The sequence below is a fragment of the Pleurodeles waltl genome, chromosome 8 (assembly GCF_031143425.1).
Source record: "Pleurodeles waltl isolate 20211129_DDA chromosome 8, aPleWal1.hap1.20221129, whole genome shotgun sequence".
Taxonomy (NCBI): domain Eukaryota; kingdom Metazoa; phylum Chordata; class Amphibia; order Caudata; family Salamandridae; genus Pleurodeles; species Pleurodeles waltl.
In genome coordinates, this window is record NC_090447.1 from 1,343,413,277 (window position 1) to 1,343,484,446 (window position 71,170).

Here is a 71,170-nt window from a genome sequence, read left to right on the forward strand (position 1 = left end):
TCCAGAACTTTCTGTCACCGAAATATGAGGAAAACATGTTTATTTAGCCAAATTGTGAGGTTTGCAAAGGATTCTGGGTTACAGAACCTGGTCAGAGCCCCACAAGTCACCCCATCTTAGATTCCCCTCGGTCTCTAGTTTTGAAAAATGCACAGGTTTGGTAGGTTTCCCTAGGTGCCAGCTGAGCTAGCGGCCAAAATCTATAGGTAGGCACTTTGCAAAAAACACCTCTGTTTTCTGTCAAAAAATGTGATGTGTCCACGTTGTGTTTTGGGGCATTTCCTGTCACGGGCGCTAGGCCGACCCACACAAGTGAGGTATCATTTTTATCGGGAGACTTGGGGGAACGCTGGGTGGGAGGAAATTTGTGGCTCCACTCAGATTCCAGAACTTTCTGTCACCGAAATGTGAAGAAAATTTATTTTTTTAGCCAAATTGTGAGGTTTGCAAAGGATTCTGGGTAACAGAACCTGGTCAGAGCCCCACAAGTCACCCCATCTTGGATTCTCCTAGGTCTCTAGTTTTAAAAAATGGACAGGTTTGGTAGGTTTCCCTAGGTGCCGGCTGAGCTAGAGGCCCAAATCTACAGGTAGGCACTTTGCATAAAACACCTCTGTTTTCTGTCAAAAATTGTGATGTGTCCATGTTGTGTTTTTGGGCATTTCTTGTCGCGGGCGATAGGCCTACCCACACAAGTGAGGTGTCATTTTTACCGGGCGACTTGCGGGAACACTGGGTGGAAGGAAATTTGTGGCTCCTCTCAGATTCCAGAACTTTCTGTCACCGAAATGTGAGGAAACTTATTTTTTTAGCCAAATTGTGAGGTTTGGAAAGGATTCTGGGTAACAGAACCTGGTCAGAGCCCCACAAGTCACCCCATCTTGGATTACCCTAGGTCTCTAGTTTTAAAAAATGGACAGGTTTGGTAGGTTTCCCTAGGTGCCGGCTGAGCTAGAGGCCCAAATCTACAGGTAGGCACTTTGCAAAAAACACCTCTGTTTTCTGTCAAAAAATGTGATGTGTCCACGTTGTGTTTGGGGCATTTCCTGCCACGGGCGCAGGGCCGACCAACACAAGTGAGGTATCATTTTTATCGGGAGACTTGGGGGAACGCTGGGTGGGAGGAAATTTGTGGCTCCTCTCAGATTCCAGAACTTTCTGTCACCGAAATGTGAAGAAAATGTATTTTTTTAGCCAAATTTTGAGGTTTGCAAAGGATTCTGGGTAACAGAACCTGGTCAGAGCCCCACAAGTCACCCCATCTTGGATTCTCCTAGGTCTCTAGTTTTCAAAAATGCACAGGTTTGGTAGGTTTCCCTATGTGTCGGCTGAGCTAGAGGCCAAAATCTACAGGTAGACACTTAGCAAAAAACACCTCTGTTTTCTGTCAAAAATTGTGATGTGTCCACGTTGTGTTTTGGGGCATTTCCTGTCGCGGGCGCTAGGCCTACCCACACAAGTGAGGTATCATTTTTACGGGGAGACTTGGGGGAACACTGGGTGGAAAGAAATTTGTGTCTCCTCTCAGATTCCAAAACTTTCTGTCACCGAAATGTGAGGAAAACGTGTTGTTTTAGCCAAATTGTGAGGTTTGCAAAGGATTCTGGGTAACAGAACCTGGTCAGAGCCCCACAAGTCACCCCATCTTGGATTCTCCTAGGTCTCTAGTTTTCAAAAATGGACAGGTTTGCTAGGTTTCCCTAGGTGCCTGCTGAGCTAGAGGCCAAAATCTACAGGTAGGCACTTTGCAAAAAACACCTCTGTTTTCTGTCAAAAAATGTGATGTGTCCACGTTGTGTTTTGGGGCATTTCCTGTCACGGGCGCTAGGTCGACCCACACAAGTGAGGTATCATTTTTATCGGGAGACTTGGGGGAACGCTGGGTGGGAGGAAATTTGTGGCTCCACTCAGATTCCAGAACTTTCTGTCACCGAAATGTGAAGAAAATTTATTTTTTTAGCCAAATTGTGAGGTTTGCAAAGGATTCTGGGTAACAGAACCTGGTCAGAGCACCACAAGTCACCCCATCTTGGATTCTCCTAGGTCTCTAGTTTTCAAAAATGGACAGGTTTGCTAGGTTTCCCTAGGTGCCTGCTGAGCTAGAGGCCAAAATCTACAGGTAGGCACTTTGCAAAAAACACCTCTGTTTTCTGTCAAAAAATGTGATGTGTCCACGTTGTGTTTTGGGGCATTTCCTGTCACGGGCGCTAGGTCGACCCACACAAGTGAGGTATCATTTTTATGGGGAGACTTGGGGGAACGCTGGGTGGAAGGAAATTTGTGGCTCCTCTCAGATTCCAGAACTTTCTGTCACCGAAATGTGAGGAAAATGTATTTATTTAGCCAAATTTTGAGGTTTGCAAAGGATTCTGGGTAACAGAACCTGGTCAGAGCCCCACAAGTCACCCCATCTTAGATTCCCCTAGGTCTCCAGTTTTCAAAAATGCACAGGTTTGGTAGGTTTCCCTAGGTGTCGGCTGAGCTAGAGGCCAAAATCTACAGGTAGGCACTTTGTGAAAAACACCTCTGTTTTCTGTCAAAAAATGTGATGTGTCCATGTTGTGTTTTGGGGCATTTCCTGTCACTGGCGCTAGGCCGACCCACACAAGTGAGGTATCATTTTTATCGGGAGACTTGGGGGAATGCTGGGTGGGAGGAAATTTGTGGCTCCTCTCAGATTCCAGAACTTTCTGTCACAGAAATGTGAAGAAAATGTATTTTTTTAGCCAATTTTGAGGTTTGGAAAGGATTCTGGGTAACAGAACCTGGTCAGAGCCCCACAAGTCACCCCATCTTGGATTACCCTAGGTCTCTAGTTTTAAAAAATGGACAGGTTTGGTAGGTTTCCCTAGGTGCCGGCTGAGCTAGAGGCCCAAATCTACAGGTAGGCACTTTGCATAAAACACCTCTGTTTTCTGTCAAAAATTGTGATGTGTCCATGTTGTGTTTTTGGGCATTTCTTGTCGCGGGCGATAGGCCTACCCACACAAGTGAGGTGTCATTTTTACCGGGCGACTTGCGGGAACACTGGGTGGAAGGAAATTTGTGGCTCCTCTCAGATTCCAGAACTTTCTGTCACCGAAATGTGAGGAAACTTATTTTTTTAGCCAAATTGTGAGGTTTGGAAAGGATTCTGGGTAACAGAACCTGGTCAGAGCCCCACAAGTCACCCCATCTTGGATTACCCTAGGTCTCTAGTTTTAAAAAATGGACAGGTTTGGTAGGTTTCCCTAGGTGCCGGCTGAGCTAGAGGCCCAAATCTACAGGTAGGCACTTTGCAAAAAACACCTCTGTTTTCTGTCAAAAAATGTGATGTGTCCACGTTGTGTTTTGGGGCATTTCCTGCCACGGGCGCTAGGCCGACCCACACAAGTGAGGTATCATTTTTATCGGGAGACTTGGGGGAACGCTGGGTGGGAGGAAATTTGTGGCTCCTCTCAGATTCCAGAACTTTCTGTCACCGAAATGTGAAGAAAATGTATTTTTTTAGCCAAATTTTGAGGTTTGCAAAGGATTCTGGGTAACAGAACCTGGTCAGAGCCCCACAAGTCACCCCATCTTGGATTCTCCTAGGTCTCTAGTTTTCAAAAATGCACAGGTTTGGTAGGTTTCCCTATGTGTCGGCTGAGCTAGAGGCCAAAATCTACAGGTAGACACTTAGCAAAAAACACCTCTGTTTTCTGTCAAAAATTGTGATGTGTCCACGTTGTGTTTTGGGGCATTTCCTGTCGCGGGCGCTAGGCCTACCCACACAAGTGAGGTATCATTTTTACGGGGAGACTTGGGGGAACACTGGGTGGAAAGAAATTTGTGTCTCCTCTCAGATTCCAAAACTTTCTGTCACCGAAATGTGAGGAAAACGTGTTGTTTTAGCCAAATTGTGAGGTTTGCAAAGGATTCTGGGTAACAGAACCTGGTCAGAGCCCCACAAGTCACCCCATCTTGGATTCCCCTAGGTCTCTAGTTTTCAAAAATGGACAGGTTTGGTCGGTTTCCCTATGTGCCGGCTGAGCTAGAGGCCAAAATCTACAGGTAGACACTTTGCAAAAAACACCTCTGTTTTCTGTCAAAAATTGTGATGTGTCCATGTTGTGTTTTGGGGCATTTCCTGTCGCAGGCGCTAGGCCTACCCACACAAGTGAGGTATCGTTTTTACCGGGAGACTTGGGGGAACACTGGGTGGAAAGAAATTTGTGTCTCCTCTCAGGTTCCAGAACTTTCTGTCACCGAAATATGAGGAAAACATGTTTATTTAGCCAAATTGTGAGGTTTGCAAAGGATTCTGGGTTACAGAACCTGGTCAGAGCCCCACAAGTCACCCCATCTTAGATTCCCCTCGGTCTCTAGTTTTGAAAAATGCACAGGTTTGGTAGGTTTCCCTAGGTGCCAGCTGAGCTAGCGGCCAAAATCTATAGGTAGGCACTTTGCAAAAAACACCTCTGTTTTCTGTCAAAAAATGTGATGTGTCCACGTTGTGTTTTGGGGCATTTCCTGTCACGGGCGCTAGGCCGACCCACACAAGTGAGGTATCATTTTTATCGGGAGACTTGGGGGAACGCTGGGTGGGAGGAAATTTGTGGCTCCACTCAGATTCCAGAACTTTCTGTCACCGAAATGTGAAGAAAATGTATTTTTTTAGCCAAATTGTGATGTTTGCAAAGGATTCTGGGTAACAGAACCTGGTCAGAGCCCCACAAGTCACCCCATCTTGGATTCCTCTAGGTCTCTAGTTTTCAAAAATGGACAGGTTTGCTAGGTTTCCCTAGGTGCCTGCTGAGCTAGAGGCCAAAATCTACAGGTAGGCACTTTGCAAAAAACACCTCTGTTTTCTGTCAAAAAATGTGATGTGTCCACGTTGTGTTTTGGGGCATTTCCTGTCACGGGCGCTAGGTCGACCCACACAAGTGAGGTATCATTTTTATGGGGAGACTTGGGGGAACGCTGGGTGGAAGGAAATTTGTGGCTCCTCTCAGATTCCAGAACTTTCTGTCACCGAAATGTGAGGAAAATGTATTTATTTAGCCAAATTTTGAGGTTTGCAAAGGATTCTGGGTAACAGAACCTGGTCAGAGCCCCACAAGTCACCCCATCTTAGATTCCCCTAGGTCTCCAGTTTTCAAAAATGCACAGGTTTGGTAGGTTTCCCTAGGTGTCGGCTGAGCTAGAGGCCAAAATCTACAGGTAGGCACTTTGCAAAAAACACCTCTGTTTTCTTTCAAAAAATGTGATGTGTCCACGTTGTGTTTTGGGGCATTTCCTGTCACGGGCGCTAGGCCGACCCACACAAGTGAGGTATCATTTTTATCGGGAGACTTGGGGGAATGCTGGGTGGGAGGAAATTTGTGGCTCCTCTCAGATTCCAGAACTTTCTGTCACAGAAATGTGAAGAAAATGTATTTTTTTAGCCAATTTTGAGGTTTGGAAAGGATTCTGGGTAACAGAACCTGGTCAGAGCCCCACAAGTCACCCCATCTTGGATTACCCTAGGTCTCTAGTTTTAAAAAATGGACAGGTTTGGTAGGTTTCCCTAGGTGCCGGCTGAGCTAGAGGCCCAAATCTACAGGTAGGCACTTTGCATAAAACACCTCTGTTTTCTGTCAAAAATTGTGATGTGTCCATGTTGTGTTTTTGGGCATTTCTTGTCGCGGGCGATAGGCCTACCCACACAAGTGAGGTGTCATTTTTACCGGGCGACTTGCGGGAACACTGGGTGGAAGGAAATTTGTGGCTCCTCTCAGATTCCAGAACTTTCTGTCACCGAAATGTGAGGAAACTTATTTTTTTAGCCAAATTGTGAGGTTTGGAAAGGATTCTGGGTAACAGAACCTGGTCAGAGCCCCACAAGTCACCCCATCTTGGATTACCCTAGGTCTCTAGTTTTAAAAAATGGACAGGTTTGGTAGGTTTCCCTAGGTGCCGGCTGAGCTAGAGGCCCAAATCTACAGGTAGGCACTTTGCAAAAAACACCTCTGTTTTCTGTCAAAAAATGTGATGTGTCCACGTTGTGTTTTGGGGCATTTCCTGCCACGGGCGCTAGGCCGACCCACACAAGTGAGGTATCATTTTTATCGGGAGACTTGGGGGAACGCTGGGTGGGAGGAAATTTGTGGCTCCTCTCAGATTCCAGAACTTTCTGTCACCGAAATGTGAAGAAAATGTATTTTTTTAGCCAAATTTTGAGGTTTGCAAAGGATTCTGGGTAACAGAACCTGGTCAGAGCCCCACAAGTCACCCCATCTTGGATTCTCCTAGGTCTCTAGTTTTCAAAAATGCACAGGTTTGGTAGGTTTCCCTATGTGTCGGCTGAGCTAGAGGCCAAAATCTACAGGTAGGCACTTTGCAAAAAACACCTCTGTTTTCTGTCAAAAAATGTGATGTGTCCACGTTGTGTTTTGGGGCATTTCCTGCCACGGGCGCTAGGCCGACCCACACAAGTGAGGTATCATTTTTATCGGGAGACTTGGGGGAACGCTGGGTGGGAGGAAATTTGTGGCTCCTCTCAGATTCCAGAACTTTCTCTCACCGAAATGTGAAGAAAATGTATTTTTTTAGCCAAATTTTGAGGTTTGCAAAGGATTCTGGGTAACAGAACCTGGTCAGAGCCCCACAAGTCACCCCATCTTGGATTCTCCTAGGTCTCTAGTTTTCAAAAATGCACAGGTTTGGTAGGTTTCCCTATGTGTCGGCTGAGCTAGAGGCCAAAATCTACAGGTAGACACTTAGCAAAAAACACCTCTGTTTTCTGTCAAAAATTGTGATGTGTCCACGTTGTGTTTTGGGGCATTTCCTGTCGCGGGCGCTAGGCCTACCCACACAAGTGAGGTATCATTTTTACGGGGAGACTTGGGGGAACACTGGGTGGAAAGAAATTTGGGTCTCCTCTCAGATTCCAAAACTTTCTGTCACCGAAATGTGAGGAAAACGTGTTGTTTTAGCCAAATTTTGAGGTTTGCAAAGGATTCTGGGTAACAGAACCTGGTCAGAGCCCCACAAGTCACCCCATCTTGGATTCTCCTAGGTCTCTAGTTTTCAAAAATGCACAGGTTTGGTAGGTTTCCCTATGTGTCGGCTGAGCTAGAGGCCAAAATCTACAGGTAGACACTTAGCAAAAAACACCTCTGTTTTCTGTCAAAAATTGTGATGTGTCCACGTTGTGTTTTGGGGCATTTCCTGTCGCGGGCGCTAGGCCTACCCACACAAGTGAGGTATCATTTTTACGGGGAGACTTGGGGGAACACTGGGTGGAAAGAAATTTGTGTCTCCTCTCAGATTCCAAAACTTTCTGTCACCGAAATGTGAGGAAAACGTGTTGTTTTAGCCAAATTGTGAGGTTTGCAAAGGATTCTGGGTAACAGAACCTGGTCAGAGCCCCACAAGTCATCCCATCTTGGATTCCCCTAGGTCTCTAGTTTTCAAAAATGGACAGGTTTGCTAGGTTTCCCTAGGTGCCTGCTGAGCTAGAGGCCAAAATCTACAGGTAGGCACTTTGCGAAAAACACCTCTGTTTTCTGTCAAAAAATGTGATGTGTCCATGTTGTGTTTTGGGGCATTTCCTGTCACTGGCACTAGGTCGACCCACACAAGTGAGGTATCATTTTTATGGGGAGACTTGGGGGAACGCTGGGTGGAAGGAAATTTGTGGCTCCTCTCAGATTCCAGAACTTTCTGTCACCGAAATGTGGGGAAAATGTATTTTTTTAGCCAAATTTTGAGGTTTGCAAAGGATTCTGGGTAACAGAACCTGGTCAGAGCCCCACAAGTCACCCCATCTTGGATTCCCCCTAGGTCTCTAGTTATCAAAAATGCACAGGTTTGGTCGGTTTCCCTATGTGCCGGCTGAGCTAGAGGCCAAAATCTACAGGTAGACACTTTGCAAAAAACACCTCTGTTTTCTGTCAAAAATTGTGATGTGTCCATGTTGTGTTTTGGGGCATTTCCTGTCGCAGGCGCTAGGCCTACCCACAAGTGAGGTATCGTTTTTACCGGGAGACTTGGGGGAACACTGGGTGGAAAGAAATTTGTGTCTCCTCTCAGGTTCCAGAACTTTCTGTCACCGAAATATGAGGAAAACATGTTTATTTAGCCAAATTGTGAGGTTTGCAAAGGATTCTGGGTTACAGAACCTGGTCAGAGCCCCACAAGTCACCCCATCTTAGATTCCCCTCGGTCTCTAGTTTTGAAAAATGCACAGGTTTGGTAGGTTTCCCTAGGTGCCAGCTGAGCTAGCGGCCAAAATCTATAGGTAGGCACTTTGCAAAAAACACCTCTGTTTTCTGTCAAAAAATGTGATGTGTCCACGTTGTGTTTTGGGGCATTTCCTGTCACGGGCGCTAGGCCGACCCACACAAGTGAGGTATCATTTTTATCGGGAGACTTGGGGGAACGCTGGGTGGGAGGAAATTTGTGGCTCCACTCAGATTCCAGAACTTTCTGTCACCGAAATGTGAAGAAAATGTATTTTTTTAGCCAAATTGTGATGTTTGCAAAGGATTCTGGGTAACAGAACCTGGTCAGAGCCCCACAAGTCACCCCATCTTGGATTCCTCTAGGTCTCTAGTTTTCAAAAATGGACAGGTTTGCTAGGTTTCCCTAGGTGCCTGCTGAGCTAGAGGCCAAAATCTACAGGTAGGCACTTTGCAAAAAACACCTCTGTTTTCTGTCAAAAAATGTGATGTGTCCACGTTGTGTTTTGGGGCATTTCCTGTCACGGGCGCTAGGTCGACCCACACAAGTGAGGTATCATTTTTATGGGGAGACTTGGGGGAACGCTGGGTGGAAGGAAATTTGTGGCTCCTCTCAGATTCCAGAACTTTCTGTCACCGAAATGTGAGGAAAATGTATTTATTTAGCCAAATTTTGAGGTTTGCAAAGGATTCTGGGTAACAGAACCTGGTCAGAGCCCCACAAGTCACCCCATCTTAGATTCCCCTAGGTCTCCAGTTTTCAAAAATGCACAGGTTTGGTAGGTTTCCCTAGGTGTCGGCTGAGCTAGAGGCCAAAATCTACAGGTAGGCACTTTGCAAAAAACACCTCTGTTTTCTTTCAAAAAATGTGATGTGTCCACGTTGTGTTTTGGGGCATTTCCTGTCACGGGCGCTAGGCCGACCCACACAAGTGAGGTATCATTTTTATCGGGAGACTTGGGGGAATGCTGGGTGGGAGGAAATTTGTGGCTCCTCTCAGATTCCAGAACTTTCTGTCACAGAAATGTGAAGAAAATGTATTTTTTTAGCCAATTTTGAGGTTTGGAAAGGATTCTGGGTAACAGAACCTGGTCAGAGCCCCACAAGTCACCCCATCTTGGATTACCCTAGGTCTCTAGTTTTAAAAAATGGACAGGTTTGGTAGGTTTCCCTAGGTGCCGGCTGAGCTAGAGGCCCAAATCTACAGGTAGGCACTTTGCATAAAACACCTCTGTTTTCTGTCAAAAATTGTGATGTGTCCATGTTGTGTTTTTGGGCATTTCTTGTCGCGGGCGATAGGCCTACCCACACAAGTGAGGTGTCATTTTTACCGGGCGACTTGCGGGAACACTGGGTGGAAGGAAATTTGTGGCTCCTCTCAGATTCCAGAACTTTCTGTCACCGAAATGTGAGGAAACTTATTTTTTTAGCCAAATTGTGAGGTTTGGAAAGGATTCTGGGTAACAGAACCTGGTCAGAGCCCCACAAGTCACCCCATCTTGGATTACCCTAGGTCTCTAGTTTTAAAAAATGGACAGGTTTGGTAGGTTTCCCTAGGTGCCGGCTGAGCTAGAGGCCCAAATCTACAGGTAGGCACTTTGCAAAAAACACCTCTGTTTTCTGTCAAAAAATGTGATGTGTCCACGTTGTGTTTTGGGGCATTTCCTGCCACGGGCGCTAGGCCGACCCACACAAGTGAGGTATCATTTTTATCGGGAGACTTGGGGGAACGCTGGGTGGGAGGAAATTTGTGGCTCCTCTCAGATTCCAGAACTTTCTGTCACCGAAATGTGAAGAAAATGTATTTTTTTAGCCAAATTTTGAGGTTTGCAAAGGATTCTGGGTAACAGAACCTGGTCAGAGCCCCACAAGTCACCCCATCTTGGATTCTCCTAGGTCTCTAGTTTTCAAAAATGCACAGGTTTGGTAGGTTTCCCTATGTGTCGGCTGAGCTAGAGGCCAAAATCTACAGGTAGGCACTTTGCAAAAAACACCTCTGTTTTCTGTCAAAAAATGTGATGTGTCCACGTTGTGTTTTGGGGCATTTCCTGCCACGGGCGCTAGGCCGACCCACACAAGTGAGGTATCATTTTTATCGGGAGACTTGGGGGAACGCTGGGTGGGAGGAAATTTGTGGCTCCTCTCAGATTCCAGAACTTTCTCTCACCGAAATGTGAAGAAAATGTATTTTTTTAGCCAAATTTTGAGGTTTGCAAAGGATTCTGGGTAACAGAACCTGGTCAGAGCCCCACAAGTCACCCCATCTTGGATTCTCCTAGGTCTCTAGTTTTCAAAAATGCACAGGTTTGGTAGGTTTCCCTATGTGTCGGCTGTGCTAGAGGCCAAAATCTACAGGTAGACACTTAGCAAAAAACACCTCTGTTTTCTGTCAAAAATTGTGATGTGTCCACGTTGTGTTTTGGGGCATTTCCTGTCGCGGGCGCTAGGCCTACCCACACAAGTGAGGTATCATTTTTACGGGGAGACTTGGGGGAACACTGGGTGGAAAGAAATTTGGGTCTCCTCTCAGATTCCAAAACTTTCTGTCACCGAAATGTGAGGAAAACGTGTTGTTTTAGCCAAATTTTGAGGTTTGCAAAGGATTCTGGGTAACAGAACCTGGTCAGAGCCCCACAAGTCACCCCATCTTGGATTCTCCTAGGTCTCTAGTTTTCAAAAATGCACAGGTTTGGTAGGTTTCCCTATGTGTCGGCTGAGCTAGAGGCCAAAATCTACAGGTAGACACTTAGCAAAAAACACCTCTGTTTTCTGTCAAAAATTGTGATGTGTCCACGTTGTGTTTTGGGGCATTTCCTGTCGCGGGCGCTAGGCCTACCCACACAAGTGAGGTATCATTTTTACGGGGAGACTTGGGGGAACACTGGGTGGAAAGAAATTTGTGTCTCCTCTCAGATTCCAAAACTTTCTGTCACCGAAATGTGAGGAAAACGTGTTGTTTTAGCCAAATTGTGAGGTTTGCAAAGGATTCTGGGTAACAGAACCTGGTCAGAGCCCCACAAGTCATCCCATCTTGGATTCCCCTAGGTCTCTAGTTTTCAAAAATGGACAGGTTTGCTAGGTTTCCCTAGGTGCCTGCTGAGCTAGAGGCCAAAATCTACAGGTAGGCACTTTGCGAAAAACACCTCTGTTTTCTGTCAAAAAATGTGATGTGTCCATGTTGTGTTTTGGGGCATTTCCTGTCACTGGCACTAGGTCGACCCACACAAGTGAGGTATCATTTTTATGGGGAGACTTGGGGGAACGCTGGGTGGAAGGAAATTTGTGGCTCCTCTCAGATTCCAGAACTTTCTGTCACCGAAATGTGGGGAAAATGTATTTTTTTAGCCAAATTTTGAGGTTTGCAAAGGATTCTGGGTAACAGAACCTGGTCAGAGCCCCACAAGTCACCCCATCTTGGATTCCCCCTAGGTCTCTAGTTATCAAAAATGCACAGGTTTGGTCGGTTTCCCTATGTGCCGGCTGAGCTAGAGGCCAAAATCTACAGGTAGACACTTTGCAAAAAAACACCTCTGTTTTCTGTCAAAAATTGTGATGTGTCCATGTTGTGTTTTGGGGCATTTCCTGTCGCAGGCGCTAGGCCTACCCACAAGTGAGGTATCGTTTTTACCGGGAGACTTGGGGGAACACTGGGTGGAAAGAAATTTGTGTCTCCTCTCAGGTTCCAGAACTTTCTGTCACCGAAATATGAGGAAAACATGTTTATTTAGCCAAATTGTGAGGTTTGCAAAGGATTCTGGGTTACAGAACCTGGTCAGAGCCCCACAAGTCACCCCATCTTAGATTCCCCTCGGTCTCTAGTTTTGAAAAATGCACAGGTTTGGTAGGTTTCCCTAGGTGCCAGCTGAGCTAGCGGCCAAAATCTATAGGTAGGCACTTTGCAAAAAACACCTCTGTTTTCTGTCAAAAAATGTGATGTGTCCACGTTGTGTTTTGGGGCATTTCCTGTCACGGGCGCTAGGCCGACCCACACAAGTGAGGTATCATTTTTATCGGGAGACTTGGGGGAACGCTGGGTGGGAGGAAATTTGTGGCTCCACTCAGATTCCAGAACTTTCTGTCACCGAAATGTGAAGAAAATGTATTTTTTTAGCCAAATTGTGAGGTTTGCAAAGGATTCTGGGTAACAGAACCTGGTCAGAGCCCCACAAGTCACCCCATCTTGGATTCCCCTAGGTCTCTAGTTTTCAAAAATGGACAGGTTTGCTAGGTTTCCCTAGGTGCCTGCTGAGCTAGAGGCCAAAATCTACAGGTAGGCACTTTGCAAAAAACACCTCTGTTTTCTGTCAAAAAATGTGATGTGTCCACGTTGTGTTTTGGGGCATTTCCTGTCACGGGCGCTAGGTCGACCCACACAAGTGAGGTATCATTTTTATGGGGAGACTTGGGGGAACGCTGGGTGGAAGGAAATTTGTGGCTCCTCTCAGATTCCAGAACTTTCTGTCACCGAAATGTGAGGAAAATGTATTTATTTAGCCAAATTTTGAGGTTTGCAAAGGATTCTGGGTAACAGAACCTGGTCAGAGCCCCACAAGTCACCCCATCTTAGATTCCCCTAGGTCTCCAGTTTTCAAAAATGCACAGGTTTGGTAGGTTTCCCTAGGTGTCGGCTGAGCTAGAGGCCAAAATCTACAGGCAGGCACTTTGCAAAAAACACCTCTGTTTTCTGTCAAAAAATGTGATGTGTCCACGTTGTGTTTTGGGGCATTTCCTGTCACGGGCGCTAGGCCGACCCACACAAGTGAGGTATCATTTTTATCGGGAGACTTGGGGGAATGCTGGGTGGGAGGAAATTTGTGGCTCCTCTCAGATTCCAGAACTTTCTGTCACAGAAATGTGAAGAAAATGTATTTTTTTAGCCAATTTTGAGGTTTGGAAAGGATTCTGGGTAACAGAACCTGGTCAGAGCCCCACAAGTCACCCCATCTTGGATTACCCTAGGTCTCTAGTTTTAAAAAATGGACAGGTTTGGTAGGTTTCCCTAGGTGCCGGCTGAGCTAGAGGCCCAAATCTACAGGTAGGCACTTTGCATAAAACACCTCTGTTTTCTGTCAAAAATTGTGATGTGTCCATGTTGTGTTTTTGGGCATTTCTTGTCGCGGGCGATAGGCCTACCCACACAAGTGAGGTGTCATTTTTACCGGGCGACTTGCGGGAACACTGGGTGGAAGGAAATTTGTGGCTCCTCTCAGATTCCAGAACTTTCTGTCACCGAAATGTGAGGAAACTTATTTTTTTAGCCAAATTGTGAGGTTTGGAAAGGATTCTGGGTAACAGAACCTGGTCAGAGCCCCACAAGTCACCCCATCTTGGATTACCCTAGGTCTCTAGTTTTAAAAAATGGACAGGTTTGGTAGGTTTCCCTAGGTGCCGGCTGAGCTAGAGGCCCAAATCTACAGGTAGGCACTTTGCAAAAAACACCTCTGTTTTCTGTCAAAAAATGTGATGTGTCCACGTTGTGTTTTGGGGCATTTCCTGCCACGGGCGCTAGGCCGACCCACACAAGTGAGGTATCATTTTTATCGGGAGACGTGGGGGAACGCTGGGTGGGAGGAAATTTGTGGCTCCTCTCAGATTCCAGAACTTTCTGTCACCGAAATGTGAAGAAAATGTATTTTTTTAGCCAAATTTTGAGGTTTGCAAAGGATTCTGGGTAACAGAACCTGGTCAGAGCCCCACAAGTCACCCCATCTTGGATTCTCCTAGGTCTCTAGTTTTCAAAAATGCACAGGTTTGGTAGGTTTCCCTATGTGTCGGCTGAGCTAGAGGCCAAAATCTACAGGTAGACACTTAGCAAAAAACACCTCTGTTTTCTGTCAAAAATTGTGATGTGTCCACGTTGTGTTTTGGGGCATTTCCTGTCGCGGGCGCTAGGCCTACCCACACAAGTGAGGTATCATTTTTACGGGGAGACTTGGGGGAACACTGGGTCGAAAGAAATTTGTGTCTCCTCTCAGATTCCAAAACTTTCTGTCACCGAAATGTGAGGAAAACGTGTTGTTTTAGCCAAATTGTGAGGTTTGCAAAGGATTCTGGGTAACAGAACCTGGTCAGAGCCCCACAAGTCACCCCATCTTGGATTCCCCTAGGTCTCTAGTTTTCAAAAATGGACAGGTTTGGTCGGTTTCCCTATGTGCCGGCTGAGCTAGAGGCCAAAATCTACAGGTAGACACTTTGCAAAAAACACCTCTGTTTTCTGTCAAAAATTGTGATGTGTCCATGTTGTGTTTTGGGGCATTTCCTGTCGCAGGCGCTAGGCCTACCCACACAAGTGAGGTATCGTTTTTACCGGGAGACTTGGGGGAACACTGGGTGGAAAGAAATTTGTGTCTCCTCTCAGGTTCCAGAACTTTCTGTCACCGAAATATGAGGAAAACATGTTTATTTAGCCAAATTGTGAGGTTTGCAAAGGATTCTGGGTTACAGAACCTGGTCAGAGCCCCACAAGTCACCCCATCTTAGATTCCCCTCGGTCTCTAGTTTTGAAAAATGCACAGGTTTGGTAGGTTTCCCTAGGTGCCAGCTGAGCTAGCGGCCAAAATCTATAGGTAGGCACTTTGCAAAAAACACCTCTGTTTTCTGTCAAAAAATGTGATGTGTCCACGTTGTGTTTTGGGGCATTTCCTGTCACGGGCGCTAGGCCGACCCACACAAGTGAGGTATCATTTTTATCGGGAGACTTGGGGGAACGCTGGGTGGGAGGAAATTTGTGGCTCCACTCAGATTCCAGAACTTTCTGTCACCGAAATGTGAAGAAAATGTATTTTTTTAGCCAAATTGTGATGTTTGCAAAGGATTCTGGGTAACAGAACCTGGTCAGAGCCCCACAAGTCACCCCATCTTGGATTCCTCTAGGTCTCTAGTTTTCAAAAATGGACAGGTTTGCTAGGTTTCCCTAGGTGCCTGCTGAGCTAGAGGCCAAAATCTACAGGTAGGCACTTTGCAAAAAACACCTCTGTTTTCTGTCAAAAAATGTGATGTGTTCACGTTGTGTTTTGGGGCATTTCCTGTCACGGGCGCTAGGTCGACCCACACAAGTGAGGTATCATTTTTATGGGGAGACTTGGGGGAACGCTGGGTGGAAGGAAATTTGTGGCTCCTCTCAGATTCCAGAACTTTCTGTCACCGAAATGTGAGGAAAATGTATTTATTTAGCCAAATTTTGAGGTTTGCAAAGGATTCTGGGTAACAGAACCTGGTCAGAGCCCCACAAGTCACCCCATCTTAGATTCCCCTAGGTCTCCAGTTTTCAAAAATGCACAGGTTTGGTAGGTTTCCCTAGGTGTCGGCTGAGCTAGAGGCCAAAATCTACAGGTAGGCACTTTGCAAAAAACACCTCTGTTTTCTTTCAAAAAATGTGATGTGTCCACGTTGTGTTTTGGGGCATTTCCTGTCACGGGCGCTAGGCCGACCCACACAAGTGAGGTATCATTTTTATCGGGAGACTTGGGGGAATGCTGGGTGGGAGGAAATTTGTGGCTCCTCTCAGATTCCAGAACTTTCTGTCACAGAAATGTGAAGAAAATGTATTTTTTTAGCCAATTTTGAGGTTTGGAAAGGATTCTGGGTAACAGAACCTGGTCAGAGCCCCACAAGTCACCCCATCTTGGATTACCCTAGGTCTCTAGTTTTAAAAAATGGACAGGTTTGGTAGGTTTCCCTAGGTGCCGGCTGAGCTAGAGGCCCAAATCTACAGGTAGGCACTTTGCATAAAACACCTCTGTTTTCTGTCAAAAATTGTGATGTGTCCATGTTGTGTTTTTGGGCATTTCTTGTCGCGGGCGATAGGCCTACCCACACAAGTGAGGTGTCATTTTTACCGGGCGACTTGCGGGAACACTGGGTGGAAGGAAATTTGTGGCTCCTCTCAGATTCCAGAACTTTCTGTCACCGAAATGTGAGGAAACTTATTTTTTTAGCCAAATTGTGAGGTTTGGAAAGGATTCTGGGTAACAGAACCTGGTCAGAGCCCCACAAGTCACCCCATCTTGGATTACCCTAGGTCTCTAGTTTTAAAAAATGGACAGGTTTGGTAGGTTTCCCTAGGTGCCGGCTGAGCTAGAGGCCCAAATCTACAGGTAGGCACTTTGCAAAAAACACCTCTGTTTTCTGTCAAAAAATGTGATGTGTCCACGTTGTGTTTTGGGGCATTTCCTGCCACGGGCGCTAGGCCGACCCACACAAGTGAGGTATCATTTTTATCGGGAGACTTGGGGGAACGCTGGGTGGGAGGAAATTTGTGGCTCCTCTCAGATTCCAGAACTTTCTGTCACCGAAATGTGAAGAAAATGTATTTTTTTAGCCAAATTTTGAGGTTTGCAAAGGATTCTGGGTAACAGAACCTGGTCAGAGCCCCACAAGTCACCCCATCTTGGATTCTCCTAGGTCTCTAGTTTTCAAAAATGCACAGGTTTGGTAGGTTTCCCTATGTGTCGGCTGAGCTAGAGGCCAAAATCTACAGGTAGACACTTAGCAAAAAACACCTCTGTTTTCTGTCAAAAATTGTGATGTGTCCACGTTGTGTTTTGGGGCATTTCCTGTCGCGGGCGCTAGGCCTACCCACACAAGTGAGGTATCATTTTTACGGGGAGACTTGGGGGAACACTGGGTGGAAAGAAATTTGTGTCTCCTCTCAGATTCCAAAACTTTCTGTCACCGAAATGTGAGGAAAACGTGTTGTTTTAGCCAAATTGTGAGGTTTGCAAAGGATTCTGGGTAACAGAACCTGGTCAGAGCCCCACAAGTCACCCCATCTTGGATTCTCCTAGGTCTCTAGTTTTCAAAAATGGACAGGTTTGCTAGGTTTCCCTAGGTGCCTGCTGAGCTAGAGGCCAAAATCTACAGGTAGGCACTTTGCAAAAAACACCTCTGTTTTCTGTCAAAAAATGTGATGTGTCCACGTTGTGTTTTGGGGCATTTCCTGTCACGGGCGCTAGGTCGACCCACACAAGTGAGGTATCATTTTTATCGGGAGACTTGGGGGAACGCTGGGTGGGAGGAAATTTGTGGCTCCACTCAGATTCCAGAACTTTCTGTCACCGAAATGTGAAGAAAATTTATTTTTTTAGCCAAATTGTGAGGTTTGCAAAGGATTCTGGGTAACAGAACCTGGTCAGAGCCCCACAAGTCACCCCATCTTGGATTCTCCTAGGTCTCTAGTTTTAAAAAATGGACAGGTTTGGTAGGTTTCCCTAGGTGCCGGCTGAGCTAGAGGCCCAAATCTACAGGTAGGCACTTTGCATAAAACACCTCTGTTTTCTGTCAAAAATTGTGATGTGTCCATGTTGTGTTTTTGGGCATTTCTTGTCGCGGGCGATAGGCCTACCCACACAAGTGAGGTGTCATTTTTACCGGGCGACTTGCGGGAACACTGGGTGGAAGGAAATTTGTGGCTCCTCTCAGATTCCAGAACTTTCTGTCACCGAAATGTGAGGAAACTTATTTTTTTAGCCAAATTGTGAGGTTTGGAAAGGATTCTGGGTAACAGAACCTGGTCAGAGCCCCACAAGTCACCCCATCTTGGATTACCCTAGGTCTCTAGTTTTAAAAAATGGACAGGTTTGGTAGGTTTCCGTAGGTGCCGGCTGAGCTAGAGGCCCAAATCTACAGGTAGGCACTTTGCAAAAAACACCTCTGTTTTCTGTCAAAAAATGTGATGTGTCCACGTTGTGTTTTGGGGCATTTCCTGCCACGGGCGCTAGGCCGACCCACACAAGTGAGGTATCATTTTTATCGGGAGACTTGGGGGAACGCTGGGTGGGAGGAAATTTGTGGCTCCTCTCAGATTCCAGAACTTTCTGTCACCGAAATGTGAAGAAAATGTATTTTTTTAGCCAAATTTTGAGGTTTGCAAAGGATTCTGGGTAACAGAACCTGGTCAGAGCCCCACAAGTCACCCCATCTTGGATTCTCCTAGGTCTCTAGTTTTCAAAAATGCACAGGTTTGGTAGGTTTCCCTATGTGTCGGCTGAGCTAGAGGCCAAAATCTACAGGTAGACACTTAGCAAAAAACACCTCTGTTTTCTGTCAAAAATTGTGATGTGTCCACGTTGTGTTTTGGGGCATTTCCTGTCGCGGGCGCTAGGCCTACCCACACAAGTGAGGTATCATTTTTACGGGGAGACTTGGGGGAACACTGGGTGGAAAGAAATTTGTGTCTCCTCTCAGATTCCAAAACTTTCTGTCACCGAAATGTGAGGAAAACGTGTTGTTTTAGCCAAATTGTGAGGTTTGCAAAGGATTCTGGGTAACAGAACCTGGTCAGAGCCCCACAAGTCACCCCATCTTGGATTCTCCTAGGTCTCTAGTTTTCAAAAATGGACAGGTTTGCTAGGTTTCCCTAGGTGCCTGCTGAGCTAGAGGCCAAAATCTACAGGTAGGCACTTTGCAAAAAACACCTCTGTTTTCTGTCAAAAAATGTGATGTGTCCACGTTGTGTTTTGGGGCATTTCCTGTCACGGGCGCTAGGTCGACCCACACAAGTGAGGTATCATTTTTATCGGGAGACTTGGGGGAACGCTGGGTGGGAGGAAATTTGTGGCTCCACTCAGATTCCAGAACTTTCTGTCACCGAAATGTGAAGAAAATTTATTTTTTTAGCCAAATTGTGAGGTTTGCAAAGGATTCTGGGTAACAGAACCTGGTCAGAGCACCACAAGTCACCCCATCTTGGATTCTCCTAGGTCTCTAGTTTTCAAAAATGGACAGGTTTGCTAGGTTTCCCTAGGTGCCTGCTGAGCTAGAGGCCAAAATCTACAGGTAGGCACTTTGCAAAAAACACCTCTGTTTTCTGTCAAAAAATGTGATGTGTCCACGTTGTGTTTTGGGGCATTTCCTGTCACGGGCGCTAGGTCGACCCACACAAGTGAGGTATCATTTTTATGGGGAGACTTGGGGGAACGCTGGGTGGAAGGAAATTTGTGGCTCCTCTCAGATTCCAGAACTTTCTGTCACCGAAATGTGAGGAAAATGTATTTATTTAGCCAAATTTTGAGGTTTGCAAAGGATTCTGGGTAACAGAACCTGGTCAGAGCCCCACAAGTCACCCCATCTTAGATTCCCCTAGGTCTCCAGTTTTCAAAAATGCACAGGTTTGGTAGGTTTCCCTAGGTGTCGGCTGAGCTAGAGGCCAAAATCTACAGGTAGGCACTTTGTGAAAAACACCTCTGTTTTCTGTCAAAAAATGTGATGTGTCCATGTTGTGTTTTGGGGCATTTCCTGTCACTGGCGCTAGGCCGACCCACACAAGTGAGGTATCATTTTTATCGGGAGACATGGGGGAATGCTGGGTGGGAGGAAATTTGTGGCTCCTCTCAGATTCCAGAACTTTCTGTCACAGAAATGTGAAGAAAATGTATTTTTTTAGCCAATTTTGAGGTTTGGAAAGGATTCTGGGTAACAGAACCTGGTCAGAGCCCCACAAGTCACCCCATCTTGGATTACCCTAGGTCTCTAGTTTTAAAAAATGGACAGGTTTGGTAGGTTTCCCTAGGTGCCGGCTGAGCTAGAGGCCCAAATCTACAGGTAGGCACTTTGCATAAAACACCTCTGTTTTCTGTCAAAAATTGTGATGTGTCCATGTTGTGTTTTTGGGCATTTCTTGTCGCGGGCGATAGGCCTACCCACACAAGTGAGGTGTCATTTTTACCGGGCGACTTGCGGGAACACTGGGTGGAAGGAAATTTGTGGCTCCTCTCAGATTCCAGAACTTTCTGTCACCGAAATGTGAGGAAACTTATTTTTTTAGCCAAATTGTGAGGTTTGGAAAGGATTCTGGGTAACAGAACCTGGTCAGAGCCCCACAAGTCACCCCATCTTGGATTACCCTAGGTCTCTAGTTTTAAAAAATGGACAGGTTTGGTAGGTTTCCCTAGGTGCCGGCTGAGCTAGAGGCCCAAATCTACAGGTAGGCACTTTGCAAAAAACACCTCTGTTTTCTGTCAAAAAATGTGATGTGTCCACGTTGTGTTTTGGGGCATTTCCTGCCACGGGCGCTAGGCCGACCCACACAAGTGAGGTATCATTTTTATCGGGAGACTTGGGGGAACGCTGGGTGGGAGGAAATTTGTGGCTCCTCTCAGATTCCAGAACTTTCTGTCACCGAAATGTGAAGAAAATGTATTTTTTTAGCCAAATTTTGAGGTTTGCAAAGGATTCTGGGTAACAGAACCTGGTCAGAGCCCCACAAGTCACCCCATCTTGGATTCTCCTAGGTCTCTAGTTTTCAAAAATGCACAGGTTTGGTAGGTTTCCCTATGTGTCGGCTGAGCTAGAGGCCAAAATCTACAGGTAGACACTTAGCAAAAAACACCTCTGTTTTCTGTCAAAAATTGTGATGTGTCCACGTTGTGTTTTGGGGCATTTCCTGTCGCGGGCGCTAGGCCTACCCACACAAGTGAGGTATCATTTTTACGGGGAGACTTGGGGGAACACTGGGTGGAAAGAAATTTGTGTCTCCTCTCAGATTCCAAAACTTTCTGTCACCGAAATGTGAGGAAAACGTGTTGTTTTAGCCAAATTGTGAGGTTTGCAAAGGATTCTGGGTAACAGAACCTGGTCAGAGCCCCACAAGTCACCCCATCTTGGATTCTCCTAGGTCTCTAGTTTTCAAAAATGGACAGGTTTGCTAGGTTTCCCTAGGTGCCTGCTGAGCTAGAGGCCAAAATCTACAGGTAGGCACTTTGCAAAAAACACCTCTGTTTTCTGTCAAAAAATGTGATGTGTCCACGTTGTGTTTTGGGGCATTTCCTGTCACGGGCGCTAGGTCGACCCACACAAGTGAGGTATCATTTTTATCGGGAGACTTGGGGGAACGCTGGGTGGGAGGAAATTTGTGGCTCCACTCAGATTCCAGAACTTTCTGTCACCGAAATGTGAAGAAAATTTATTTTTTTAGCCAAATTGTGAGGTTTGCAAAGGATTCTGGGTAACAGAACCTGGTCAGAGCACCACAAGTCACCCCATCTTGGATTCTCCTAGGTCTCTAGTTTTCAAAAATGGACAGGTTTGCTAGGTTTCCCTAGGTGCCTGCTGAGCTAGAGGCCAAAATCTACAGGTAGGCACTTTGCAAAAAACACCTCTGTTTTCTGTCAAAAAATGTGATGTGTCCACGTTGTGTTTTGGGGCATTTCCTGTCACGGGCGCTAGGTCGACCCACACAAGTGAGGTATCATTTTTATGGGGAGACTTGGGGGAACGCTGGGTGGAAGGAAATTTGTGGCTCCTCTCAGATTCCAGAACTTTCTGTCACCGAAATGTGAGGAAAATGTATTTATTTAGCCAAATTTTGAGGTTTGCAAAGGATTCTGGGTAACAGAACCTGGTCAGAGCCCCACAAGTCACCCCATCTTAGATTCCCCTAGGTCTCCAGTTTTCAAAAATGCACAGGTTTGGTAGGTTTCCCTAGGTGTCGGCTGAGCTAGAGGCCAAAATCTACAGGTAGGCACTTTGTGAAAAACACCTCTGTTTTCTGTCAAAAAATGTGATGTGTCCATGTTGTGTTTTGGGGCATTTCCTGTCACTGGCGCTAGGCTGACCCAAACAAGTGAGGTATCATTTTTATCGGGAGACTTGGGGGAACGCTGGGTGGAAGGAAATTTGTGGCTCCTCTCAGATTTCAGAACTTTCTGTCACCGAAATGTGGGGAAAATGTATTTTTTTAGCCAAATTTTGAGGTTTGCAAAGGATTCTGGGTAACAGAACCTGGTCAGAGCCCCACAAGTCACCCCATCTTGGATTCCCCTAGGTCTCTAGTTATCAAAAATGCACAGGTTTGGTAGGTTTCCCTATGTGCCGGCTGAGCTAGAGGCCAAAATCTACAGGTAGACACTTAGCAAAAAACACCTCTGTTTTCTGTCAAAAATTGTGATGTGTCCACGTTGTGTTTTGGGGCATTTCCTGTCGCGGGCGCTAGGCCTATCCACACAAGTGAGGTATCATTTTTACCGGGAGACTTGGGGGAACACTGGGTGGAAAGAAATTTGTGTCTCCTCTCAGATTCCAGAACTTTCTGTCACCGAAATGTGAGGAAAACGTGTTTTTTTAGCCAAATTGTGAGGTTTGCAAAGGATTCTGGGTTACAGAACCTGGTCAGAGCCCCACAAGTCACCCCATCTTAGATTCCCCTAGGTCTCTAGTTTTAAAAAATGCACAGGTTTGGTAGGTTTCCCTAGGTGCCAGCTGAGCTAGAGGCCAAAATCTACAGGTAGGCACTTTGCAAAAAACACCTCTGTTTTCTGTCAAAAAATGTGATGTGTCCAAGTTGTGTTTTGGGGCATTTCCTGTCACTGGCGCTAGGCTGACCCACACAAGTGAGGTATCATTTTTATCGGGAGACTTGGGGGAACGCTGGGTGGAAGGAAATTTGTGGCTCCTCTCAGATTTCAGAACTTTCTGTCACCGAAATGTGGGGAAAATGTATTTATTTAGCCAAATTTTGAGGTTTGCAAAGGGTTCTGGGTAACAGAACCTGGTCAGAGCCCCACAAGTCACCCCATCTTGGATTCCCCTAGGTCTATAGTTATCAAAAATGCACAGGTTTGGTAGGTTTCCCTATGTGCCGGCTGAGCTAGAGGCCAAAATCTACAGGTAGACACTTAGCAAAAAACACCTCTGTTTTCTGTCAAAAATTGTGATGTGTCCACGTTGTGTTTTGGGGCATTTCCTGTCGCGGGCGCTAGGCCTACCCACACAAGTGAGGTATCATTTTTACCGGGAGACTTGGGGGAACACTGGGTGGAAAGAAATTTGTGTCTCCTCTCAGATTCCAGAACTTTCTGTCACCGAAATGTGAGGAAAACGTGTTTTGTTAGCCAAATTGTGAGGTTTGCAAAGGATTCTGGGTTACAGAACCTGGTCAGAGCCCCACAAGTCACCCCATCTTAGATTCCCCTAGGTCTCTAGTTTTAAAAAATGCACAGGTTTGGTAGGTTTCCCTAGGTGCCAGCTGAGCTAGAGGCCAAAATCTACAGGTAGGCACTTTGCAAAAAACACCTCTGTTTTCTGTCAAAAAATGTGATGTGTCCAAGTTGTGTTTTGGGGCATTTCCTGTCACAGGTGATAGGCCTACCCACACAAGTGAGGTATCATTTTTATCGGGAGACTTGGGGGAACGCTGGGTGGAAGGAAATTTGTGTCTCCTCTCAGATTCCAGAACTTTCTGTCACCGAAATGTGAGGAAAATGTGTGTTTTTAGCCAAATTTTGAGGTTTGCAAAGGATTCTGGGTAACAGAACCTGGTCAGAGCCCCACAAGTCACCCCATCTTGGATTCCCCTAGGTATCTAGTTTTCAAAAATGGACAGGTTTGGTACGTTTTCATAGGTGCCGGCTGAGCTAGAGGCCAAAATCTACAGGTAGGCACTTTGCGAAAAACACCTCTGTTTTCTGTCAAAAAATGTGATGTGTCCATGTTGTGTTTTGGGGCATTTCCTGTCACTGGCGCTAGGCTGACCCACACAAGTGAGGTATCATTTTTATCGGGAGACTTGGGGGAACGCTGGGTGGAAGGAAATTTGTGGCTCCTCTCAGATTTCAGAACTTTCTGTCACCGAAATGTGGGGAAAATGTATTTATTTAGCCAAATTTTGAGGTTTGCAAAGGGTTCTGGGTAACAGAACCTGGTCAGAGCCCCACAAGTCACCCCATCTTGGATTCCCCTAGGTCTCTAGTTATCAAAAATGCACAGGTTTGGTAGGTTTCCCTATGTGCCGGCTGAGCTAGAGGCCAAAATCTACAGGTAGACACTTAGCAGAAAACACCTCTGTTTTCTGTCAAAAATTGTGATGTGTCCACGTTGTGTTTTGGGGCATTTCCTGTCGCGGGCGCTAGGCCTACCCACACAAGTGAGGTATAAATTTTACCGGGAGACTTGGGGGAACACTGGGTGGAAAGAAATTTGTGTCTCCTCTCAGATTCCAGAACTTTCTGTCACCGAAATGTGAGGAAAACGTGTTTTTTTAGCCAAATTGTGAGGTTTGCAAAGGATTCTGGGTTACAGAACCTGGTCAGAGCCCCACAAGTCACCCCATCTTAGATTCCCCTAGGTCTCTAGTTTTAAAAAATGCACAGGTTTGGTAGGTTTCCCTAGGTGCCAGCTGAGCTAGAGGCCAAAATCTACAGGTAGGCACTTTGCAAAAAACACCTCTGTTTTCTGTCAAAAAATGTGATGTGTCCAAGTTGTGTTTTGGGGCATTTCCTGTCACGGGCGATAGGCCTACCCACACAAGTGAGGTATCATTTTTATCGGGAGACTTGGGGGAACGCTGGGTGGAAGGAAATTTGTGTCTCCTCTCAGATTCCAGAACTTTCTGTCACCGAAATGTGAGGAAAATGTGTGTTTTTAGCCAAATTTTGAGGTTTGCAAAGGATTCTGGGTAGCAGAACCTGGTCAGAGCCCCAGAAGTCACCCCATCTTGGATTCCCCTAGGTCTCCAGTTTTCAAAAATGCACAGGTTTGGTAGGTTTCCCTAGGTGCCGGCTGAGCTAGAGGCCAAAATCTACAGGTAGGCACTTTGCATAAAACACCTCTGTTTTCTGTCAAAAATTGTGATGTGTCCATGTTGTGTTTTTGGGCATTACTTGTCGCGGGCGCTAGGCCTACCCACACAAGTGAGGTGTCATTTTTACCGGGCGACTTGCGGGAACACTGGGTGGAAGGAAATTTGTGGCTCCTCTCAGATTCCAGAACTTTCTGTCACCGAAATGTGAGGAAACTTATTTTTTTAGCCAAATTGTGAGGTTTGCAAAGGATTCTGGGTAACAGAACCTGGTCAGAGCCCCACAAGTCACCCCATCTTGGATTACCCTAGGTCTCTAGCTTTAAAAAATGGACAGGTTTGGTAGGTTTCCCTAGGTGCCGGCTGAGCTAGAGGCCCAAATCTACAGGTAGGCACTTTGCAAAAAACACCTCTGTTTTCTGTCAAAAAATGTGATGTGTCCACGTTGTATTTTGGGGCATTTCCTGCCACGGGCGCTAGGCCGACCCACACAAGTGAGGTATCATTTTTATCGGGAGACTTGGGGGAACGCTGGGTGGGAGGAAATTTGTGGCTCCTCTCAGATTCCAGAACTTTCTGTCACCGAAATGTGAAGAAAATGTATTTTTTTAGCCAAATTTTGAGGTTTGCAAAGGATTCTGGGTAACAGAACCTGGTCAGAGCCCCACAAGTCACCCCATCTTGGATTCTCCTAGGTCTCTAGTTTTCAAAAATGCACAGGTTTGGTAGGTTTCCCTATGTGTCGGCTGAGCTAGAGGCCAAAATCTACAGGTAGGCACTTTGCATAAAACACCTCTGTTTTCTGTCAAAAATTGTGATGTGTCCATGTTGTGTTTTTGGGCATTTCTTGTCGCGGGCGCTAGGCCTACCCACACAAGTGAGGTGTCATTTTTACTGGGCGACTTGCGGGAACACTGGGTGGAAGGAAATTTGTGGCTCCTCTCAGATTCCAGAACTTTCTGTCACCGAAATGTGAGGAAACTTATTTTTTTAGCCAAATTGTGAGGTTTGGAAAGGATTCTGGGTAACAGAACCTGGTCAGAGCCCCACAAGTCACCCCATCTTGGATTACCCTAGGTCTCTAGTTTTAAAAAATGGACAGGTTTGGTAGGTTTCCCTAGGTGCCGGCTGAGCTAGAGGCCCAAATCTACAGGTAGGCACTTTGCAAAAAACACCTCTGTTTTCTGTCAAAAAATATGATGTGTCCACGTTGTGTTTTGGGGCATTTCCTGCCACGGGCGCTAGGCCGACCCACACAAGTGAGGTATCATTTTTATCGGGAGACTTGGGGGAACGCTGGGTGGGAGGAAATTTGTGGCTCCTCTCAGATTCCAGAACTTTCTCTCACCGAAATGTGAAGAAAATGTACTTTTTTAGCCAAATTTTGAGGTTTGCAAAGGATTCTGGGTAACAGAACCTGGTCAGAGCCCCACAAGTCACCCCATCTTGGATTCTCCTAGGTCTCTAGTTTTAAAAAATGCACAGGTTTGGTAGGTTTCCCTATGTGTCGGCTGAGCTAGAGGCCAAAATCTACAGGTAGACACTTAGCAAAAAACACCTCTGTTTTCTGTCAAAAATTGTGATGTGTCCACGTTGTGTTTTGGGGCATTTCCTGTCGCGGGCGCTAGGCCTACCCACACAAGTGAGGTATCATTTTTACGGGGAGACTTGGGGGAACACTGGGTGGAAAGAAATTTGTGTCTCCTCTCAGATTCCAAAACTTTCTGTCACCGAAATGTGAGGAAAACGTGTTGTTTTAGCCAAATTGTGAGGTTTGCAAAGGATTCTGGGTAACAGAACCTGGTCAGAGCCCCACAAGTCACCCCATCTTGGATTCCCCTAGGTCTCTAGTTTTCAAAAATGGACAGGTTTGCTAGGTTTCCCTAGGTGCCTGCTGAGCTAGAGGCCAAAATCTACAGGTAGGCACTTTGCGAAAAACACCTCTGTTTTCTGTCAAAAAATGTGATGTGTCCATGTTGTGTTTTGGGGCATTTCCTGTCACTGGCACTAGGTCGACCCACACAAGTGAGGTATCATTTTTATGGGGAGACTTGGGGGAACGCTGGGTGGAAGGAAATTTGTGTCTCCTCTCAGATTCCAGAACTTTCTGTCACCGAAATGTGGGGAAAATGTATTTTTTTAGCCAAATTTTGAGGTTTGCAAAGGATTCTGGGTAACAGAACCTGGTCAGAGCCCCACAAGTCACCCCATCTTGGATTCCCCCTAGGTCTCTAGTTATCAAAAATGCACAGGTTTGGTCGGTTTCCCTATGTGCCGGCTGAGCTAGAGGCCAAAATCTACAGGTAGACACTTTGCAAAAAACACCTCTGTTTTCTGTCAAAAATTGTGATGTGTCCATGTTGTGTTTTGGGGCATTTCCTGTCGCAGGCGCTAGGCCTACCCACACAAGTGAGGTATCGTTTTTACCGGGAGACTTGGGGGAACACTGGGTGGAAAGAAATTTGTGTCTCCTCTCAGGTTCCAGAACTTTCTGTCACCGAAATATGAGGAAAACATGTTTATTTAGCCAAATTGTGAGGTTTGCAAAGGATTCTGGGTTACAGAACCTGGCCAGAGCCCCACAAGTCACCCCATCTTAGATTCCCCTAGGTCTCTAGTTTTGAAAAATGCACAGGTTTGGTAGGTTTCCCTAGGTGCCAGCTGAGCTAGCGGCCAAAATCTATAGGTAGGCACTTTGCAAAAAACACCTCTGTTTTCTGTCAAAAAATGTGATGTGTCCACGTTGTGTTTTGGGGCATTTCCTGTCACGGGCGCTAGGCCGACCCACACAAGTGAGGTATCATTTTTATCGGGAGACTTGGGGGAACGCTGGGTGGGAGGAAATTTGTGGCTCCACTCAGATTCCAGAACTTTCTGTCACCGAAATGTGAAGAAAATGTATTTTTTTAGCCAAATTGTGAGGTTTGCAAAGGATTCTGGGTAACAGAACCTGGTCAGAGCCCCACAAGTCACCCCATCTTGGATTCCCCTAGGTCTCTAGTTTTCAAAAATGGACAGGTTTGCTAGGTTTCCCTAGGTGCCTGCTGAGCTAGAGGCCAAAATCTACAGGTAGGCACTTTCCAAAAAACACCTCTGTTTTCTGTCAAAAAATGTGATGTGTCCACGTTGTGTTTTGGGGCATTTCCTGTCACGGGCGCTAGGTCGACCCACACAAGTGAGGTATCATTTTTATGGGGAGACTTGGGGGAACGCTGGGTGGAAGGAAATTTGTGGCTCCTCTCAGATTCCAGAACTTTCTGTCACCGAAATGTGAGGAAAATGTATTTATTTAGCCAAATTTTGAGGTTTGCAAAGGATTCTGGGTAACAGAACCTGGTCAGAGCCCCACAAGTCACCCCATCTTAGATTCCCCTAGGTCTCCAGTTTTCAAAAATGCACAGGTTTGGTAGGTTTCCCCAGGTGTCGGCTGAGCTAGAGGCCAAAATCTACAGGTAGGCACTTTGCAAAAAACACCTTTTTTCTGTCAAAAATTGTGATGTGTCCATGTTGTGTTTTGGGTCATTTCTTGTCGCGGGCGCTAGGCCTACCCACACAAGTGAGGTATCATTTTTACCGGGCGACTTGCGGGAACACTGGGTGGAAGGAAATTTGTGGCTCCTCTCAGATTCCAGAACTTTCTGTCACCGAAATGTGAGGAAACGTATTTTTATAGCCAAATTGTGAGGTTTGCAAAGGATTCTGGGTAACAGAACCTGGTCAGAGCCCCACAAGTCACCCCATCTTGGATTCCCCTAGGTCTCTAGTTTTCAAAAATGGACAGTTTGGTAGGTTTTCATAGGTGCCGGCTGAGCTAGAGGCCAAAATCTACAGGTAGGCACTTTGTGAAAAACACCTCTGTTTTCTGTCAAAAAATGTGATGTGTCCATGTTGAGTTTTGGGGCATTTCCTGTCACTGGCGCTAGGCTGACCCACACAAGTGAGGTATCATTTTTATCGGGAGACTTGGGGGAACGCTGGGTGGAAGGAAATTTGTGGCTCCTCTCAGATTTCAGAACTTTCTGTCACCGAAATGTGGGGAAAATGTATTTTTTTAGCCAAATTTTGAGGTTTGCAAAGGATTCTGGGTAACAGAACCTGGTCAGAGCCCCACAAGTCACCCCATCTTGGATTCCCCTAGGTCTCTAGTTATCAAAAATGCACAGGTTTGGTAGGTTTCCCTATGTGCCGGCTGAGCTAAAGGCCAAAATCTACAGGTAGACACTTAGCAAAAAACACCTCTGTTTTCTGACAAAAATTGTGATGTGTCCACGTTGTGTTTTGGGGCATTTCCTGTCGCGGGCGCTAGGCCTACCCACACAAGTGAGGTATCATTTTTACCGGGAGACTTGGGGGAACACTGGGTGGAAAGAAATTTGTGTCTCCTCTCAGATTCCAGAACTTTCTGTCACCGAAATGTGAGGAAAACATGTTTTTTTAGCCAAATTGTGAGGTTTGCAAAGGATTCTGGGTTACAAAACCTGGTCAGAGCCCCCCAAGTCACCCCATCTTAGATTCCCCTAGGTCTCTAGTTTTAAAAAATGCACAGGTTTGGTAGGTTTCCCTAGGTGCCAGCTGAGCTAGAGGCCAAAATCTACAGGTAGGCACTTTGCAAAAAACACCTCTGTTTTCTGTCAAAAAATGTGATGTGTCCAAGTTGTGTTTTGGGGCATTTCCTGTCACGGGTGATAGGCCTACCCACACAAGTGAGGTATCATTTTTATCGGGAGACTTGGGGGAACGCTGGGTGGAAGGAAATTTGTGTCTCCTCTCAGATTCCAGAACTTTCTGTCACCGAAATGAGAGGAAAATGTGTGTTTTTAGCCAAATTTTGAGGTTTGCATAGGATTCTGGGTAGCAGAACCTGGTCAGAGCCCCAGAAGACACCCCATCTTGGATTCCCCTAGGTCTCCAGTTTTCAAAAATGCACAGGTTTGGTAGGTTTCCATAGGTGCCGGCTGAGCTAGAGGCCAAAATCTACAGGTAGGCACTTTGCATAAAACACCTCTGTTTTCTGTCAAAAATTGTGATGTGTCCATGTTGTGTTTTTGGGCATTTCTTGTCGCGGGCGCTAGGCCTACCCACACAAGTGAGGTGTCATTTTTACCGGGCGACTTGCGGGAACACTGCGTGGAAGGACATTTGTGGCTCCTCTCAGATTCCAGAACTTGCTGTCACCGAAATGTGAGGAAACTTATTTTTTTAGCCAAATTGTGAGGTTTGGAAAGGATTCTGGGTAACAGAACCTGGTCAGAGCCCCACAAGTCACCCCATCTTGGATTACCCTAGGTCTCTAGTTTTAAAAAATGGACAGGTTTGGTAGGTTTCCCTAGGTGCCGGCTGAGCTAGAGGCCAAAATCTACAGGTAGGCACTTTGCAAAAAACACCTCTGCTTTCTGTCAAAAAATGTGATGTGTCCACGTTGTGTTTTGGGGCATTTCCTGCCACGGGCGCTAGGCCTACCCACACAAGTGAGGTATCATTTTTATCGGGAGACTTGGGGGAACGCTGGGTGGGAGGAAATTTGTGGCTCCACTCAGATTCCAGAACTTTCTGTCACCGAAATGTGAAGAAAATGTATTTTTTTAGCCAAATTTTGAGGTTTGCAAAGGATTCTGGGTAACAGAACCTGGTCAGAGCCCCACAAGTCACCCCATCTTGGATTCCCCTAGGTCTCTAGTTTTCAAAAATGCACAGGTTTGGTAGGTTTCCCTATGTGTCGGCTGAGCTAGAGGCCAAAATCTACAGGTAGACACTTTGCAAAAAACACCTCTTTTTTCTGTCAAAAATTGTGATGTGTCCACGTTGTGTTTTGGGGCATTTCCTGTCGCGGGCGCTAGGCCTACCCACACAAGTGAGGTATCATTTTTACCGGGAGACTTGGGGGAACACTGGGTGGAAAGAAATTTGTGTCTCCTCTCAGATTCCAAAACTTTCTGTCACCGAAATGTGAGGAAAACGTGTTGTTTTAGCCAAATTGTGAGGTTTGCAAAGGATTCTGGGTAACAGAACCTGGTCAGAGCCCCACAAGTCACCCCATCTTGGATTCCCCTAGGTCTCTAGTTTTCAAAAATGGACAGGTTTGCTAGGTTTCCCCAGGTGCCTGCTGAGCTAGAGGCCAAAATCTACAGGTAGGCACTTTGCAAAAAACACCTCTGTTTTCTGTCAAAAAATGCGATGTGTCCACGTTGTGTTTTGGGGCATTTCCTGTCACGGGCGCTAGGTCGACCCACACAAGTGAGGCATCATTTTTATGGGGAGACTTGGGGGAACGCTGGGTGGAAGGAAATTTGTGGCTCCTCTCAGATTCCAGAACTTTCTGTCACCGAAATGTGAGGAAAATGTATTTATTTAGCCAAATTTTGAGGTTTGCAAAGGATTCTGGGTAACAGAACCTGGTCAGAGCCCCACAAGTCACCCCATCTTAGATTCCCCTAGGTCTCCAGTTTTCAAAAATGCACAGGTTTGGTAGGTTTCCCTAGGTGTCGGCTGAGCTAGAGGCCAAAATCTACAGGTAGGCACTTTGCAAAAAACACCTTTTTTCTGTCAAAAATTGTGATGTGTCCATGTTGTGTTTTGGGTCATTTCTTGTTGCGGGCGCTAGGCCTACCCACACAAGTGAGGTATCATTTTTACCGGGCGACTTGCGGGAACACTGGGTGGAAGGAAATTTGTGGCTCCTCTCAGATTCCAGAACTTTCTGTCACCGAAATGTGAGGAAACGTATTTTTAGAGCCAAATTGTGAGGTTTGCAAAGGATTCTGTGTAACAGAACCTTTTCAGAGCTCCACAAGTCACCCCATCTTGGATTCCCCTAGGTCTCTAGTTTTCAAAAATGGACAGGTTTGGTAGGTTTCCCTAGGTGCCGGCTGAGCAAGAGGCCAAAATCTACAGGTAGGCACTTTGCGAAAAACACCTCTGTTTTCTGTCAAAAAATGTGATGTGTCCATGTTGTGTTTTGGGGCATTTCCTGTCACTGGCGCTAGGCTGACCCACACAAGTGAGGTATCATTTTTATCGGGAGACTTGGGGGAACACTGGGTGGAAGGAAATTTGTGGCTCCTCTCAGATTCCAGAACTTTCTGTCACCGAAATGTGGGGAAAATGTATTTTTTTAGCCACATTTTGAGGTTTGCAAAGGATTCTGGGTAACAGAACCTGGTCAGAGCCCCACAAGTCACCCCATCTTGGATTACCCTAGGTCTCTAGTTATCAAAAATGCACAGGTTTGGTCGGTTTCCCTATGTGCCGGCTGAGCTAGAGGCCAAAATCTACAGGTAGACACTTTGCAAAAAACACCTCTGTTTTCTGTCAAAAATTGTGATGTGTCCATGTTGTGTTTTGGGGCATTTCCTGTCGCGGGCGCTAGGCCTACCCACACAAGTGAGGTATCATTTTTACCGGGAGACTTGGGGGAACACTGGGTGGAAAGAAATTTGTGTCTCCTCTCAGATTCCAGAACTTTCTGTCACCGAAATGTGAGGAAAACATGTTTTTTTAGCCAAATTGTGAGGTTTGCAAAGGATTCTGGGTTACAGAACCTGGTCAGAGCCCCACAAGTCACCCCATCTCTTAGATTCCCCTAGGTCTCTAGTTTTGAAAAATGCACAGGTTTGGTAGGTTTCCCTAGGTGCCAGCTGAGCTAGAGGCCAAAATCTATAGGTAGGCACTTTGCAAAAAACACCTCTGTTTTCTGTCAAAAAATGTGATGTGTCCACGTTGTGTTTTGGGGCATTTCCTGTCACGGGCGATAGGTCGACCCACACAAGTGAGGTATCATTTTTATGGGGAGACTTGGGGGAACGCTGGGTGGAAGGAAATTTGTGGCTCCTCTCAGATTCCAGAACTTTCTGTCACCGAAATGTGAGGAAAATGTATTTATTTAGCCAAATTTTGAGGTTTGCAAAGGATTCTGGGTAACAGAACCTGGTCAGAGCCCCACAAGTCACCCCATCTTAGATTCCCCTAGGTCTCTAGTTTTCAAAAATGGACAGGTTTGGTAGGTTTCCCTAGGTGCCTGCTGAGCTAGAGGCCAAAATCTACAGGTAGGCACTTTGCAAAAAACACCTCTGTTTTCTGTAAAAAAATGTGATGTGTCCATGTTGTGTTTTGGGGCATTTCCTGTCACTGGCGCTAGGCTGACCCACACAAGTGAGGTATCACTTTTATCGGGAGACTTGGGGGAACGCTGGGTGGAAGGAAATTTGTGGCTCCTCTCAGATTCCAGAACTTTCTGTCACCGAAATGTGGGGAAAATGTATTTTTTTAGCCAAATTTTGAGGTTTGCAAAGGATTCTGGGTAACAGAACCTGGTCAGAGCCCCACAAGTCACCCCATCTTGGATTCCCCTAGGTCTCTAGTTATCAAAAATGCACAGGTTTGGTCGGTTTCCCTATGTGCCGGCTGAGCTAGAGGCCAAAATCTACAGGTAGACACTTTGCAAAAAACACCTCTGTTTTCTGTCAAAAATTGTGATTTGTCCACGTTGTGTTTTGGGGCATTTCCTGTCGCGGGCGCCAAGCCTACCCACACAAGTGAGGTATCATTTTTACCGGGAGATTTGGGGGAATACTGTGTGGAAAGAAATTTGTGTCTCCTCTCAGATTCCAGAAGTTTCTGTCACCGAAATGTGAGGAAAACGTGTTTTTTTAGCCAAATTGTGAGGTTTGCAAACGATTCTGGGTATCAGAACCTGGTCAGAGCCCCACAAGTCACCCCATCTTAGATTCCCCTAGGTCTCTAGTTTTCAAAAGTGCACAGGTTTGGTAGGTTTCCCTAGGTGCCGGCTGAGCTAGAGGCCAAAATCTACAGGTAGGCACTTTGTACAAAACCCCTCTGTTTTCTGTCAAAAAATGTGATGTGTCCACGTTGTGTTTTGGGGCATTTCCTGTCACGGGCGATAGGCCTACCCACACAAGTGAGGTATCATTTTTATCGGGAGACTTGAGGGAACGCTGGGTGGAAGGAAATTTATGGCTCCTCTCAGATTCCAGAACTTTCTGTCACCGAAATGTGAGGAAAAAGTGTGTTTTTAGGCAAATTTTGAGGTTTGCAAAGGATTCTGGGTAGCAGAACCTGGTCAGAGCCCCACAAGTCACCCCATCTTGGATTCCCCTAGGTCTCCAGTTTTCAAAAATGCACAGGTTTGGTAGGTTTCCCTAGGTGCTGGCTGAGCTGGCCAAAATCTACAGGTAGACACTTTGCAAAAAACACCTCTGTTTTCTGTCAAAAAATGTGATGTGTCCACGTTGTGTTTTGGGGCATTTCCTGTCGCGGGCGCTAGGCCGACCCACACAAGTGAGGAATCATTTTTATCGGGAGACTTGGGGGAACGCTGTGTGGAAGGAAATTTGTGGCTTCTCTCAGATTCCAGGACTTTTTGTCACCGAAATGTGAGGAAAATGTATTTTTTTAGCCAAATTTTGAGGTTTGCAAAGGATTCTGGGTAACAGAACCTGGTCAGAGCCCCACAAGTCACCCCATCTTGGATTCCCCTAGGTCTCTAGTTATCAAAAATGCACAGGTTTGGTAGGTTTCCCTAGGTGCCGGCTGAGCTAGAGGCCAAAATCTACAGGTAGTCACTTTGCAAAAAACACCTCTGTTTTCTGTCAAAAATTGTGATTTGTCCACGTTGTGTTTTGGGGCATTTCCTGTCGCGGGCGCTAGGCCTACCCACACAAGTGAGGTATCATTTTTATCGGGAGACTTGGGGGAACACTGGGTGGAAAGAAATTTGTGTCTCCTCTCTAAGTCCAGAACTTTCTGTCACCGAAATGTGAGGAAAATGTGTTTTTTTAGCCAAATTATGAGGTTTGCAAAGGATTCTGGGTAACAGAACCTGGTCAGAGCACCACAAGTCACCCCATCTTAGATTCCCCTAGGTCTCTAGTTTTCAAAAATGCACACGTGTGGTAGGTTTCCCTAGGTGCCGGCTGAGCTAGAAGCCAAAATCTACAGGTAGGCACTTTGCAAAAAACACCTCTGTTTTCCGTCAAAAAATGTGATGAGTCCACGTTGTGTTTTGGGGCATTTCCTGTCACGGGCGATAGGCCTACCCACACAAGTGAGGTATCATTTTTACCGGGAGACTTGGGGGAACACTGGGTGGAAAGAAATTTGTGTCTCCTCTCAGATTCCAAAACTTTCTGTCACCGAAATGTGAGGAAAACGTGTTGTTTTAGCCAAATTGTGAGGTTTGCAAAGGATTCTGGGTAACAGAACCTGGTCAGAGCCCCACAAGTCACCCCATCTTGGATTCCCCTAGGTCTCTAGTTTTCAAAAATGGACAGGTTTGCTAGGTTTCCCCAGGTGCCTGCTGAGCTAGAGGCCAAAATCTACAGGTAGGCACTTTGCAAAAAACACCTCTGTTTTCTGTCAAAAAATGTGATGTGTCCACGTTGTGTTTTGGGGCATTTCCTGTCACGGGCGCTAGGTCGACCCACACAAGTGAGGCATCATTTTTATGGGGAGACTTGGGAGAACGCTGGGAGGAAGGAAATTTGTGGCTCCTCTCAGATTCCAGAACTTTCTGTCACCGAAATGTGAGGAAAATGTATTTATTTAGCCAAATTTTGAGGTTTGCAAAGGATTCTGGGTAACAGAACCTGGTCAGAGCCCCACAAGTCACCCCATCTTAGATTCCCCTAGGTCTCCAGTTTTCAAAAATGCACAGGTTTGGTAGGTTTCCCTAGGTGTCGGCTGAGCTAGAGGCCAAAATCTACAGGTAGGCACTTTGCAAAAAACACCTTTTTTCTGTCAAAAATTGTGATGTGTCCATGTTGTGTTTTGGGTCATTTCTTGTTGCGGGCGCTAGGCCTACCCACACAAGTGAGGTATCATTTTTACCGGGCGACTTGCGGGAACACTGGGTGGAAGGAAATTTGTGGCTCCTCTCAGATTCCAGAACTTTCTGTCACCGAAATGTGAGGAAACGTATTTTTATAGCCAAATTGTGAGGTTTGCAAAGGATTCTGTGTAACAGAACCTTTTCAGAGCTCCACAAGTCACCCCATCTTGGATTCCCCTAGGTCTCTAGTTTTCAAAAATGGACAGGTTTGGTAGGTTTCCCTAGGTGCCGGCTGAGCAAGAGGCCAAAATCTACAGGTAGGCACTTTGCGAAAAACACCTCTGTTTTCTGTCAAAAAATGTGATGTGTCCATGTTGTGTTTTGGGGCATTTCCTGTCACTGGCGCTAGGCTGACCCACACAAGTGAGGTATCATTTTTATCGGGAGACTTGGGGGAACACTGGGTGGAAGGAAATTTGTGGCTCCTCTCAGATTCCAGAACTTTCTGTCACCGAAATGTGGGGAAAATGTATTTTTTTAGCCACATTTTGAGGTTTGCAAAGGATTCTGGGTAACAGAACCTGGTCAGAGCCCCACAAGTCACCCCATCTTGGATTACCCTAGGTCTCTAGTTATCAAAAATGCACAGGTTTGGTCCGTTTCCCTATGTGCCGGCTGAGCTAGAGGCCAAAATCTACAGGTAGACACTTTGCAAAAAACACCTCTGTTTTCTGTCAAAAATTGTGATGTGTCCATGTTGTGTTTTGGGGCATTTCCTGTCGCGGGCGCTAGGCCTACCCACACAAGTGAGGTATCATTTTTACCGGGAGACTTGGGGGAACACTGGGTGGAAAGAAATTTGTGTCTCCTCTCAGATTCCAGAACTTTCTGTCACCGAAATGTGAGGAAAACATGTTTTTTTAGCCAAATTGTGAGGTTTGCAAAGGATTCTGGGTTACAGAACCTGGTCAGAGCCCCACAAGTCACCCCATCTCTTAGATTCCCCTAGGTCTCTAGTTTTGAAAAATGCACAGGTTTGGTAGGTTTCCCTAGGTGCCAGCTGAGCTAGAGGCCAAAATCTATAGGTAGGCACTTTGCAAAAAACACCTCTGTTTTCTGTCAAAAAATGTGATGTGTCCACGTTGTGTTTTGGGGCATTTCCTGTCACGGGCGATAGGTCGACCCACACAAGTGAGGTATCATTTTTATGGGGAGACTTGGGGGAACGCTGGGTGGAAGGAAATTTGTGGCTCCTCTCAGATTCCAGAACTTTCTGTCACCGAAATGTGAGGAAAATGTATTTATTTAGCCAAATTTTGAGGTTTGCAAAGGATTCTGGGTAACAGAACCTGGTCAGAGCCCCACAAGTCACCCCATCTTAGATTCCCCTAGGTCTCCAGTTTTCAAAAATGCACAGGTTTGGTAGGTTTCCCTAGGTGCCGGCTGAGCTAGAGGCCAAAATCTACAGGTAGGCACTTTGCAAAAAACACCTTTTTTCTGTCAAAAATTGTGATGTGTCCATGTTGTGTTTTGGGTCATTTCTTGTCGCGGGCGCTAGGCCTACCCACACAAGTGAGGTATCATTTTTACCGGGCGACTTGCGGGAACACTGGGTGGAAGGAAATTTGTGGCTCCTCTCAGATTCCAGAACTTTCTGTCACCGAAATGTGAGGAAACGTATTTTTATAGCCAAATTGTGAGGTTTGCAAAGAATTCTGGGTAACAGAACCTGGTCAGAGCCCCACAAGTCACCCCATCTTGGATTCCCCTAGGTCTCTAGTTTTCAAAAATGGACAGGTTTGGTAGGTTTCCCTAGGTGCCTGCTGAGCTAGAGGCCAAAATCTACAGGTAGGCACTTTGCAAAAAACACCTCTGTTTTCTGTAAAAAAATGTGATGTGTCCATGTTGTGTTTTGGGGCATTTCCTGTCACTGGCGCTAGGCTGACCCACACAAGTGAGGTATCACTTTTATCGGGAGACTTGGGGGAACGCTGGGTGGAAGGAAATTTGTGGCTCCTCTCAGATTCCAGAACTTTCTGTCACCGAAATGTGGGGAAAATGTATTTTTTTAGCCAAATTTTGAGGTTTGCAAAGGATTCTGGGTAACAGAACCTGGTCAGAGCCCCACAAGTCACCCCATCTTGGATTCCCCTAGGTCTCTAGTTATCAAAAATGCACAGGTTTGGTCGGTTTCCCTATGTGCCGGCTGAGCTAGAGGCCAAAATCTACAGGTAGACACTTTGCAAAAAACACCTCTGTTTTCTGTCAAAAATTGTGATTTGTCCACGTTGTGTTTTGGGGCATTTCCTGTCGCGGGCGCCAAGCCTACCCACACAAGTGAGGTATCATTTTTACCGGGAGATTTGGGGGAATACTGTGTGGAAAGAAATTTGTGTCTCCTCTCAGATTCCAGAAGTTTCTGTCACCGAAATGTGAGGAAAACGTGTTTTTTTAGCCAAATTGTGAGGTTTGCAAACGATTCTGGGTATCAGAACCTGGTCAGAGCCCCACAAGTCACCCCATCTTAGATTCCCCTAGGTCTCTAGTTTTCAAAAGTGCACAGGTTTGGTAGGTTTCCCTAGGTGCCGGCTGAGCTAGAGGCCAAAATCTACAGGTAGGCACTTTGTACAAAACACCTCTGTTTTCTGTCAAAAAATGTGATGTGTCCACGTTGTGTTTTGGGGCATTTCCTGTCACGGGCGATAGGCCTACCCACACAAGTGAGGTATCATTTTTATCGGGAGACTTGAGGGAACGCTGGGTGGAAGGAAATTTATGGCTCCTCTCAGATTCCAGAACTTTCTGTCACCGAAATGTGAGGAAAAAGTGTGTTTTTAGGCAAATTTTGAGGTTTGCAAAGGATTCTGGGTAGCAGAACCTGGTCAGAGCCCCACAAGTCACCCCATCTTGGATTCCCCTAGGTCTCCAGTTTTCAAAAATGCACAGGTTTGGTAGGTTTCCCTAGGTGCCGGCTGAGCTGGCCAAAATCTACAGGTAGACACTTTGCAAAAAACACCTCTGTTTTCTGTCAAAAAATGTGATGTGTCCACGTTGTGTTTTGGGGCATTTCCTGTCGCGGGCGCTAGGCCGACCCACACAAGTGAGGTATCATTTTTATCGGGAGACTTGGGGGAACGCTGTGTGGAAGGAAATTTGTGGCTTCTCTCAGATTCCAGGACTTTTTGTCACCGAAATGTGAGGAAAATGTATTTTTTTAGCCAAATTTTGAGGTTTGCAAAGGATTCTGGGTAACAGAACCTGGTCAGAGCCCCACAAGTCACCCCATCTTGGATTCCCCTAGGTCTCTAGTTATCAAAAATGCACAGGTTTGGTAGGTTTCCCTAGGTGCCGGCTGAGCTAGAGGCCAAAATCTACAGGTAGTCACTTTGCAAAAAACACCTCTGTTTTCTGTCAAAAATTGTGATTTGTCCACGTTGTGTTTTGGGGCATTTCCTGTCGCGGGCGCTAGGCCTACCCACACAAGTGAGGTATCATTTTTATCGGGAGACTTGGGGGAACACTGGGTGGAAAGAAATTTGTGTCTCCTCTCTAAGTCCAGAACTTTCTGTCACCGAAATGTGAGGAAAATGTGTTTTTTTAGCCAAATTATGAGGTTTGCAAAGGATTCTGGGTAACAGAACCTGGTCAGAGCACCACAAGTCACCCCATCTTAGATTCCCCTAGGTCTCTAGTTTTCAAAAATGCACACGTGTGGTAGGTTTCCCTAGGTGCCGGCTGAGCTAGAAGCCAAAATCTACAGGTAGGCACTTTGCAAAAAACACCTCTGTTTTCCGTCAAAAAATGTGATGAGTCCATGTTGTGTTTTGGGGCATTTCCTGTCACGGGCGATAGGCCTACCCACACAAGTGAGGTATCATTTTTATCGGGAGACTTGGGGGAACGCTGGGTGGAAGGAAATTTATGGCTCCTCTCAGATTCCAGAACTTTCTGTCACCGAAAGGTGAGGAAAAAGTGTGTTTTTAGGCAAATTTTGAGGTTTGCAAAGGATTCTGGGTAGCAGAACCTGGTCAGAGCCCCACAAGTCACCCCATCTTGGATTCCCCTAGGTCTCCAGTTTTCAAAAATGCACAGGTTTGGTAGGTTTCCCTAGGTGCCGGCTGAGCTGGCCAAAATCTACAGGTAGACACTTTGCAAAAAACACCTCTATTTTCTGTCAAAAAATGTGATGTGTCCACGTTGTGTTTTGGGGCATTTCCTGTCGCGGGCGCTAGGCCGACCCACACAAGTGAGGTATCATTTTTATCGGGAGACTTGGGGGAACGCTGGGTGGAAGGAAATTTGTGGCTTCTCTCAGATTCCAGGACTTTTTGTCACCGAAATGTGAGGAAAATGTATTTTTTTAGCCTTATTTTGAGGTTTGCAAAGGATTCTGGGTAACAGAACCTGGTCAGAGCCCCACAAGTCACCCCATCTTGGGTTCCCCTAGGTCTCTAGTTATCAAAAATGCACAGGTTTGGTAGGTTTCCCTAGGTGCCGGCTGAGCTAGAGGCCAAAATCTACAGGTAGACACTTTGCAAAAAACACCTCTGTTTTCTGTCAAAAATTGTGATTTGACCACGTTGTGTTTTGGGGCATTTCCTGTCACGGGCGCTAGGCCTACCCACACAAGTGAGGTATCATTTTTATCGGGAGACTTGGGGGAACACTGGGTGGAAAGAAATTTGTGTCTCCTCTCTAAGTCCAGAACTTTCTGTCACCGAAATGTGAGGAAAACGTGTTTTTTTAGCCAAATTGTGAGGTTTGCAAACGATTCTGGGTAACAGAACCTGATCAGAGCCCCACAAGTCACCTCATCATAGATTCCCCTAGGTCTCTAGTTTTCAAAAATGCACAGGTTTGGTAGGTTTCCCTAGGTGCCGGCTGAGCTAGAGGCCAAAATCTACAGGTAGGCACTTTGCAAAAAACACCTCTGTTTTCTGTCAAAAAATTTGAGGTGTCCATGTTGTGTTTTGGGTAAATTCTTGTCGCGGGCGCTAGGCCTACCCACACAAGTGAGGTATCATTTTTACCGGGCGACTTGCGGGAACACTGGGTGGAAGGAAATTTGTGGCTCCTCTCAGATTCCAGAACTTTCTGTCACCGAAATGTGAGGAAACGTATTTTTATAGCCAAATTGTGAGGTTTGCAAAGAATTCTGGGTAACAGAACCTGGTCAGAGCCCCACAAGTCACCCCATCTTGGATTCCCCTAGGTCTCTAGTTTTCAAAAATGGACAGGTTTGGTAGGTTTCCCTAGGTGCCTGCTGAGCTAGAGGCCAAAATCTACAGGTAGGCACTTTGCAAAAAACACCTCTGTTTTCTGTAAAAAAATGTGATGTGTCCATGTTGTGTTTTGGGGCATTTCCTGTCACTGGCGCTAGGCTGACCCACACAAGTGAGGTATCACTTTTATCGGGAGACTTGGGGGAACGCTGGGTGGAAGGAAATTTGTGGCTCCTCTCAGATTCCAGAACTTTCTGTCACCGAAATGTGGGGAAAATGTATTTTTTTAGCCAAATTTTAAGGTTTGCAAAGGATTCTGGGTAACAGAACCTGGTCAGAGCCCCACAAGTCACCCCATCTTGGATTCCCCTAGGTCTCTAGTTATCAAAAATGCACAGGTTTGGTCGGTTTCCCTATGTGCCGGCTGAGCTAGAGGCCAAAATCTACAGGTAGACACTTTGCAAAAAACACCTCTGTTTTCTGTCAAAAATTGTGATTTGTCCACGTTGTGTTTTGGGGCATTTCCTGTCGCGGGCGCCAAGCCTACCCACACAAGTGAGGTATCATTTTTACCGGGAGATTTGGGGGAATACTGTGTGGAAAGAAATTTGTGTCTCCTCTCAGATTCCAGAAGTTTCTGTCACCGAAATGTGAGGAAAACGTGTTTTTTTAGCCAAATTGTGAGGTTTGCAAACGATTCTGGGTATCAGAACCTGGTCAGAGCCCCACAAGTCACCCCATCTTAGATTCCCCTAGGTCTCTAGTTTTCAAAAGTGCACAGGTTTGGTAGGTTTCCCTAGGTGCCGGCTGAGCTAGAGGCCAAAATCTACAGGTAGGCACTTTGTACAAAACACCTCTGTTTTCTGTCAAAAAATGTGATGTGTCCACGTTGTGTTTTGGGGCATTTCCTGTCACGGGCGATAGGCCTACCCACACAAGTGAGGTATCATTTTTATCGGGAGACTTGAGGGAACGCTGGGTGGAAGGAAATTTATGGCTCCTCTCAGATTCCAGAACTTTCTGTCACCGAAATGTGAGGAAAAAGTGTGTTTTTAGGCAAATTTTGAGGTTTGCAAAGGATTCTGGGTAGCAGAACCTGGTCAGAGCCCCACAAGTCACCCCATCTTGGATTCCCCTAGGTCTCCAGTTTTCAAAAATGCACAGGTTTGGTAGGTTTCCCTAGGTGCCGGCTGAGCTGGCCAAAATCTACAGGTAGACACTTTGCAAAAAACACCTCTGTTTTCTGTCAAAAAATGTGATGTGTCCACGTTGTGTTTTGGGGCATTTCCTGTCGCGGGCGCTAGGCCGACCCACACAAGTGAGGTATCATTTTTATCGGGAGACTTGGGGAACGCTGTGTGGAAGGAAATTTGTGGCTTCTCTCAGATTCCAGGACTTTTTGTCACCGAAATGTGAGGAAAATGTATTTTTTTAGCCAAATTTTGAGGTTTGCAAAGGATTCTGGGTAACAGAACCTGGTCAGAGCCCCACAAGTCACCCCATCTTGGATTCCCCTAGGTCTCTAGTTATCAAAAATGCACAGGTTTGGTAGGTTTCCCTAGGTGCCGGCTGAGCTAGAGGCCAAAATCTACAGGTAGTCACTTTGCAAAAAACACCTCTGTTTTCTGTCAAAAATTGTGATTTGTCCACGTTGTGTTTTGGGGCATTTCCTGTCGCGGGCGCTAGGCCTACCCACACAAGTGAGGTATCATTTTTATCGGGAGACTTGGGGGAACACTGGGTGGAAAGAAATTTGTGTCTCCTCTCTAAGTCCAGAACTTTCTGTCACCGAAATGTGAGGAAAATGTGTTTTTTTAGCCAAATTATGAGGTTTGCAAAGGATTCTGGGTAACAGAACCTGGTCAGAGCACCACAAGTCACCCCATCTTAGATTCCCCTAGGTCTCTAGTTTTCAAAAATGCACACGTGTGGTAGGTTTCCCTAGGTGCCGGCTGAGCTAGAAGCCAAAATCTACAGGTAGGCACTTTGCAAAAAACACCTCTGTTTTCTGTCAAAAAATGTGATGAGTCCACGTTGTGTTTTGGGGCATTTCCTGTCACGGGCGATAGGCCTACCCACACAAGTGAGGTATCATTTTTATCGGGAGACTTGGGGGAACGCTGGGTGGAAGGAAATTTATGGCTCCTCTCAGATTCCAGAACTTTCTGTCACCGAAAGGTGAGGAAAAAGTGTGTTTTTAGGCAAATTTTGAGGTTTGCAAAGGATTCTGGGTAGCAGAACCTGGTCAGAGCCCCACAAGTCACCCCATCTTGGATTCCCCTAGGTCTCCAGTTTTCAAAAATGCACAGGTTTGGTAGGTTTCCCTAGGTGCCGGCTGAGCTGGCCAAAATCTACAGGTAGACACTTTGCAAAAAACACCTCTGTTTTCTGTCAAAAAATGTGATGTGTCCACGTTGTGTTTTGGGGCATTTCCTGTCGCGGGCGCTAGGCCGACCCACACAAGTGAGGTATCATTTTTATCGGGAGACTTGGGGGAACACTGGGTGGAAAGAAATTTGTGTCTCCTCTCTAAGTCCAGAACTTTCTGTCACCGAAATGTGAGGAAAATGTGTTTTTTTAGCCAAATTTTGAGGTTTGCAAAGGATTCTGGGTAACAGAACCTGGTCAGAGCACCACAAGTCACCCCATCTTAGATTCCCCTAGGTCTCTAGTTTTCAAAAATGCACACGTGTGGTAGGTTTCCCTAGGTGCCGGCTGAGCTAGAAGCCAAAATCTACAGGTAGGCACTTTGCAAAAAACACCTCTGTTTTCTGTCAAAAAATGTGATGAGTCCACGTTGTGTTTTGGGGCATTTCCTGTCACGGGCAATAGGCCTACCCACACAAGTGAGGTATCATTTTTATCGGGAGACTTGGGGGAACGCTGGGTGGAAGGAAATTTATGGCTCCTCTCAGATTCCAGAACTTTCTGTCACCGAAAGGTGAGGAAAAAGTGTGTTTTTAGGCAAATTTTGAGGTTTGCAAAGGATTCTGGGTAGCAGAACCTGGTCAGAGCCCCACAAGTCACCCCATCTTGGATTCCCCTAGGTCTCCAGTTTTCAAAAATGCACAGGTTTGGTAGGTTTCCCTAGGTGCCGGCTGAGCTGGCCAAAATCTACAGGTAGACACTTTGCAAAAAACACCTCTATTTTCTGTCAAAAAATGTGATGTGTCCACGTTGTGTTTTGGGGCATTTCCTGTCGCGGGCGCTAGGCCGACCCACACAAGTGAGGTATCATTTTTATCGGGAGACTTGGGGGAACGCTGGGTGGAAGGAAATTTGTGGCTTCTCTCAGATTCCAGGACTTTTTGTCACCGAAATGTGAGGAAAATGTATTTTTTTAGCCAAATTTTGAGGTTTGCAAAGGATTCTGGGTAACAGAACCTGGTCAGAGCCCCACAAGTCACCCCATCTTGGATTCCCCTAGGTCTCTAGTTATCAAAAATGCACAGGTTTGGTAGGTTTCCCTAGGTGCCGGCTGAGCTAGAGGCCAAAATCTACAGGTAGACACTTTGCAAAAAACACCTCTGTTTTCTGTCAAAAATTGTGATTTGACCACGTTGTGTTTTGGGGCATTTCCTGTCACGGGCGCTAGGCCTACCCACACAAGTGAGGTATCATTTTTATCGGGAGACTTGGGGGAACACTGGGTGGAAAGAAATTTGTGTCTCCTCTCTAAGTCCAGAACTTTCTGTCACCGAAATGTGAGGAAAACGTGTTTTTTTAGCCAAATTGTGAGGTTTGCAAACGATTCTGGGTAACAGAACCTGATCAGAGCCCCACAAGTCACCTCATCATAGATTCCCCTAGGTCTCTAGTTTTCAAAAATGCACAGGGTTGGTAGGTTTCCCTAGGTGCCGGCTGAGCTAGAGGCCAAAATCTACAGGTAGGCACTTTGCAAAAAACACCTCTGTTTTCTGTCAAAAAATTTGAGGTGTCCACGTTGTGTTTTGGGGCATTTCCTGTCACGGGCGATAGGCCTACCCACACAAGTAAGGTATCATTTTTATCGGGAGACTTGAGGGAATGTTGTGTGGAAGGACATTTATGGCTCCTCTCAGATTCCAGAACTTTCTGTCACCGAAATGTGAGGAAAATGTATATTTTTAGCCAAATTTGGAGGTTTGCAAAGGATTCTGGGTAGCAGAACCTGGTCAGAGCCCCACAAGTCACCCCATCTTGGATTCCCCTAGGTTTCTAGTTTTCAAAAATGGACAGGTTTGGTAGGTTTCCCTAGGTGCCTGCTGAGCTAGAGGCCAAAATCTACAGGTAGGCACTTTGCAAAAATCACCTCTGTTTTCTGTAAAAAAATGTGATGTGTCCACGTTGTGTTTTGGGGCATTTCCTGTCACTGGCGCTAGGCTGACCCACACAAGTGAGGTATCACTTTTATCGGGAGACTTGGGGGAACGCTGGGTGGAAGGAAATTTGTGGCTCCTCTCAGATTCCAGAACTTTCTGTCACCGAAATGTGGGGAAAATGTATTTTATTAGCCAAATTTTGAGGTTTGCAAAGGATTCTGGGTAACAGAACCTGGTCAGAGCCCCACAAGTCACCCCATCTTGGATTCCCCTAGGTCTCTAGTTATCAAAAATGCACAGGTTTGGTCGGTTTCCCTATGTGCCGGCTGAGCTAGAGGCCAAAATCTACAGGTAGACACTTTGCAAAAAACACCTCTGTTTTCTGTCAAAAATTGTGATTTGTCCACGTTGTGTTTTGGGGCATTTCCTGTCGCGGGCGCCAAGCCTACCCACACAAGTGAGGTATCATTTTTACCGGGAGATTTGGGGGAATACTGTGTGGAAAGAAATTTGTGTCTCCTCTCAGATTCCAGAAGTTTCTGTCACCGAAATGTGAGGAAAACGTGTTTTTTTAGCCAAATTGTGAGGTTTGCAAACGATTCTGGGTATCAGAACCTGGTCAGAGCCCCACAAGTCACCCCATCTTAGATTCCCCTAGGTCTCTAGTTTTCAAAAGTGCACAGGTTTGGTAGGTTTCCCTAGGTGCCGGCTGAGCTAGAGGCCAAAATCTACAGGTAGGCACTTTGTACAAAACACCTCTGTTTTCTGTCAAAAAATGTGATGTGTCCACATTGTGTTTTGGGGCATTTCCTGTCACGGGCGATAGGCCTACCCACACAAGTGAGGTATCATTTTTATCGGGAGACTTGAGGGAACGCTGGGTGGAAGGAAATTTATGGCTCCTCTCAGATTCCAGAACTTTCTGTCACCGAAAAGTGAGGAAAAAGTGTGTTTTTAGGCAAATTTTGAGGTTTGCAAAGGATTCTGGGTAGCAGAACCTGGTCAGAGCCCCACAAGTCACCCCATCTTGGATTCCCCTAGGTCTCCAGTTTTCAAAAATGCACAGGTTTGGTAGGTTTCCCTAGGTGCCGGCTGAGCTGGCCAAAATCTACAGGTAGACACTTTGCAAAAAACACCTCTGTTTTCTGTCAAAAAATGTGATGTGTCCACGTTGTGTTTTGGGGCATTTCCTGTCGCGGGCGCTAGGCCGACCCACACAAGTGAGGTATCATTTTTATCGGGAGACTTGGGGGAACGCTGGGTGGAAGGAAATTTGTGGCTTCTCTCAGATTCCAGGACTTTTTGTCACCGAAATGTGCGGAAAATGTATTTTTTTAGCCAAATTTTGAGGTTTGCAAAGGATTCTGGGTAACAGAACCTGGTCAGAGCCCCACAAGTCACCCCATCTTGGATTCCCCTAGGTCTCTAGTTATCAAAAATGCACAGGTTTGGTAGGTTTCCCTAGGTGCCGGCTGAGCTAGAGGCCAAAATCTACAGGTAGTCACTTTACAAAAAACACCTCTGTTTTCTGTCAAAAATTGTGATTTGTCCACGTTGTGTTTTGGGGCATTTCCTGTCGCGGGCGCTAGGCCTAGCCACACAAGTGAGGTATCATTTTTATCGGGAGACTTGGGGGAACACTGGGTGGAAAGAAATTTGTGTCTCCTCTCTAAGTCCAGAACTTTCTGTCACCGAAATGTGAGGAAAATGTGTTTTTTTAGCCAAATTATGAGGTTTGCAAAGGATTCTGGGTAACAGAACCTGGTCAGAGCACCACAAGTCACCCCATCTTAGATTCCCCTAGGTCTCTAGTTTTCAAAAATGCACACGTGTGGTAGGTTTCCCTAGGTGCCGGCTGAGCTAGAAGCCAAAATCTACAGGTAGGCACTTTGCAAAAAACACCTCTGTTTTCTGTCAAAAAATGTGATGAGTCCACGTTGTGTTTTGGGGCATTTCCTGTCACGGGCGATAGGCCTACCCACACAAGTGAGGTATCATTTTTATCGGGAGACTTGGGGGAACGCTGGGTGGAAGGAAATTTATGGCTCCTCTCAGATTCCAGAACTTTCTGTCACCGAAAGGTGAGGAAAACGTGTGTTTTTAGGCAAATTTTGAGGTTTGCAAAGGATTCTGGGTAGCAGAACCTGGTCAGAGCCCCACAAGTCACCCCATCTTGGATTCCCCTAGGTCTCCAGTTTTCAAAAATGCACAGGTTTGGTAGGTTTCCCTAGGTGCCGGCTGAGCTGGCCAAAATCTACCGGTAGACACTTTGCAAAAAACACCTCTATTTTCTGTCAAAAAATGTGATGTGTCCACGTTGTGTTTTGGGGCATTTCCTGTCGCGGGCGCTAGGCCGACCCACACAAGTGAGGTATCATTTTTATCGGGAGACTTGGGGGAACGCTGGGTGGAAGGAAATTTGTGGCTTCTCTCAGATTCCAGGACTTTTTGTCACCGAAATGTGAGGAAAATGTATTTTTTTAGCCAAATTTTGAGGTTTGCAAAGGATTCTGGGTAACAGAACCTGGTCAGAGCCCCACAAGTCACCCCATCTTGGATTCCCCTAGGTCTCTAGTTATCAAAAATGCACAGGTTTGGTAGGTTTCCCTAGGTGCCGGCTGAGCTAGAGGCCAAAATCTACAGGTAGACACTTTGCAAAAAACACCTCTGTTTTCTGTCAAAAATTGTGATTTGACCACGTTGTGTTTTGGGGCATTTCCTGTCACGGGCGCTAGGCCTACCCACACAAGTGAGGTATCATTTTTATCGGGAGACTTGGGGGAACACTGGGTGGAAAGAAATTTGTGTCTCCTCTCTAAGTCCAGAACTTTCTGTCACCGAAATGTGAGGAAAACGTGTTTTTTTAGCCAAATTGTGAGGTTTGCAAACGATTCTGGGTAACAGAACCTGATCAGAGCCCCACAAGTCACCTCATCATAGATTCCCCTAGGTCTCTAGTTTTCAAAAATGCACAGGTTTGGTAGGTTTCCCTAGGTGCCGGCTGAGCTAGAGGCCAAAATCTACAGGTAGGCACTTTGCAAAAAACACCTCTGTTTTCTGTCAAAAAATTTGAGGTGTCCACGTTGTGTTTTGGGGCATTTCCTGTCACGGGCGATAGGCCTACCCACACAAGTAAGGTATCATTTTTATCGGGAGACTTGAGGGAATGTTGGGTGGAAGGACATTTATGGCTCCTCTCAGATTCCAGAACTTTCTGTCACCGAAATGTGAGGAAAATGTGTGTTTTTAGCCAAATTTGGAGGTTTGCAAAGGATTCTGGATAGCAGAACCTGGTCAGAGCCCCACAAGTCACCCCAGGTTGGATTCCCCTAGGTCTCCAGTTTTCAAAAATGCACAGGTTTGGTAGGTTTCCCTAGGTGCCTGCTGAGCTGGCCAAAATCTACAGGTAGACACTTTGCAAAAAACACCTCTGTTTTCTGTCAAAAAATGTGATGTGTCCACGTTGTGTTTTGGGGCATTTTCTGTCACGGGCGCTAGGCCGACCCACACAAGTGAGGTATTATTTTTATCGGGAGACTTGGGGGAACGCTGGGTGGAAGTAAATTTGTGGCTTCTCTCAGATTCCAGAACTTTCTGTCACCGAAATGTGATGAAAATGTATTTTATTAGCCAAATTTTGAGGTTAGCAAAGGATTCTGGCTAACAGAACCTGGTCAGAGCCCCACAAGTCACCCCATCTTGGATTCCCCTAGGTCTCTAGTTATCAAAAATGCACAGGTTTGGTAGGTTTCCCTTGGTGCCGGCTGAGCTAGAGGCCAAAATCTACAGGTAGACACTTTGCAAAAAACACCTCTGTTTTCTGTCAAAAATTGTGATGTGTCCACGTTGTGTTTTGGGGCATTTCCTGTCTCGGGCGCTAGGCCTACCCACACAAGTGAGGTATCATTTTTACCGGGAGACTTGGGGGAACACTGGGTGGAAAGAAATTTGTGTCTCCTCTCTAAGTTCCAGAACTTTCTGTCACCGAAATGTGAGGAAAACGTGTTTTTTTAGCCAAATTGTGAGGTTTGCAAAGGATTCTGGGTAACAGAACCTGGTCAGAGCCCCACAAGTCACCCCATCTTAGATTCCCCTAGGTCTCTAGTTTTAAAAAATGCACAGGTGTGGTAGGTTTCCCTAGGTGCCGGCTGAGCTAGAAGCCAAAATCTACAGGTAGGCACTGTCAAAAAATGTGATGAGTCCACGTTGTGTTTTGGGGCATTTCCTGTCACGGGCGATAGGCCTACCCACACAAGTGAGGTATCATTTTTATCGGGAGACTTGAGGGAACGCTGGGTGGAAGGAAATTTATGGCTCCTCTCAGATTCCAGAACTTTCTATCACCGAAATGTGAGGAAAATGTGTTTTATTAGCCAAATTTTGAGGTTTGCGCAGGATTCTGGGTAACATAACCTTGTCAGAGCCCCACAAGTCAACCCATCTTGGATTCCCCTAGGTCTCTAGTTTTCAAAAACGCACAGGTTTGGTAGGTTTCCCTAGGTGTCGGCTGAGCTAAAGGCCAAAATCTACAGGTAGGCACTTTGCAAAAAACACCTCTGTTTTCTGTCAAAAATTGTGATGTGTCCACGTTGTGTTTTGGGGCATTTCCTGTCGCGGGCCCTAGGCCTACTCACACAAGTGAGGTATCATTTTTACCGGGAGACTTGGGGGAACACTGGGTGGAAAGAAATTTGTGTCTCCTCTCAGATTCCAGAACTTACTGTCACCGAAATGTGGGGAAAACGTGTTTTTTTAGCCAAATTGTGAGGTTTGCAAACGATTCTGGGTAACAGAACCTGATCAGAGCCCCACAAGTCACCTCATCTTAGATTCCCCTAGGTCTCTAGTTTTCAAAAATGCACAGGTTTGGTAGGTTTCCCTAGGTGCCGGCTGAGCTAGAGGCCAAAATCTACAGGTAGGCACTTTGCAAAAAACACCTCTGTTTTCTGTCAAAAAATTTGAGGTGTCCACGTTGTGTTTTGGGGCATTTCCTGTCACGGGCGATAGGCCTACCCACACAAGTAAGGTATCATTTTTATCGGGAGACTTGAGGGAATGCTGGGTGGAAGGAAATTGATGGCTCCTCTCAGATTCCAGAACTTTCTGTCACCGAAATGTGAGGAAAATGTGTGTTTTTAGCCAAATTTTGAGGTTTGCAAAGGATTCTGGGTAACAGAACCTGGTCAGAGCCCCACAAGTCACCCCATCTTGGATTGCCCTAGGTCTCTAGTTTTAAAAAACTGGACAGGTTTGGTAGGTTTCCCTAGGTGCCGGCTGAGCTAGAGGCTAAAATCTACAGGTAGACACTTTGCAAAAAACACCTCTGTTTTCTGTCAAAAATTGTGATTTGTCCACGTTGTGTTTTGGGGCATTTCCTGTCGCGGGCGCTAGGCCTACCCACACAAGTGAGGTATCATTTTTACCGGGAGACTTGGGGGAACACTGGGTGGAAAGAAATTTGTGTCTCCTCTCAGATTCCAGAACTTTCTGTCACCGAAATGTGAGGAAAACGTGTTTTTTTAGCCAAATTGTGAGGTTTGCAAACGATTCTGGGTAACAGAACCTGATCAGAGCCCCACAAGTCACCTCATCTTAGATTCCCCTAGGTCTCTAGTTTTCAAAAATGCACAGGTTTGGTAGGTTTCCCTAGGTGCCGGCTGAGCTAGAGGCTAAAATCTACAGGTAGACACTTTGCAAAAAACACCTCTGTTTTCTGTCAAAAATTGTGATTTGTCCACGTTGTGTTTTGGGGCATTTCCTGTCGCGGGCGCTAGGCCTACCCACACAAGTGAGGTATCATTTTTACCGGGAGACTTGGGGGAATACTGTGTGGAAAGAAATTTGTGTCTCCTCTCAGATTCCAGAAGTTTCTGTCACCGAAATGTGAGGAAAACGTGTTTTTTTAGCCAAATTGTGAGGTTTGCAAACGATTCTGGGTAACAGAACCTGGTCAGAGCCCCACAAGTCACCTCATCTTAGATTCCCCTAGGTCTCTAGTTTTCAAAAATGCACAGGTTTGGTAGGTTTCCCTAGGTGCCGGCTGAGCTAGAGGCCAAAATCTACAGGTAGGCACTTTGCAAAAAACACCGCTGTTTTCTGTCAAAAATTGTGATTTGTCCACGTTGTGTTTTGGGGCATTTCCTGTCGCGGGCGCTAGGCCTACCCACACAAGTGAGTTATCATTTTTACCGGGAGACTTGGGGGAATACTGTGTGGAAAGAAATTTGTGTCTCCTCTCAGATTCCAGAAGTTTCTGTCACCGAAATGTGAGGAAAACTTGTTTTTTTAGCCAAATTGTGAGGTTTGCAAACGATTCTGGGTAACAGAACCTGGTCAGAGCCCCACAAGTCACCTCATCTTAGATTCCCCTAGGTCTCTAGTTTTCAAAAATGCACAGGTTTGTTAGGTTTCCCTAGGTGCCGGCTGAGCTAGAGGCCAAAATCTACAGGTAGGCACTTTGCAAAAAACACCTCTGTTTTCTGTCAAAAATTGTGATTTGTCCACGTTGTGTTTTGGGGCATTTCCTGTCGCGGGCGCTAGGCCTACCCACACAAGTGAGGTATCTTTTTTACCGGGAGACTTGGGGGAATACTGTGTGGAAAGAAATTTGTGACTCCTCTCAGATTCCACAAGTTTCTGTCACCGAAATGAGAGGAAAACGTGTTTTTTTAGCCAAATTGTGAGGTTTGCAAACGATTCTGGGTAACAGAACCTGGTCAGAGCCCCACAAGTCACTCCATCTTAGATTCCCCTAGGTCTCTAGTTTTCAAAAGTGCACAGGTTTGGTAGGTTTCCCTAGGTGCCGGCTGAGCTAGAGGCCAAAATCTACAGGTAGGCACTTTGTACAAAACACCTCTGTTTTCTGTCAAAAAATGTGATGTGTCCACGTTGTGTTTTGGGGCATTTCCTGTCACGGGCGATAGGCCTACCCACACAAGTGAGGTATCATTTTTATCGGGAGACTTGAGGGAACGCTGGGTGGAAGGAAATTTATGGCTCCTCTCAGATTCCAGAACTTTCTGTCACCGAAAGGTGAGGAAAAAGTGTGTTTTTAGGCAAATTTTGAGGTTTGCAAAGGATTCTGGGTAGCAGAACCTGGTCAGAGCCCCACAAGTCACCCCATCTTGGATTCCCCTAGGTCTCCAGTTTTCAAAAATGCACAGGTTTGGTAGGTTTCCCTAGGTGCCGGCTGAGCTGGCCAAAATCTACAGGTAGACACTTTGCAAAAAACACCTCTATTTTCTGTCAAAAAATGTGATGTGTCCACGTTGTGTTTTAGGGCATTTCCTGTCGCGGGCGCTAGGCCGACCCACACAAGTGAGGTATCATTTTTATCGGGAGACTTGGGGGAACGCTGGGTGGAAGGAAATTTGTGGCTTCTCTCAGATTCCAGGACTTTTTGTCACCGAAATGTGAGGAAAATGTATTTTTTTAGCCAAATTTTGAGGTTTGCAAAGGATTCTGGGTAACAGAACCTGGTCAGAGCCCCACAAGTCACCCCATCTTGGATTCCCCTAGGTCTCTAGTTATCAAAAATGCACAGGTTTGGTAGGTTTCCCTAGGTGCCGGCTGAGCTAGAGGCCAAAATCTACAGGTAGACACTTTGCAAAAAACACCTCTGTTTTCTGTCAAAAATTGTGATTTGACCACGTTGTGTTTTGGGGCATTTCCTGTCACGGGCGCTAGGCCTACCCACACAAGTGAGGTATCATTTTTATCGGGAGACTTGGGGGAACAGTGGGTGGAAAGAAATTTGTGTCTCCTCTCTAAGTCCAGAACTTTCTGTCACCGAAATGTGAGGAAAACGTGTTTTTTTAGCCAAATTGTGAGGTTTGCAAAGGATTCTGGGTAACAGAACCTGGTCAGAGCACCACAAGTCACCCCATCTTAGATTCCCCTAGGTCTCTAGTTTTCAAAAATGCACAGGTTTGGTAGGTTTCCCTAGGTGCCGGCTGAGCTAGAGGCCAAACTCTACAGGTAGGCACTTTGCAAAAAACACCTCTGTTTTCTATCAAAAATTGTGATGAGTCCACGTTGTGTTTTGGGGCATTTCCTGTCACGGGCGATAGGCCTACCCACACAAGTGAGGTATAATTTTTATCGGGAGACTTGGGGGAACGCTGGGTGGAAGGAAATGTGTGTCTCCTCTCAGATTCCAGAACTTTCTGTCACCGAAATGTGAGGAAAGTGTGTGTTTTTAGCCAAATTTTGAGGTTTGCAAAGGATTCTGGGTAGCAGAACCTGGTCAGAGCCCCAGAATCACCCCATCTTGGATTCCCCTAGGTCTCCAGTTTTTAAAAATGCACAGGTTTGGTAGGTTTCCCTAGGTGCCGGCTGAGCTAGAGGCCAAACTCTACAGGTAGGCACTTTGCAAAAAACACCTCTGTTTTCTATCAAAAATTGTGATGTGTCCATGTTGTGTTTTGGGGCATTTCTTGTCGCGGGCGCAAGGCCTACCCACACAAGTGAGATGTCATTTTTACCGGGCGACTTGCGGGAACACTGGGTGGATGGAAATTTGTGGCTCCTCTCAGATTCCAGAACTTTCTGTCACCGAAATGTGAGGAAACGTATTTTTTTAGCCAAATTGTGAGGTTTGCAAAGGATTCTGGGTAACAGAACCTGGTCAGAGCCCCACAAGTCACCCCATCTTGGATTGCCCTAGGTCTCTAGTTTTAAAAAATGGACAGGTTTGGTAGGTTTCCCTAGGTGCCGGCTGAGCTAGAGGCTAAAATCTACAGGTAGACACTTTGCAAAAAACACCTCTGTTTTCTGTCAAAAATTGTGATTTGTCCACGTTGTGTTTTGGGGCATTTCCTGCGCGGGCGCTAGGCCTACCCACACAAGTGAGGTATCATTTTTACCGGGAGACTTGGGGGAACACTGGGTGGAAAGAAATTTGTGTCTCCTCTCAGATTCCAGAACTTTCTGTCACCGAAATGTGAGGAAAACGTGTTTTTTTAGCCAAATTGTGAGGTTTGCAAACGATTCTGGGTAACAGAACCTGATCAGAGCCCCACAAGTCACCTCATCTTAGATTCCCCTAGGTCTCTAGTTTTCAAAAATGCACAGGTTTGGTAGGTTTCCCTAGGTGCCGGCTGAGCTAGAGGCCAAAATCTACAGGTAGGCACTTTGCAAAAAACACCTCTGTTTTCTGTCAAAAAATTTGAGGTGTCCACGTTGTGTTTTGGGGCATTTCCTGTCACGGGCGATAGGCCTACCCACACAAGTAAGGTATCATTTTTATCGGGAGACTTGAGGGAATGCTGGGTGGAAGGAAATTTATGGCTCCTCTCAGATTCCAGAACTTTCTGTCACCGAAATGTGAGGAAAATGTGTGTTTTTAGCCAAATTTTGAGGTTTGCAAAGGATTCTGGGTAGCAGAACCTGGTCAGAGCCCCACAAGTCACTCCAGGTTGGATTCCCCTAGGTCTCCAGTTTTCAAAAATGCACAGGTTTGGTAGGTTTCCCTAGGTGCCTGCTGAGCTGGCCAAAATCTACAGGTAGACACTTTGCAAAAAACACCTCTGTTTTCTGTCAAAAAATGTGATGTGTCCACGTTGTGTTTTGGGGCATTTCCTGTCACGGGCGCTAGGCCGACCCACACAAGTGAGGTATAATTTTTATCGGGAGACTTGGGGGAACGCTGGGTGGAAGTAAATTTGTGGCTTCTCTCAGATTCCAGAACTTTCTGTCACCGAAATGTGATGAAAATGTATTTTATTAGCCAAATTTTGAGGTTAGCAAAGGATTCTGGGTAACAGAACCTGGTCAGAGCCCCACAAGTCACCCCATCTTAGATTCCCCTAGGTCTCTAGTTTTAAAAAATGCACAGGTGTGGTAGGTTTCCCTAGGTGCCGGCTGAGCTAGAAGCCAAAATCTACAGGTAGGCACTGTCAAAAAATGTGATGAGTCCACGTTGTGTTTTGGGGCATTTCCTGTCACGGGCGCTAGGCCGACCCACACAAGTGAGGTATCATTTTTATCGGGAGACTTGGGGGAACGCTGGGTGGAAGTAAATTTGTGGCTTCTCTCAGATTCCAGAACTTTCTGTCACCGAAATGTGATGAAAATGTATTTTATTAGCCAAATTTTGAGGTTAGCAAAGGATTCTGGGTAACAGAACCTGGTCAGAGCCCCACAAGTCACCCCATCTTGGATTCCCCTAGGTCTCTAGTTATCAAAAATGCACAGGTTTGGTAGGTTTCCCTTGGTGCCGGCTGAGCTAGAGGCCAAAATCTACAGGTAGACAATTTGCAAAAAACACCTCTGTTTTCTGTCAAAAATTGTGATGTGTCCACGTTGTGTTTTGGGGCATTTCCTGTCTCGGGCGCTAGGCCTACCCACACAAGTGAGGTATCATTTTTATCGGGAGACTTGGGGGAACACTGGGTGGAAAGAAATTTGTGTCTCCTCTCTAAGTCCAGAACTTTCTGTCACCGAAATGTGAGGAAAATGTGTTTTTTAGCCAAATTATGAGGTTTGCAAAGGATTCTGGGTAACAGAACCTGGTCAGAGCACCACAAGTCACCCCATCTTAGATTCCCCTAGGTCTCTAGTTTTCAAAAATGCACACGTGTGGTAGGTTTCCCTAGGTGCCGGCTGAGCTAGAAGCCAAAATCTACAGGTAGGCACTTTGCAAAAAACACCTCTGTTTTCTGTCAAAAAATGTGATGAGTCCACGTTGTGTTTTGGGGCATTTCCTGTCACGGGCGATAGGCCTACCCACACAAGTGAGGTATCATTTTTATCGGGAGACTTGGGGGAACGCTGGGTGGAAGGAAATATGTGTCTCCTCTCAGATTCCAGAACTTTCTGTCACCGAAATGTGAGGAAAATGTGTTTTTAGCCAAATTTTGAGGTTTGCAAAGGATTCTGGGTAGCAGAACCTGGTCAGAGCCCCAGAATCACCCCATCTTGGATTCCCCTAGGTCTCCAGTTTTTAAAAATGCACAGGTTTGGTAGGTTTCCCTAGGTGCCGGCTGAGCTAGAGGCCAAAATCTACAGGTAGGCACTTTGCAAAAAAAACCTCTGTTTTCTGTCAAAAATTGTGATGTGTCCATGTTGTGTTTTGGGGCATTTCTTGTCGCGGGCGCAAGGCCTACCCACACAAGTGAGATGTCATTTTTACCGGGCGACTTGCGGGAACACTGGGTGGATGGAAATTTGTGGCTCCTCTGAGATTCCAGAACTTTCTGTCACCGAAATGTGAGGAAACGTATTTTTTTAGCCAAATTGTGAGGTTTGCAAAGGATTCTGGGTAACAGAACCTGGTCAGAGCCCCATAAGTCACTCCATCTTGGATTGCCCTAGGTCTCTAGCTTTAAAAAATGGACAGGTTTGGTAGGTTTCCCTAGGTGCCGGCTGAGCTAGAGGCTAAAATCTACAGGTAGACACTTTGCAAAAAACACCTCTGTTTTCTGTCAAAAATTGTGATTTGTCCACGTTGTGTTTTGGGGCATTTCCTGTCGTGGGCGCTAGGCCTACCCACACAAGTGAGGTATCATTTTTACTGGGAGACTTGGGGGAACACTGGGTGGAAAGAAATTTGTGTCTCCTCTCAGATTCCAGAACTTTCTGTCACCGAAATGTGAGGAAAATGTGTTTTTTTAGCCAAATTGTGAGGTTTGCAAACGATTCTGGGTAACAGAACCTGATCAGAGCCCCACAAGTCACCTCATCATAGATTCCCCTAGGTCTCTAGTTTTCAAAAATGCAAAGGTTTGGTAGGTTTCCCTAGGTGCCGGCTGAGCTAGAGGCCAAAATCTACAGGTAGGCACTTTGCAAAAAACACCTCTGTTTTCTGTCAAAAAATTTGAGGTGTCCACGTTGTGTTTTGGGGCATTTCCTGTCACGGGCGATAGGCCTACCCACACAAGTAAGGTATCATTTTTATCGGGAGACTTGAGGGAATGTTGGGTGGAAGGAAATTTATGGCTCCTCTCAGATTCCAGAACTTTCTGTCACCGAAATGTGAGGAAAAGGTGTATTTTTAGCCAAATTTTGAGGTTTGCAAAGGATTCTGGGTAGCAGAACCTGGTCAGAGCCCCACAAGTCACCCCAGGTTGGATTCCCCTAGGTCTCCAGTTTTCAAAAATGCACAGGTTTGGTAGGTTTCCCTAGGTGCCTGCTGAGCTGGCCAAAATCTACAGGTAGACACTTTGCAAAAAACACCTCTGTTTTCTGTCAAAAAATGTGATGTGTCCACGTTGTGTTTTGGGGCATTTTCTGTCACGGGAGCTAGACCGACCCACACAAGTGAGGTATTATTTTTATCGGGAGACTTGGGGGAACGCTGGGTGGAAGTAAATTTGTGGCTTCTCTCAGATTCCAGAACTTTCTGTCACCGAAATGTGATGAAAATGTATTTTATTAGCCAAATTTTGAGGTTAGCAAAGGATTCTGGCTAACAGAACCTGGTCAGAGCCCCACAAGTCACCCCATCTTGGATTCCCCTAGGTCTCTAGTTATCAAAAATGCACAGGTTTGGTAGGTTTCCCTTGGTGCCGGCTGAGCTAGAGGCCAAAATCTACAGGTAGACACTTTGCAAAAAACACCTCTGTTTTCTGTCAAAAATTGTGATGTGTCCACGTTGTGTTTTGGGGCATTTCCTGTCTCGGGCGCTAGGCCTACCCACACAAGTGAGGTATCATTTTTACCGGGAGACTTGGGGGAACACTGGGTGGAAAGAAATTTGTGTCTCCTCTCTAAGTTCCAGAACTTTCTGTCACCGAAATGTGAGGAAAACGTGTTTTTTTAGCCAAATTGTGAGGTTTGCAAAGGATTCTGGGTAACAGAACCTGGTCAGAGCCCCACAAGTCACCCCATCTTAGATTCCCCTAGGTCTCTAGTTTTAAAAAATGCACAGGTGTGGTAGGTTTCCCTAGGTGCCGGCTGAGCTAGAAGCCAAAATCTACAGGTAGGCACTGTCAAAAAATGTGATGAGTCCACGTTGTGTTTTGGGGCATTTCCTGTCACGGGCGATAGGCCTACCCACACAAGTGAGGTATCATTTTTATTGGGAGACTTGAGGGAACGCTGGGTGGAAGGAAATTTATGGCTCCTCTCAGATTCCAGAACTTTCTATCACCGAAATGTGAGGAAAATGTGTTTTATTAGCCAAATTTTGAGGTTTGCGCAGGATTCTGGGTAACATAACCTTGTCAGAGCCCCACAAGTCAACCCATCTTGGATTCCCCTAGGTCTCTAGTTTTCAAAAACGCACAGGTTTGGTAGGTTTCCCTAGGTGTCGGCTGAGCTAAAGGCCAAAATCTACAGGTAGGCACTTTGCAAAAAACACCTCTGTTTTCTGTCAAAAATTGTGATGTGTCCACGTTGTGTTTTGGGGCATTTCCTGTCGCGGGCGCTAGGCCTACTCACACAAGTGAGGTATCATTTTTACCGGGAGACTTGGGGGAAAACTGGGTGGAAAGAAATTTGTGTCTCCTCTCAGATTCCAGAACTTACTGTCACCGAAATGTGGGGAAAACGTGTTTTTTTAGCCAAATTGTGAGGTTTGCAAACGATTCTGGGTAACAGAACCTGATCAGAGCCCCACAAGTCACCTCATCTTAGATTCCCCTAGGTCTCTAGTTTTCAAAAATGCACAGGTTTGGTAGGTTTCCCTAGGTGCCGGCAGAGCTAGAGGCCAAAATCTACAGGTAGGCACTTTGCAAAAAACACCTCTGTTTTCTGTCAAAAAATTTGAGGTGTCCACGTTGTGTTTTGGGGCATTTCCTGTCACGGGCGATAGGCCTACCCACACAAGTAAGGTATCATTTTTATCGGGAGACTTGAGGGAATGCTGGGTGGAAGGAAATTGATGGCTCCTCTCAGATTCCAGAACTTTCTGTCACCGAAATGTGAGGAAAATGTGTGTTTTTAGCCAAATTTTGAGGTTTGCAAAGGATTCTGGGTAACAGAACCTGGTCAGAGCCCCACAAGTCACCCCATCTTGGATTGCCCTAGGTCTCTAGTTTTAAAAAACTGGACAGGTTTGGTAGGTTTCCCTAGGTGCCGGCTGAGCTAGAGGCTAAAATCTACAGGTAGACACTTTGCAAAAAACACCTCTGTTTTCTGTCAAAAATTTTGTTTTGTCCACGTTGTGTTTTGGGGCATTTCCTGTCGCGGGCGCTAGGCCTACCCACACAAGTGAGGTATCATTTTTACCGGGAGACTTGGGGGAACACTGGGTGGAAATAAATTTGTGTCTCCTCTCAGATTCCAGAACTTTCTGTCACCGAAATGTGAGGAAAACGTGTTTTTTTAGCCAAATTGTGAGGTTTGCAAACGATTCTGGGTAACAGAACCTGATCAGAGCCCCACAAGTCACCTCATCTTAGATTCCCCTAGGTCTCTAGTTTTCAAAAATGCACAGGTTTGGTAGGTTTCCCTAGGTGCCGGCTGAGCTAGAGGCCAAAATCTACAGGTAGGCACTTTGCAAAAAACACCGCTGTTTTCTGTCAAAAATTGTGATTTGTCCACGTTGTGTTTTGGGGCATTTCCTGTCGCGGGCGCTAGGCCTACCCACACAAGTGAGGTATCATTTTTACCGGGAGACTTGGGGGAATACTGTGTGGAAAGAAATTTGTGTCTCCTCTCAGATTCCAGAAGTTTCTGTCACCGAAATGTGAGGAAAACGTGTTTTTTTAGCCAAATTGTGAGGTTTGCAAACGATTCTGGGTAACAGAACCTGGTCAGAGCCCCACAAGTCACCTCATCTTAGATTCCCCTAGGTCTCTAGTTTTCAAAAATGCACAGGTTTGTTAGGTTTCCCTAGGTGCCGGCTGAGCTAGAGGCCAAAATCTACAGGTAGGCACTTTGCAAAAAACACCTCTGTTTTCTGTCAAAAATTGTGATTTGTCCACGTTGTGTTTTGGGGCATTTCCTGTCGCGGGCGCTAGGCCTACCCACACAAGTGAGGTATCATTTTTACCGGGATACTTGGGGGAATACTGTGTGGAAAGAAATTTGTGTCTCCTCTCAGATTCCAGAAGTTTCTTTCACCGAAATGTGAGGAAAACGTGTTTTTTTAGCCAAATTGTGAGGTTTGCAAACGATTCTGGGTAACAGAACCTGGTCAGAGCCCCACAAGTCACTCCATCTTAGATTCCCCTAGGTCTCTAGTTTTCAAAAGTGCACAGGTTTGGTAGGTTTCCCTAGGTGCCGGCTGAGCTAGAGGCCAAAATCTACAGGTAGGCACTTTGTACAAAACACCTCTGTTTTCTGTCAAAAAATGTGATGTGTCCACGTTGTGTTTTGGGGCATTTCCTGTCACGGGCGATAGGCCTACCCACACAAGTGAGGTATCATTTTTATCGGGAGACTTGAGGGAACGCTGGGTGGAAGGAAATTTATGGCTCCTCTCAGATTCCAGAACTTTATGTCACCGAAAGGTGAGGAAAAAGTGTGTTTTTAGGCAAATTTTGAGGTTTGCAAAGGATTCTGGGTAGCAGAACCTGGTCAGAGCCCCACAAGTCACCCCATCTTGGATTCCCCTAGGTCTCTAGTTATCAAAAATGCACAGGTTTGGTAGGTTTCCCTAGGTGCCGGCTGAGCTAGAGGCCAAAATCTACAGGTAGACACTTTGCAAAAAACACCTCTGTTTTCTGTCAAAAATTGTGATTTGACCACGTTGTGTTTTGGGGCGTTTCCTGTCACGGGCGCTAGGCCTACCCACACAAGTGAGGTATCATTTTTATCGGGAGACTTGGGGGAACACTGGGTGGAAAGAAATTTGTGTCTCCTCTCTAAGTCCAGAACTTTCTGTCACCGAAATGTGAGGAAAACGTGTTTTTTTAGCCAAATTGTGAGGTTTGCAAAGGATTCTGGGTAACAGAACCTGGTCAGAGCACCACAAGTCACCCCATCTTAGATTCCCCTAGGTCTCTAGTTTTCAAAAATGCACACGTGTGGTAGGTTTCCCTAGGTGCCGGCTGAGCTAGAAGCCAAAATCTACAGGTAGGCACTTTGCAAAAAACACCTCTGTTTCCTGTCAAAAAATGTGATGAGTCCACGTTGTGTTTTGGGGCATTTCCTGTCACGGGCGATAGGCCTACCCACACAAGTGAGGTATAATTTTTATCGGGAGACTTGGGGGAACGCTGGGTGGAAGGAAATGTGTGTCTCCTCTCAGATTCCAGAACTTTCTGTCACCGAAATGTGAGGAAAATGTGTGTTTTTAGCCAAATTTTGAGGTTTGCAAAGGATTCTGGGTAGCAGAACCTGGTCAGAGCCCCAGAATCACCCCATCTTGGATTCCCCTAGGTCTCCAGTTTTTAAAAATGCACAGGTTTGGTAGGTTTCCCTAGGTGCCGGCTGAGCTAGAGGCCAAAATCTACAGGTAGGCACTTTGCAAAAAACACCTCTGTTTTCTGTCAAAAATTGTGATGTGTCCATGTTGTGTTTTGGGGCATTTCTTGTCGCGGGCGCAAGGCCTACCCACACAAGTGAGATGTCATTTTTACCGGGCGACTTGCGGGAACACTGGGTGGATGGAAATTTGTGGCTCCTCTCAGATTCCAGAACTTTCTGTCACCGAAATGTGAGGAAACGTATTTTTTTAGCCAAATTGTGAGGTTTGCAAAGGATTCTGGGTAACAGAACCTGGTCAGAGCCCCACAATTCACCCCATCTTGGATTGCCCTAGGTCTCTAGTTTTAAAAAATGGACAGGTTTGGTAGGTTTCCCTAGGTGCCGGCTGAGCTAGAGGCTGAAATCTACAGGTAGACACTTTGCAAAAAACACCTCTGTTTTCTGTCAAAAATTGTGATTTGTCCACGTTGTGTTTTGGGGCATTTCCTGTCACGGGCGCTAGGCCTACCCAAACAAGTGAGGTATCATTTTTACCGGGAGACTTGGGGGAACACTGGGTGGAAAGAAATTTGTGTCTCCTCTCAGATTCCAGAACTTTCTGTCACCGAAATGTGAGGAAAACGTGTTTTTTTAGCCAAATTGTGAGGTTTGCAAACGATTCTGGGTAACAGAACCTGATCAGAGCCCCACAAGTCACCTCATCTTAGATTCCCCTAGGTCTCTAGTTTTCAAAAATGCACAGGTTTGGTAGGTTTCCCTAGGTGCCGGCTGAGCTAGAGGCCAAAATCTACAGGTAGGCACTTTGCAAAAAACACCTCTGTTTTCTGTCAAAAAATTTGAGGTGTCCACGTTGTGTTTTGGGGCATTTCCTGTCACGGGCGATAGGCCTACCCACACAAGTAAGGTATCATTTTTATCGGGAGACTTGAGGGAATGCTGGGTGGAAGGAAATTTATGGCTCCTCTCAGATTCCAGAACTTTCTGTCACCGAAATGTGAGGAAAATGTGTGTTTTTAGCCAAATTTTGAGGTTTGCAAAGGATTCTGGGTAGCAGAACCTGGTCAGAGCCCCACAAGTCACCACAGGTTGGATTCCCCTAGGTCTCCAGTTTTCAAAAATGCACAGGTTTGGTAGGTTTCCCTAGGTGCCTGCTGAGCTGGCCAAAATCTACAGGTAGACATTTTGCAAAAAACACCTCTGTTTTCTGTCAAAAAATGTGATGTGTCCACGTTGTGTTTTGGGGCATTTCCTGTCACGGGCGCTAGGCCGACCCACACAAGTGAGGTATCATTTTTATCGGGAGACTTGGTGGAACGCTGGGTGGAAGTAAATTTGTGGCTTCTCTCAGATTCCAGAACTTTCTGTCACCGAAATGTGATGAAAATGTATTTTATTAGCCAAATTTTGAGGTTAGCAAAGGATTCTGGGTAACAGAACCTGGTGAGAGCCCCACAAGTCACCCCATCTTGGATTCCCCTAGGTCTCTAGTTATCAAAAATGCACAGGTTTGGTAGGTTTCCCTTGGTGCCGGCTGTGCTAGAGGCCAAAATCTACAGGTAGACACTTTGCAAAAAACACCTCTGTTTTCTGTCAAAAATTGTGATGTGTCCACGTTGTGTTTTGGGGCATTTCCTGTCTCGGGCGCTAGGCCTACCCACACAAGTGAGGTATCATTTTTACCGGGAGACTTGGGGGAACACTGGGTGGAAAGAAATTTGTGTCTCCTCTCTAAGCTCCAGAACTTTCTGTAACCGAAATGTGAGGAAAACGTGTTTTTTTAGCCAAATTGTGAGGTTTGCAAAGGATTCTGGGTAACAGAACCTGGTCAGAGCCCCACAAGTCACCCCATCTTAGATTCCCCTAGGTCTCTAGTTTTAAAAAATGCACAGGTGTGGTAGGTTTCCCTAGGTGCCGGCTGAGCTAGAAGCCAAAATCTACAGGTAGGCACTGTCAAAAAATGTGATGAGTCCATGTTGTGTTTTGGGGCATTTCCTGTCACGGGCGATAGGCCTACCCACACAAGTGAGGTATCATTTTTATCGGGAGACTTGAGGGAACGCTGGGTGGAAGGAAATTTATGGCTCCTCTCAGATTCCAGAACTTTCTATCACAGAAATGTGAGGAAAATGTGTTTTATTAGCCAAATTTTGAGGTTTGCGCAGGATTCTGGGTAACATAACCTTGTCAGAGCCCCACAAGTCAACCCATCTTAGATTCCCCTAGGTCTCTAGTTTTAAAAAATGCACAGGTGTGGTAGGTTTCCCTAGGTGCCGGCTGAGCTAGAAGCCAAAATCTACAGGTAGGCACTGTCAAAAAATGTGATGAGTCCACGTTGTGTTTTGGGGCATTTCCTGTCACGGGCGCTAGGCCGACCCACACAAGTGAGGTATCATTTTTATCGGGAGACTTGGGGGAACGCTGGGTGGAAGTAAATTTGTGGCTTCTCTCAGATTCCAGAACTTTCTGTCACCGAAATGTGATGAAAATGTATTTTATTAGCCAAATTTTGAGGTTAGCAAAGGATTCTGGGTAACAGAACCTGGTCAGAGCCCCACAAGTCACCCCATCTTGGATTCCCCTAGGTCTCTAGTTATCAAAAATGCACAGGTTTGGTAGGTTTCCCTTGGTGCCGGCTGAGCTAGAGGCCAAAATCTACAGGTAGACACTTTGCAAAAAACACCTCTGTTTTCTGTCAAAAATTGTGATGTGTCCACGTTGTGTTTTGGGGCATTTCCTGTCTCGGGCGCTAGGCCTACCCACACAAGTGAGGTATAATTTTTACCGGGAGACTTGGGGGAACACTGGGTGGAAAGAAATTTGTGTCTCCTCTCTAAGCTCCAGAACTTTCTGTCACCGAAATGTGAGGAAAACGTGTTTTTTTAGCCAAATTGTGAGGTTTGCAAAGAATTCTGGGTAACAGAACCTGGTCCGAGCCCCACAAGTCACCCCATCTTAGATTCCCCTAGGTCTCTAGTTTTAAAAAATGCAAAGGTGTGGTAGGTTTCCCTAGGTGCCGGCTGAGCTAGAAGCCAAAATCTACAGGTAGGCACTGTCAAAAAATGTGATGAGTCCATGTTGTGTTTTGGGGCATTTCCTGTCACGGGCGATAGGCCTACCCACACAAGTGAGGTATCATTTTTATCGGGAGACTTGAGGGAACGCTGGGTGGAAGGAAATTTATGGCTCCTCTCAGATTCCAGAACTTTCTATCACCGAAATGTGAGGAAAATGTGTTTTATTAGCCAAATTTTGAGGTTTGCGCAGGATTCTGGGTAACATAACCTTGTCAGAGCCCCACAAGTCAACCCATCTTGGATTCCCCTAGGTCTCTAGTTTTCAAAAACGCACAGGTTTGGTAGGTTTCCCTAGGTGTCGGCTGAGCTAAAGGCCAAAATCTACAGGTAGGCACTTTGCAAAAACACCTCTGTTTTCTGTCAAAAATTGTGATGTGTCCACGTTGTGTTTTGGGGCATTTCCTGTCACGGGCGCTAGGCCTACCCACACAAGTGAGGTATCATTTTTACCGGGAGACTTGGGGGAACACTGGGTGGAAAGAAATTTGTGTCTCCTCTCAGATTCCAGAACTTACTGTCACCGAAAGGTGGGGAAAACGTGTTTTTTTAGCCAAATTGTGAGGTTTGCAAACGATTCTGGGTAACAGAACCTGATCATAGCCCCACAAGTCACCTCATCTTAGATTCCCCTAGGTCTCTAGTTTTCAAAAATGCACAGGTTTGGTAGGTTTCCCTAGGTGCCGGCTGAGCTAGAGGCCAAAATCTACAGGTAGGCACTTTGCAAAAAACACCTCTGTTTTCTGTCAAAAAATTTGAGGTGTCCACGTTGTGTTTTGGGGCATTTCCTGTCACGGGCGATAGGCCTACCCACACAAGTAAGGTATCATTTTTATCGGGAGACTTGAGGGAATGCTGGGTGGAAGGAAATTGATGGCTCCTCTCAGATTCCAGAACTTTCTGTCACCGAAATGTGAGGAAAATGTGTGTTTTTAGCCAAATTTTGAGGTTTGCAAAGGATTCTGGGTAACAGAACCTGATCAGAGCCCCACAAGTCACCCCATCTTGGATTGCCCTAGGTCTCTAGTTTTAAAAAATGCACAGGTTTGGTAGGTGTCCCTAGGTGCCGGCTGAGCTAGAGGCCAAAATCTACAGGTAGGCACTTTGCAAAAAACACCTCTGTTTTCTGTCAAAAAATTTGAGGTGTCCACGTTGTGTTTTGGGGCATTTCCTGTCACGGGCGATAGGCCTACCCACACAAGTAAGGTATCATTTTTATCGGGAGACTTGAGGGAATGCTGGGTGGAAGGAAATTCATGGCTCCTCTCAGATTCCAGAACTTTCTGTCACCGAAATGTGATGAAAATGTATTTTATTAGCCAAATTTTGAGGTTAGCAAAGGATTCTGGCTAACAGAACCTGTCAGAGCCCCACAAGTCACCCCATCTTGGATTCCCCTAGGTCTCTAGTTATCAAAAATGCACAGGTTTGGTAGGTTTCCCTTGGTGCCGGCTGAGCTAGAGGCCAAAATCTACAGGTAGACACTTTGCAAAAAACACCTCTGTTTTCTATCAAAAATTGTGATGTGTCCACGTTGTGTTTTGGGGCATTTCCTGTCTCGGGCGCTAGGCCTACCCACACAAGTGAGGTATCATTTTTACCGGGAGACTTGGGGGAACACTGGGTGGAAAGAAATTTGTGTCTCCTCTCTAAGTTCCAGAACTTTCTGTCACCGAAATGTGAGGAAAACGTGTTTTTTTAGCCAAATTGTGAGGTTTGCAAAGGATTCTGGGTAACAGAACCTGGTCAGAGCCCCACAAGTCACCCCAGGTTGGATTCCCCTAGGTCTCCAGTTTTCAAAAATGCACAGGTTTGGTAGGTTTCCCTAGGTGCCTGCTGAGCTGGCCAAAATCTACAGGTAGACACTTTGCAAAAAACACCTCTGTTTTCTGTCAAAAAATGTGATGTGTTCACGTTGTGTTTTGGGGCATTTCCTGTCACGGGCGCTAGGCCGACCCACACAAGTGAGGTATCATTTTTATCGGGAGACTTGGGGGAACGCTGGGTAGAAGTAAATTTGTGGCTTCTCTCAGATTCCAGAACTTTCTGTCACCGAAATGTGATGAAAATGTATTTTATTAGCCAAATTTTGAGGTTAGCAAAGGATTCTGGCTAACAGAACCTGGTCAGAGCCCCACAAGTCACCCCATCTTGGATTCCCCTAGGTCTCTAGTTATCAAAAATGCACAGGTTTGGTAGGGTTCCCTTGGTGCCGGCTGAGCTAGAGGCCAAAATCTACAGGTAGACACTTTGCAAAAAACACCTCTGTTTTCTGTCAAAAATTGTGATGTGTCCACGTTGTGTTTTGGGGCATTTCCTGTCTCTGGCGCTAGGCCTACCCACACAAGTGAGGTATCATTTTTACCGGGAGACTTGGGGGAACACTGGGTGGAAAGAAATTTGTGTCTCCTCTCTAAGCTCCAGAACTTTCTGTCACCGAAATGTGAGGAAAACGTGTTTTTTTAGCCAAATTGTGAGGTTTGCAAAGGATTCTGGGTAACAGAACCTGGTCAGAGCCCCACAAGTCACCCCATCTTAGATTCCCCTAGGTCTCTAGTTTTAAAAAATGCAGAGGTGTGGTAGGTTTCCCTAGGTGCCGGCTGAGCTAGAAGCCAAAATCTACAGGTAGGCACTGTCAAAAAATGTGATGAGTCCATGTTGTGTTTTGGGGCATTTCCTGTCACGGGCGATAGGCCTACCCACACAAGTGAGGTATCATTTTTATCGGGAGACTTGAGGGAACGCTGGGTGGAAGGAAATTTATGGCTCCTCTCAGATTCCAGAACTTTCTATCACCGAAATGTGAGGAAAATGTGTTTTATTAGCCAAATTTTGAGGTTTGCGCAGGATTCTGGGTAACATAACCTTGTCAGAGCCCCACAAGTCAACCCATCTTGGATTCCCCTAGGTCTCTAGTTTTCAAAAACGCACAGGTTTGGTAGGTTTCCCTAGGTGTCGGCTGAGCTAAAGGCCAAAATCTACAGGTAGGCACTTTGCAAAAACACCTCTGTTTTCTGTCAAAAATTGTGATGTGTCCACGTTGTGTTTTGGGGCATTTCCTGTCACGGGCGCTAGGCCTACCCACACAAGTGAGGTATCATTTTTACCGGGAGACTTGGGGGAACACTGGGTGGAAAGAAATTTGTGTCTCCTCTCAGATTCCAGAACTTACTGTCACCGAAAGGTGGGGAAAACGTGTTTTTTTAGCCAAATTGTGAGGTTTGCAAACGATTCTGGGTAACAGAACCTGATCATAGCCCCACAAGTCACCTCATCTTAGATTCCCCTAGGTCTCTAGTTTTAAAAAATGCACAGGTTTGGTAGGTTTCCCTAGGTGCCGGCTGAGCTAGAGGCCAAAATCTACAGGTAGGCACTTTGCAAAAAACACCTCTGTTTTCTGTCAAAAAATTTGAGGTGTCCACGTTGTGTTTTGGGGCATTTCCTGTCACGGGCGATAGGCCTACCCACACAAGTAAGGTATCATTTTTATCGGGAGACTTGAGGGAATGCTGGGTGGAAGGAAATTGATGGCTCCTCTCAGATTCCAGAACTTTCTGTCACCGAAATGTGAGGAAAATGTGTTTTTAGCCAAATTTTGAGGTTTGCAAAGGATTCTGGGTAACAGAACCTGATCAGAGCCCCACAAGTCACCCCATCTTGGATTGCCCTAGGTCTCTAGTTTTAAAAAATGCACAGGTTTGGTAGGTGTCCCTAGGTGCCGGCTGAGCTAGAGGCCAAAATCTACAGGTAGGCACTTTGCAAAAAACACCTCTGTTTTCTGTCAAAAAATTTGAGGTGTCCACGTTGTGTTTTGGGGCATTTCCTGTCACGGGCGATAGGCCTACCCACACAAGTAAGGTATCATTTTTATCGGGAGACTTGAGGGAATGCTGGGTGGAAGGAAATTTATGGCTCCTCTCAGATTCCAGAACTTTCTGTCACCGAAATGTGATGAAAATGTATTTTATTAGCCAAATTTTGAGGTTAGCAAAGGATTCTGGCTAACAGAACCTGGTCAGAGCCCCACAAGTCACCCCATCTTGGATTCCCCTAGGTCTCTAGTTATCAAAAATGCACAGGTTTGGTAGGTTTCCCTTGGTGCCGGCTGAGCTAGAGGCCAAAATCTACAGGTAGACACTTTGCAAAAAACACCTCTGTTTTCTATCAAAAATTGTGATGTGTCCACGTTGTGTTTTGGGGCATTTCCTGTCTCGGGCGCTAGGCCTACCCACACAAGTGAGGTATCATTTTTACCGGGAGACTTGGGGGAACACTGGGTGGAAAGAAATTTGTGTCTCCTCTCTAAGTTCCAGAACTTTCTGTCACCGAAATGTGAGGAAAACGTGTTTTTTTAGCCAAATTGTGAGGTTTGCAAAGGATTCTGGGTAACAGAACCTGGTCAGAGCCCCACAAGTCACCCCATCTTAGATTCCCCTAGGTCTCTAGTTTTAAAAAATGCACAGGTGTGGTAGGTTTCCCTAGGTGCCGGCTGAGCTAGAAGCCAAAATCTACAGGTAGGCACTGTCAAAAAATGTGATGAGTCCACGTTGTGTTTTGGGGCATTTCCTGTCACGGGCGATAGGCCTACCCACACAAGTGAGGTATCATTTTTATCGGGAGACTTGAGGGAATGCTGGGTGGAAGGAAATTTATGGCTCCTCTCAGATTCCAGAACTTTCTGTCACCGAAATGTGAGGAAAATGTGTGTTTTTAGCCAAATTTTGAGGTTTGCAAAGGATTCTGGGTAGCAGAACCTGGTCAGAGCCCCACAAGTCACCCCAGGTTGGATTCCCCTAGGTCTCCAGTTTTCAAAAATGCACAGGTTTGGTAGGTTTCCCTAGGTGCCTGCTGAGCTGGCCAAAATCTACAGGTAGACACTTTGCAAAAAACACCTCTGTTTTCTGTCAAAAAATGTGATGTGTCCACGTTGTGTTTTGGGGCATTTCCTGTCACGGGCGCTAGGCCGACCCACACAAGTGAGGTATCATTTTTATCGGGAGACTTGGGGGAACGCTGGGTGGAAGTAAATTTGTGGCTTCTCTCAGATTCCAGAACTTTCTGTCACCGAAATGTGATGAAAATGTATTTTATTAGCCAAATTTTGAGGTTAGCAAAGGATTCTGGCTAACAGAACCTGGTCAGAGCCCCACAAGTCACCCCATCTTGGATTCCCCTAGGTCTCTAGTTATCAAAAATGCACAGGTTTGGTAGGTTTCCCTTGGTGCCGGCTGAGCTAGAGGCCAAAATCTACAGGTAGACACTTTGCAAAAAACACCTCTGTTTTCTGTCAAAAATTGTGATGTGTCCACGTTGTGTTTTGGGGCATTTCCTGTCTCGGGCGCTAGGCCTACCCACACAAGTGAGGTATCATTTTTACCGGGAGACTTGGGGGAACACTGGGTGGAAAGAAATTTGTGTCTCCTCTCTAAGCTCCAGAACTTTCTGTCACCGAAATGTGAGGAAAACGTGTTTTTTTAGCCAAATTGTGAGGTTTGCAAAGGATTCTGGGTAACAGAACCTGGTCAGAGCCCCACAAGTCACCCCATCTTAGATTCCCCTAGGTCTCTAGTTTTAAAAAATGCACAGGTGTGGTAGGTTTCCCTAGGTGCCGGCTGAGCTAGAAGCCAAAATCTACAGGTAGGCACTGTCAAAAAATGTGATGAGTCCATGTTGTGTTTTGGGGCATTTCCTGTCACGGGCGATAGGCCTACCCACACAAGTGAGGTATCATTTTTATCGGGAGACTTGAGGGAACGCTGGGTGGAAGGAAATTTATGGCTCCTCTCAGATTCCAGAACTTTCTATCACCGAAATGTGAGGAAAATGTGTTTTATTAGCCAAATTTTGAGGTTTGCGCAGGATTCTGGGTAACATAACCTTGTCAGAGCCCCACAAGTCAACCCATCTTGGATGCCCCTAGGTCTCTAGTTTTCAAAAACGCACAGGTTTGGTAGGTTTCCCTAGGTGTCGGCTGAGCTAAAGGCCAAAATCTACAGGTAGGCACTTTGCAAAAAACACCTCTGTTTTCTGTCAAAAATTGTGATGTGTCCACGTTGTGTTTTGGGGCATTTCCTGTCACGGGCGCTAGGCCTACCCACACAAGTGAGGTATCATTTTTACCGGGAGACTTGGGGGAACACTGGGTGGAAAGAAATTTGTGTCTCCTCTCAGATTCCAGAACTTACTGTCACCGAAATGTGGGGAAAACGTGTTTTTTTAGCCAAATTGTGAGGTTTGCAAACGATTCTGGGTAACAGAACCTGATCAGAGCCCCACAAGTCACCTCATCTTAGATTCCCCTAGGTCTCTAGTTTTCAAAAATGCACAGGTTTGGTAGGTTTCCCTAGGTGCCGGCTGAGCTAGAGGCCAAAATCTACAGGTAGGCACTTAGCAAAAAACACCTCTGTTTTCTGTCAAAAAATTTGAGGTGTCCACGTTGTGTTTTGGGGCATTTCCTGTCACGGGCGATAGGCCTACCCACACAAGTAAGGTATCATTTTTATCGGGAGACTTGAGGGAATGCTGGGTGGAAGGAAATTGATGGCTCCTCTCAGATTCCAGAACTTTCTGTCACCGAAATGTGAGGAAAATGTGTGTTTTTAGCCAAATTTTGAGGTTTGCAAAGGATTCTGGGTAACAGAACCTGATCAGAGCCCCACAAGTCACCCCATCTTGGATTGCCCTAGGTCTCTAGTTTTAAAAAATGGACAGGTTTGGTAGGTTTCCCTAGGTGCCGGCTGAGCTAGAGGCTAAAATCTACAGGTAGACACTTTGCAAAAAACA